The sequence below is a fragment of the Xenopus laevis genome, chromosome 4S (assembly GCF_017654675.1).
Source record: "Xenopus laevis strain J_2021 chromosome 4S, Xenopus_laevis_v10.1, whole genome shotgun sequence".
Classification (NCBI taxonomy): domain Eukaryota; kingdom Metazoa; phylum Chordata; class Amphibia; order Anura; family Pipidae; genus Xenopus; species Xenopus laevis.
In genome coordinates this window covers 96,713,550-96,774,497 of record NC_054378.1, presented here as the reverse complement: position 1 = coordinate 96,774,497, position 60,948 = coordinate 96,713,550, and the positions used below count along the sequence as shown (strand labels likewise).

Genomic DNA, 60,948 nt, shown 5'->3' with positions numbered 1-60,948 from the left:
GCAGGGAGGACAGCCCGCAGGGATCAGTAGGGCAACAACATGTATCGGCACCTGTGTTCAGCCGGCCAACGCACCCGCCATTGCCGCCAATACCGCCAACTCCGCCAACTTCTACTGTTACCGCCAGATCGCACACTTCCAAAAAGTCAGCAGTGTGGGATTTTTTTAATGTGTGTGCCTCTGACAAAAGCATTGTAATTTGCAATGAGTGCAGTCAGAAACTGAGCCTTGGTAAGCCCAACAGCCACATAGGTACAACTTCTATGCGAAGGCACATGAGCGGCAAGCACAAAGCACTTTGGGAGCAACACCTCAAAGGCAACAGGCAAACTAAAAGCCACACTCCTTCTGGTCCAGCATCTTACTGCTCTACCTCTGCTCTCCTTGACCCGTCTGAACCACCCTCCACTCCGCCTTCCACCTTGACCACCTGTTCCCATTCCCAGTCATCTGCCACCAGCCAAGTTTCTGTGAAGGCCATGTTTGAGCGTAAGAAGCCAATGTCTGACTGTCACCCCCTTGCCCGGCGTCTGACAGCTGGCTTGTCTGCACTCTTAGCCCGCCAGCTTTTACCATACCAGCTGGTGGACTCTGAGGCCTTCCGCAAATTTGTAGCAATTGGGACACCGCAGTGGAAGGTACCCAGCCGCAATTTTTTTTCTAAAAAGGGAATACCACACCTGTACCAACATGTGCAGAGCCAAGTTACCGCATCTCTGTCACTTAGTGTTGGGCCAAAGGTCCATATGACTACTGACGCATGGTCCTCCAAGCATGGTCAGGGCAGGTATGTCACCTACACTGCCCATTGGGTGAACTTGGTAATGGCTGGGAAGCAGGGAATGGGTAGCTCAACAACAACAGTGGAGTTGGTGTCACCGCCACGGATTGCACGCGGTTCTGCCACCACCTCTACTCCTCCATCGCTCTCTACCTCGTCTTCTTCTTCTTCTTACTCTGCTGCTGGGTCCTCCTTCTCCTCCTCCACACCTGTGCACCCCCAGCTCCCCCTAGGCTATTCGACGTGCCAGGTACGCCGTTGTCACGCTGTCTTGGGGATGACGTGCCTGGAAAGCAAAAACCATACCGGATCTGTACTCCTGTCATCTCTGCAGTCACAGGCCGATCGGTGGCTGACCCCACACCAACTGCAGATCGGAAAAGTGGTGTGTGACAATGGAAGCAATCTGTTGGCAGCGTTGAGACTAGGCAATTTAACACATGTGCCCTGCATGGCACATGTGTTAAATTTAATAGTCCAACGTTTTGTCTCCAAGTACCCAGGATTCCAGGACGTTCTCACCCAGTCCAGAAAGGTGTCGGCCCATTTCAGACGTTCCTACACAGCCATGGCACGCCTTGCTGACATTCAGCAGCGCTACAACATGCCAGTCAGGCGTTTGATTTCTGACAGCCAGACTCGCTGGAATTCAACGCTCCTTATGTTGGAACGTCTGCTGCAACAACAAAGGGCCGTCAACGAGTACCTTTTTGAACTGGGTGGTAGGACTGGATCTGCACAGCTGGGGATTTTTTCCCCCGTTACTGGGTGCTTATGCGCGATGCCTGCAGGCTCATGCGACCTTTTGAAGAGGTGACAAATATGGTCAGTCGCACCGAAGGCACCATCAGCGACCTAATACCCTTCGCTTTATTCCTGGAGCGTGCCGTGCGACGAGTGACAGATGAGGCTGTAGACCAGCGTGACGAGGAGCTGGAAGCGCACGATTTCTGGTCGGAATCACCAGAACGAACCCAGGCACATGCTGCAACGCAGGGAGAGGTGCCAGAAGTGGAGTCAGAGGAGGAAGGTGGCTTTGTGGAGGAGGAGGAGGAGGACCAACAGGAGCAGGCTTCCCAGGGGGCTAGTGGTGACCTTTTGGGGACCCCTGGTCTTGTACGTGGCTGGGGGGAGGAGACCGTGGATGATGCAGTCCTTGATAATGAGGAAGCGGAGATGGATAGCTCTGCATCCAACCTTGTGAGAATGGGGTCTTTCATGCTGTCATGCCTGTTGAAGGACCCCCGTATCAAGAGGCTTAAGGAGAAGGACCTGTACTGGGTCGCAACGCTACTAGACCCTCGGTACAAGCATAAAGTGTCAGAAATGTTACCAACATACCACAAGTCCGAAAAGATGCGGCATTTACAAACCAGCCTGCAAAACATGTTGTACAATGCTTTTAAGGGTGATGTCACTTCAGGAATTCATCAACATTCCAGGGGCAGAGGTGCCAGTAATCCTGCCACGAGCACACCTGCAAGGACAAAGCCCTTTGGCCAGTCTGTAACGTCAGACATGCAAATGTTTTTCTGTCCAAGGCAGCGCCACAACCCTTCTGGATCCACCCTCAAAGAACGCCTCGACCGGCAGGTAGCGGACTACCTGGCATTAACTGCAGATATCGACACTCTGAGGAGCGATGAACCCCTGGACTACTGGGTGCGCAGGCTTGATCTGTGGCCAGAGCTGTCACAATTTGCCATGAACCTCTTGTCTTGCCCAGCCTCAAGTGTGCTCTCAGAAAGGACCTTCAGTGCAGCAGGAGGGATTGTAACTGAGAAGAGAACTCGCCTAGGTCACAAAAGTGTCGATTACCTGACCTTTATTAAAATGAATGAGGGGTGGATCTCGGAGGGTTACTGCACGCCGGAAGACTTGTTCTGACTTCTATGCAGCTGTCCTTCTCTTCAAGCCTCATGACTCCACACACAGCTGTCCTTTAGCGTCCTCCTCCTCCCTCCGCCACCGTTACAAACTAGGGTGCAAACCCTACTGGTTTAATTTTTTCTGGCCTCTGTGCTTCAGTGGCTGCGACCAAAAAAATGCCTATTTTCTGCATTTATATGACATAATTTTTCTGGCCTCTGTGCTTCAGTGGCTGCAACCAAAAAAATTTATATTTTCAGCATTTATATGGCATAATTTTTCTGTCAACTGTGCTTCAGTGGCTGCGACCAAAAAAATGCATATTTTCTGCATTTATATGGCATAATTTTTCTGGCCTCTGTGCTTCAGTGGCTGCAACCAAAAAAATTACTATTTTCAGCATTTATATGGCATAATTTTTCTGGCAACTGTGCTTCAGTGGCTGCGACCAAAAAAATGCATATTTTCTGCATTTATATGGCATAATTTTTCTGGCCTCTGTGCTTCAGTGGCTGCAACCAAAAAAATTTATATTTCAGCATTTATATGGCATAATTTTTCTGTCAACTGTGCTTCAGTGGCTGCGACCAAAAAAATGCATATTTTCTGCATTTATATGGCATAATTTTTCTGGCCTCTGTGCTTCAGTGGCTGCAACCAAAAAAATTTATATTTTCAGCATTTATATGGCATAATTTTTCTGGCAACTGTGCTTCAGTGGCTGCGACCAAAAAAATGACTATTTTCAGCATTTATATGGCATATTTTTTCTGGCCTCTGTGCTTCAGTGGCTGTGGCCAAAAAAACTGGGCAAACAATGCCTACAAGGTCAACGACGTTGACCTTGTAGGCATTGTTTGCCCAGTTTTTTTGGCCACAGCCACTGAAGCACAGAGGCCAGAAAAAATATGCCATATAAATGCTGAAAATAGTCATTTTTTGCCATACGTTGACTCAACGTATATGGCAAAAAATGACTATTTTCAGCATTTATGTGGCATATTTTTTCTGGCAACTGTGCTTCAGTGGCTGCAACCAAAAAAACTGGGCAAACAATGTCTACAAGGTCAACGTATGGCGAAAAATTACTATTTTCAGCATTTATATGGCATATTTTTTCTGGCAACTGTGCTTCAGTGGCTGCGTCCAAAAAAACTGGGCAAACAATGTCTACAAGGTCAACGTATGGCGAAAAATGACTATTTTCAGCATTTATATGGCATATTTTTTCTGGCAACTGTGCTTCAGTGGCTGCGTCCAAAAAAACTGGGCAAACAATGCCTACAAGGTCAACGTATGGCAGTTGTTTAAAGAGAACAGTAGATTACTAGCCAGCAAAGCTACCTAAGCTAAAATGTCCCTCAAATCCCTGCAGACTTCTGTCCCTCCAATACAGAGCAGTATCAAGCAGATTACTAGCCAGCAAACTTACTATCATCTGTCCCTGAAATCACTAACAGCTCTCCCCCTACACTATCTCTTCCAAGCACACACAGGCAGATTTTTCAGATACATTTTTGCCCTTGATCCCCCTCTGGCATGCCACTGTCCAGGTCGTTGCACCCTTTAAACAACTTTAAAATCATTTTTCTGGCCAGAAATGTCTTTTCTAGATGTTAAAGTTCGCCTTCCCATTGAAGTCTATGGGGTTCGCGAACCGCTCGCATTTTTGCGCAAGTTCGCGAATATGTTCGCGAACTTTTTTTCCGACGTTCGCTACATCCCTACTTTTAACATGACTATGTAACGCAACAACGTGTTCTGTTGTTTTATTGTTCTTATTTATGCAAAGAAAATGTTTGGGCAAAGAGTTTCTACTGAGGTAACTGGAGTAAATAAATCACAGCAGTAACACACAGGGGAACATCATGTAGCAGATGTAGTGAATCCATTCTCTGTGCAACTTTCATAATCAGTTAAATGATAATGTTCTAGATTGTATTCTTCCAATTGGAATTAATTCATTGGAAAATGAAACCTATGATTTTTCCTGTATTTTGTTTTTTTTAATCATTAGTTAATTATTTATCTGTTTGTTTAGCAGCTCTGGCATAAAGGCAGGGCAACAAATATATATGATTGACAGCTCAAATATTGAAACACCTTTATAAAAGGTATGGATGTTTTAATGAAGAAAATAGTTTAGGTTTAGGTTTAATTTGCAAAGGACTTTTCATTATACAGCTTTTTATGTGTAGGTGGCAGGTCTGCTTTAAATCAAAAACAACAAAAAAAGATGAAATCCCATTGAAAAGAATTGGATATTCTGCATCATATGAAAAGATAATTTAAAGGTGAACTATCCCTTTTAGTAAATAGAATAGTTAGAATGGACCTTTATTAAAGAAGATAAAGTTTAGGACTACCAGCGAATTGGATGCTATACGTAATTAGTCCCATAGCAAACTTTACACCTTTTTATTACATGACTCCATTTGATATTTTCACGTCATAGAACAGAAGGCACAGAATCCCAAGCAAGGTTTAACCGATCTGTATTGAAAGGGATACTGTCATGGGAAAACATGTTTTTTTTCAAAACGCATCAGTTAATAGTGCTGCTCCAGCAGACTTCTACACTGAAATCCATTTTTCAAAAGAGCAAACAGATTTTTTATATTCAATTTTGAAATCTGACATGGGGCTAGACATATTGTCAATTTTCCAGCTGCCCCCAGTCATGTGAATTGTGCTCTGATAAACTTCAGTCACTCTTTACTTCTGTACTTCAAGTTTGAGTTATATCACCCCCTCGCTTCCCCCCCAACAGCAGCCTAACAAAAGAACAATGGGAAGGTAACCAGATAGCAGCTCCCTAATTAAGCCCCTTCATGTCACAGGCCCACCCCTTTGCGTCACAGGCCCGACCCTTCAAGTCTCTGGCCTGCCTCTTCTTGTCACAGGCCCGCCCCTTCTTGTCACAGGCCCACCCCTTTGCGTCCCAGGCCCACCTCTTCATGTCACTGGCCTGCCCCTTTGCGTCATCAGCCCCACCCATCAGCCCGAATTTCAAATGTAGAAAAGGTGGCAACCCTAGAGACAAGCTGACCGATAACGGTAGAAGACTTGAATATCGGTCGGCTCGTTGATCAGGCTGGCCGGAGAATTTTGATTTTTGGCAGTAAGTGCTGAATCGTCAGATACAGGAAGAATTCTATTGTTTCTACCTTTATATCTGACAATTCAGCTGTACACGTGTGTATTGAAATGAACGATCTTTCTTGGAAAAATTGTTACATATATGGACACCTAGTAGGTGTTCACTAACTTTCAGATCAGCACATGTAAAACACAATTCACTTTGCAATTAAAAGGCTGTTCACCTTTGAGTTAACCTTTAGAGAGTGATAGTCTGAGACAATTTGCATTTGGTTTTATTTTTTTTTATTATTCATGGTTTAAGTAATTTTGCTTTTTAATCAGCAGCTCTCCAGTTTGCAATTCCAGCAATCTGGTTGCTAGGGTCTAAATTACCCTAGCAACCATGCATTGATTTGAATAAGAGAATGGAATATGAATAGGAGAGGGCGTAAATAGAATGATGAGTAACAAAAAGTAGCAATAACAATAAATGTGTAGCTTTACAGAGCATATGTTTTTAGAAGAGGTCAGTGGCCCCTTTTGAAAATTGGAAAGAGTCAGAAGAGGAAGGCAAATAATTCAAAAACTATAAAAATAAACAATGAAGACCAATACAAAAGCTGCTTAGTATTGGACATTGTATAAAAATAATCAGATGTGGCACACCAGTGACATGACTGGCATACAACTATATGTGAGAGATATGAAGTAGTACAAGCCTGTTCTCCTCCTGGTCCATTATCAGCCGGCTAACATTGTTTCAGGAGTCAGAACCAGTAGTGCCAATAATATACAGGCAGACAGATACTATTTTCAATAACAATTATATTTACAAATAACTTTAAAACCATTGAAAACGATTAAATTAACAGACTGAAACATTGCATCAGAATTACATTTTATTTCATTACACAAACATTTTGGGTGATGATTTCTTTAAAACAGTATATAAAAACAAAAAATAAGTCTGGCTGGGTGGAAGGGCACTGCAGAAAATGCAGCTTCTGTATAGAAAAGTGGGCTGTACACTTGTGCCTGGACTGATACCTTTTAATTTGCCCCATGTCTCCGCTGCATCAGCAGAGCAGATTAACAATTAGCAATGGACAGTGTGTCAAACCTGCCTCTCGCTGGGCCCATACATGTAGAGATAGGCAGTAAGATCAAAGCCAATCAAACTGGAAAATCATATATGGCCACCTTATAATTATTTTTATGCACGCACTGCACAATCGGTAGCAGACATATTCAGTTACCCCTCTATTCAACATTCAATAAATAGGGTTTGTGCTGAACATAATTTTGCCTAAAAACCACAAACAGCAAAGTGGCTTGTATTCATCTACTCACCATGCACATTGCTGCAGCCACGACACTTACATTAAAGGGGACCCATCACCAAAAAAAATTATTCAAAATCCTATTTTATCACATTAGTCAAGCAATATGAACTTTAATTACACTATATAAATTATTTGAATCTTGTTTCCTTCAGTCTGGGATTTCAAAATTATAGCAAGCAGGCAGGAGCCATTTTGTGGGCATTGTTATTAAGACAAGCCTTGCATAATCTCAGAATCTTGTTTATGCACCAGAATGGGGGACCTTATGTCCATCCCCATGCCCTGGCTACAGATTTAAATGGTAAAGAGAACGGGGGAATATGTGGAGAGCAGTGACATCTAGGAAGTGCTGAATGGAAAGTGAAAGTAATTGTTTGCCCCGCCTCTATGCCCGTGGCATAGAGGAGTGGCAGACAATATTTGATTGACAGCTGAGATTTTTAAATGAGCTTATAACAGCTATGAATGCTTTAATAAAAAATAGAAATTGGATTTCATGTTTAATTTGAAAAGGACTTTTATTATACAGATTTTTGTGGCTGGGTGACAGGTCCACTTTAAGGATGCTGCCCAAAACTCACTGGGGCAAATTCACTAAAGGACGAAGCGCCTAACGCTAGCGTTAATTCGCTAGCGTTAATTCGCTAGCGTTAATTTGCTAGCGTAGCGCATTTTCGTTAATTCGCTGATACACTAACGGACACTGGCGTAAATTCGCTAGTGTTACTTCGCACCCTTACGCCTGGTGAATTTGCGCAACGGACGTAACTAAGCAAAGTCACTGACGCGCGCATTTTTCTGAACGCTAACTTTTATGCCAGACTTGCTTCGCCACCTCAGACCAGGCGAAGTGCAATAGAGTAGATAGGGATTGCTTCAAAAAAAGTTAAACATTTTTCTAAGTCCCAAAAACTTTTCTTTTTTTATGGGTGAGAAAGATTTAAAATTTTTTTGGGGCTACCCTCCTTCCCCCCTACATTTCCTAACTCATGGCACCTTAACTATACAGTGGACACATGTGTAGGGCAAAATAAACATTTTATTTGCTGTTTTGAAGGTTTCCCAGGCTTGTGTAGTGCTGCTACATATACCTCCATTGTAACTTCAGTTTGGCGCCGTATGCAAATTAAGCATCGCTAGCGTAACTTCGCTTTGCTTGGCGAATTAACGCTAGTGCAACTTTGCAACCTTACACTTCCCCTGAGCGCAACTTCAGATTTTAGTGAATTTGCGGAGCGCTGGCGAAAATACGCCTGGCGAAGCGGACACTGGCGCAACTACGAATCTTAGTGAATTTGCCCCATAGACGCACTGACATCAATAGCAAGTAGAAAACGCTTTCCTGTTGGTTCCACCAACTACAAAAACATTTCAAAATTAATTCAGCAATGTATATCTATGACAGTAAAGTCACAACTTTCTTGAATCTGCAGATTTCTGTATAGACTGCATGAGGTTCATTCTGACATTATTAAGCCTATGAAAGGAATTTTCTAAAAATGTTAAAATAATTTTAAGTTGCAAAATAACAATTTTGGCAATTTTGTCTATGCATTTTGAGAATGTTTCCTTACTCAGTACGTGCATGTTTGTGTCCCAACCGGGCTGCCACCATGAGGAGTGGGCTCCTGGTGTAGATGGCACAGCATTTATGGGTGTTTGTAAAAATACTACTGTTTTCCCAATTCTAGTGTAGGCTCTGTTAAGCTGCACCTCCAGTAGAGGAAATAAAATTTAAGTGATAGGTGCCCTTTACAAACCTCCCATGCCTTCTACCATCAGAGTAACATTTTTCATACTATGGGAGCGACATGAATTGGGAAAAAGCTATTGTCTTTAAACATCTGAAGCCTTTGAACCATGCCATTTTGCAAAGATGCCAGCACATTCTTCTCTGCTTTTTTCAAAACTGCATGCTCCACCTAGTGGCAGAGTGCAGACACAAGCAGTACTCAAAAGTTATTTAAAGGGATACTGTCATGGGAAAACATGTTTTTTTTCAAAACGCATAGTTAATAGTACTGCTCCAGCAGACTTCTGTGCTGAAATACGTTTTCCAAAAGAACAAACAGATTTCTGTATATTTCATTTTGAAATCTGAAATGGGGCTAGACAGTTTCCCAGGTGCCCTCAGTCATGTGACTTGTGCTATGATAAACTTCAAGTCATTCTTTACTGCTGCACTGCAAGTTGGAGTGATATCACCCCCTCCCTCCCCCCCAGCAGCCTAACAATAGAACAATGGGAAGGTAACCAGATAGCAGCTACCTAAAGTTGGCCATAGATGCAAAGATCTGATTTTCGGACCGTATGTGGACAATCCCAACATTTTTCGTCCATCTGAGATCGGACAGGTTAAAAGATTTCTGTCGGCTGCCGAAAATATCTCTGCATGTATTGCTGATCGTAAGATTTTCAGAGAGAGACAGTCACTAGCTTTGGTCGGACATAACTTTCGTACGATTGCTGTCAGGGGCAGAATCTGTTCTTTTGTACTTTATTTGATCGGAATGGTTAATGGCAGGTCGAGAGATGGGAAAGTCCGATCGTACGATGATTCAGTATGTGCATCTTCGGCAATCAAACCGAAGATGCACTAGCGTTGCCTAATTTACATATGCCGGGAAATGATAAAGTAACAATTCCTGCAGAACTTTACTACTTTTTGCTTACAAATGTAATAAATATGTAATAAGACAATGGGTGCCCAAACTTTTGGATTGAACTGTGTTTATGCAGGCTTATGATTTGCCTTTGAGAACAACATATTAGATTCTGTCTAACATAATGCTGTGAAAATATAAACTTATAAAAAGTTAGGTGACCAAAGTCTCGGAGTCTTCCCCTTGGTTGTCCGACCCAACGATCCTCGTTTCTCCTCGAGTACAAAACAACAGTCCAAAATTTTCTTTAAAAGGTCAGCGCTAATTAAAAGCTCAAGGGAAAAAATATGATGAAAAAGAGAAAAAAATGAAATTTTTTATAGTGTAGTATTTACTGAGAGTTGTAGTTCCACAACCAAAAAAACTATTTGGTGCAGTTACCCTTTACGATTCACCACAGGTGGCTATTGAATGGGTACTTACAAATGTTTAGATTTAGCATGTGCACATCACGATTGGTAGAGAATAAAATTGTAGGATAATCCTTCTGAGCTGGAAGAGGTTAAAAATGAGCAAATATAGTGTAAAACCCTTTTTATTAAATATCCTAAAAAACCAACTGGTTGCACTCACATTTTAGTAGTTAAAACAGGCATATAGTCACTTATCAGTGCAAGTCCGTACTGCTGCAAGTCTTTACTAGCGGTTGCTGTTGGGGTTCCGTCCAGTTTTTCCTCCACAATCCGCTTGTTTGCTTCCTGGACGATTGGATGTGACGTCAGCCGTCTATGCCTTATGCGTTTCGTCGCTTAACGACTTCATCAGAGGCTTCCGTAAGTGTAGTCTCAGCTATGCCTCTTAAAAGGATTTGGTTGTCATAGATACGCGTCTGCTCCATTATAATAGCTGTACTTCCTTCTTGTAGACGCTTCTCCATGGCAACCCTGCGCTAACCTCTGCTGTATTCTTCCGATTCCTCCTAAATTGTCTCTCGCATATATTTCTAGCTGCTTATTTATATGTCTGAACATCACAAACCAAATACTTACAACTTTTAATCAAATAAATGTTCCATGAAATCGTTGCTAAGCCATTGCTCCCGTTACTTTGTGAATACAAACATTAAATATAATAATTAAATTTAATGAATTTTAATAAATTAATTTATTTCTAAATCAATTTAAATTGTTTTTATAGAGTTTCCTTAAAATGTTTTTAAATGAATTCATAAATTTCTCAGTTTTAAAATCTCAGTTTTTAAAATCTTTAGCTTTGTTCCTTCCAAATGTCTATAAAATAATCGATTGTATTGTGACTTCGCACAACTATATAGCTCATTTAGTCAATATATGGGAACTTTGGCAAAGCTCACTCGTCTTTACATAATCTTAATAATTCTCATTTAGTGTCTCAAATTCCACATGTTCAAAAATCTGTATATTAACTTTTTCTAGTTATAGGAAGGCTCTTAGGTTGAAATCTATATTTAGGCCATTTGGCTCTAAAGACTGTAATAGTGGATATATACATTACAGTTTTCATGGCTTTTGTGTATTATACTCTAATATTGATCTAGTCCTCTACACACAGGTTACACATGGCTAAGGTGTTACAAGCATTAGTACTATATTGCTTGTCCATCTGATACTTTGTTCCTCGCCTCGTTATAAAACAGAGATTCCCCTCATCAGCATGTACCTTGCTGCCAGCAGAAGAATGGACAAGGAAAAATAATTTCAATTAGGGCAGACAGGCCCAAATAGCCCCCTACCAGCCCACTATATGGTAACTTTCTATGGAACCATACAGCAGCCCCTCTGGCATTTGCCAGAACCCATAGATTGCCAGTCCGGGTCTGGATACAACACACTTCAGTCACAGCCCTGAAAGTTGCCTGCTTGGTCTTTATATCAGAGCACTGGGAGCAGACTGCAAGGGCAAAAAGTGTAGGCTCCTGATTAGCTGCTCTTCCTTCTTGGCTGAATGTTTTGATCTCTTGGACCCCTTCACAACCTTTGCCATCTTCTATAAGTCTTAGAAGAGCTTCTGCATTCTCCTGGCCCAGTTTCTTTTCCTCAATGTAATAGGTCCCACCCTCAGAGCCAAAGCAGAAATCATTCAATTCAAAGTCGAAGGTCGAAGTAGCCAAAAAAATACTTTGAAATTCCAAGTTTTTTTCCTTCTAATCCTTCACTCAAGCTAAGTAAATGTGTAACTAAAGGCTGGATCCATTGAACAAGTGGAAATGTTGTAAAGTGTGCCCAGAAACGTAAGAATCCAGTAGCCCACTACCCTGGATAGGCGCAATATACTGAACACATTTGACACAGAGACCACACGCCCCCAACTCAAGACGCGTCATTAATAGAAGGCCCAGGTCCCTGTCAGCTCGCAGCCACTCCCCCGGTTACTCTACCTGCTTTATCATTTCTTCTGTACAACAGGACTGAACGTCAGTCTGAGCTAGCACCAAACTTGGAAACCACCCCCGCATTTCGGGTGCTAAAAGGCTCAGCATTAGTAGCGTCATAGTTAATCATCTTAGCGTGGAGACATGGGAAGCAAATAGACGCCATCTTGGTAGCGGAGTTTCCAAATACAAATAGTCTGCAATCTTGGTAGCTGCTTTCAGTATTGTAAAGTCTAGGGCCTCTAGGCTCTACGCCGAATCAGGGGCAACAATAGCAACTGTTTATTCAAAAGCCAAATGTTTATTTTAGAAAAGAATATGTGGCTACTTCCTTGACAGGGTGATACGTAATATTTTTTAAACGTATTCCTAACGTAACCTTTTTATATGCACTAATAATTTCATCAAAAGTTTTCCTAACTTCATTAAAGGACCAGTAACATAAAAAAAAAAGGCCGCTTTGTGAGATATTACAACGTGCAGCCCCCTTATTGCTGCAGGAGCCAATGGGAGCGTCGCATCGGGTTACGCTCTGAATCTGATTTGCCTACAGAGACTTTGGCATAGACCAATACACGTAGTTTACGGTCTGCGAACTACAATGTCCAGAATTCATTTCCATTAACACAGGGGACGTTGTAGTCTGGGTGTTGTAGTTCCCTGGATAGATGGCAGTGACAGGTTGACGTTTCCTCCCTGTGACGTCAATTTCCGGCGCCCGATTGGTATTCGAGTGGAGTCGCGTTTAATGCGAAGCCGCGGTGCTTGGGAGAGATGGCGGGCAGTGCTGGAGAATGGTGCCTGATGGAAAGCGACCCCGGGGTGTTCACCGAGCTAATTAAAGGCTTTGGTGTGTTGCCTTTCCAGCCTAGTGTACTTTTACTATTAGTAACACGTGTGTTACGTGCAATTGCTACACATGCACCTATAGACTTGCATCAAGATCGCGCCGACTGATCACACGCGGTGCTCACATTGACACATTAATGCTTTTAGTATGACTAGACTTTCTGAGTGTTTTGGCTTATTTAGCCTTTTTTCCCCTAGCGGATCTCTAGTTTGGCATTTCAACAGAGATCTGGTTGCTATGGTAGGCTATGCCCTAGTAACAAAGCAGTACGACAGTGAACAATATGCTGGAAGATATAAAGGAGAAGGCTTGAATAGAATACTGAGTTATTCAACCTAAAGATATTGTTTGAACTGTAGCCTCCCCAGAGCAATAGTTGTCTGGTTGCTAGGGTCACTGACCCCACCCCCCCGCCAAAAAAAAACATGTTTTAAATTGCAAACTGCGAAAGGTAGACAAATAATTAAAAAAACACTAATACCAGTGAAAATTGTATAGGTGCAGTGATGCTGATATAAACACTTTTAAAGCTTTTTATAAATGTATCCAGTCATTATAAGGCAGGGCTGCCTAGATTGTTACATGAGTTGATACACTTCTAAGCATTTTAACAGTTGGTACTTGCAAGTTGCATCACTAGTTTATTTTAAATGGTGTAATGAACCATTCTATTATTTCTATGGGTTTTTTAAACATTAGTAGGGATGCACCGAATCCACTATTTTGGATTTGGCCAAGCCCCTGAATCCTTCACGAAAAGATTTGGCCGAATACCGTACCAAATCTGAATTTGCGTAAGCAAATTAAGGATGGGAAGGGAAAATATTTATACTGCCTTGTTTTGTGACAAAGCCATACCATTTCCCTCCCGGCCCTAAATTGCATATGCAAATTAGGATTCAGTTTGGCCGGGCAGAAGGATTAATCCGAATCCTGCTGAAAAAGGCCCAATCCCGAACCAAAATCTTGGATACTGTGCATCCCTAAACATTAGTAACCATTAGTGAGATTTTATTCTGTAATGGTTTGAAATGACATATCCATGGCAATATAAGGCTACTGACCCACTACTTGTTTGTGTTAAATCTGCCTGTAACTACTCACATAGGGTGCAAGTTGGCCAGAAAATTCTTGTAGGTTTTATGTCTCTTATATCTGCTGTGTGTGTGTGCAGTGGAAAGCTAATTTCACTCCATTCTTTTAAATGAAATTAAATTTAGGATTTCATGAAAAAAATACACAACAAATTTGTTCAGCACATTCATTGAATGCATGTTGAACAAGGATGTATACTGCCCATTTAAAGGACACTACTAGTCACTTATTACATAAAACAATTTGTGGTTAAGTTTTTATTTTATCATTATTTGATATTTTTATTATTTTAATTCATTTTTTTCTTGGTTGATTTAAAATGTTGTTGATGTTGTGCAGGATGCAGAGGAATTCAAGTAGAAGAAATATGGAGTCTGGAACAAGAGCACTTTGAAGACTTGCAGTAAGTGTTTTGCATTTTTACTATCTGTTATGCAGGGATATATATTTCTTTTTCTGTATGACCAGCATTAAATTGATTCACGGTGACTAAAGTAGTAGCTGCTCAATGAATCAGGCTTGTGTTGAATATACTTTTTTTTATTAGTTTAATTAAGACTTATGTATGGTTTTTATTATGCTAAATCTTTCATTGAAAGGAAAGTCACAGGGGGTCATTTATCAGCACTGGGCAAATTTGCCCATGGGCAATAACCCATGGCAACCAATCAAATTGCTGCATTCATTGTTCTACTTACAGCTGGCTATAAAAAGCTAATCCATGATTGGTTTCTATAGGTAACTGCCCAAGGGCAAATTTGCCCGGTATTGATAAATGAGTCCCACATTCTACATCCCGTGCATAGTTGCACAATAAAAACAAATCATCAGCCCACTGAGAAGCCCTCCATATAAACAACCAGTCCCGGACTGGTAACCTGTCTGTTCGGACAAATGCCCGAAGGTCCGCTCTACCCTGCGTTTAAGTGGGTCGCCCACTGTCTGATTAGATGTGGTGCTCACACAGCAACCTGTACCCCAACAGCCTCCCGGACTTCTAACTTCCCCTCAATACTGAGCACCCGGAAATCCCAATTGAACCTATCGGCCGCATGTGGCACGTGACAGCCCGGATATAATGTGGTGCTGAAGTATACAGTCTCCCTGCTTGTTTTGGCCGACTCGCTAGCTGTCATGCTGCAGCTCAATGACTCCGATACCAGCCCGGCAGCCACTCTTATCGCCTGAAGGCACTGGGGTAGATGAAGTCCAACTGAGCCCTGAAAGGGGTGCATTCGGGGCCGCGTGAATTATCCTGTGCAGTCTCTGCGCTCACTCACTGTGCACAACCCCACACATCAGGCCAGAATCAAAGAGTACTTCATATTCTGGGTGAGAGGGGCACAATAGTACTGGTTATAGTCTTCCTAGCATCCCTTCATAATGGGTAGTATTTACTGGCACAAAAGCTTAATCTACTACTCTTCCTTGAGTGATTCCTATAAATGGTACCAGCTACTCTGCTGTGTGTGTGTCTGTGTCAGTGTATTTATGTGTATTTGTGTGTCTGTATTTGGGTGTGTGTCTGTGTATTTGGGTGGGTGGGTGTGTGTGTGTTTACATATGGGCTGCTTTGCTTTTTTTTTTTTTTTGTTGCAGGGGCTGCTTTTTGCTCCCAGTCTGGCTCTGTAAACAACCCATCCCTACCCCCAGCTACAGTCTGTTAGGCTTTCATAGAAGGAGCAGCTCACTAACCTTATACAGAGAGCTGTTTAGTGGACTGTTGATTTGTTTTGATTATGCTTGTATGAGAAGTAGAATGTGGCTTTTAATTTTAGATTTAGTGCAAGAGATATTCCTTTTAAACAGTATGTGAGGAAACGTGTCACAGTCAGTGTCACAGTCAGTGTCACAGTCAGTGTCACAGTCAGTGTCACAGTCAGTGTCACAGTCAGTGTCACAGTCAGTGTCACAGTCAGTGTCACAGTCAGTGTCACAGTCAGTGTCACAGTCAGTGTCACTCCATATGGAATATATATATATATATATATATATATATATATATATATATATATATATATATAAGAGTCCTCTGCACTCAACCCATTATCAATATATTTAAGACATAGACATTTTGTGCATACTGCTACTGAAAAATGCCTTACCCTTTAAACAAAACAGGGATTGTTTGTCCATATATTGCAATATATTTAAGCTGGCCAACTACGTCAAAGTCATCCCATATCTGGCCAGTCCTATGCTCAATTTTATCTGATTCATTAAGAATTCTATTGCTTCATTATACATTTTACAAAGGGACTTGGTTTTACCTGAAACTTAACTTGCTGCTTTCAAAGTAAACCTCCATACTTGGCTGCCCTTTTATTAGACACCAGTGGGATCACCTGACTATAGTTGGGTGGGAGCTACAACATGGAGCTGGTCACTGCTCCTGTATAACTATAACAAACAAGGGAAAGTTGGGAGTTTTACTTTGAAAGCAGCTAGTAAGTTGCAGGTAAAACTTAGTCTCTTTGTAAAATGTATAATGAAGCAATAGAATTCTTAATGAATCAGATGAAAATTGAGCATAGGACTGGCCAGATATGGGATGACTTTGACGTAGTTGGCCAGCTTAAATATATTGCAATATATGGACAAACAATCCCTGTTTTGTTTAAAGAGTAAGGCATTTTTCAGTAGCAGTATGCACAAAATGTCTGTCTTAAATATATTGATAATGGGTTGAGTGCAGAGGACTCTTGTATTTGACTATATGTATTTTGTGGTCACAGCCTCATTGCAACCCCGTGAGCAGCAGCAAAGTTGTATTCCTCTCCACTACTTCTCATGGCACAAAGTCAGTCAGTGTCTGGTGCAGCAACTGGCCACAGATTCAAAAAGGGTTTTTGCAAAAACAGTTTGGTATATGATAATGCCTTTTCACTGACTTGTTTTCCAAAGGGACCATATTACAAGCAGGAGGTTAGAGCTGTGGGGTGAGCTCTAGGTTCCTCTGGCAATGGGTGCAGTGTAACTCTGTTGAGAATAGTAGGCTGGAAGGATTGAGTGGTTCCAAGTGCAACTATATGGAAGTGCCAGAAGCATATTTTGATACAAGTACCTTTAAAGGACAAGGAAAGGCAAAAAAATAAAATCCCATTTTTACTTTCTTTAATGAAAAAGAAACCTATCTCCAATATACTTTAATTAAAAAATGTGTACCGTTTTTATAAGAAACCTGACTGTATGCAGTGAAATTCTCCCTTCATTTGCTGCTGTGGATAGGAATTGTCAGATGGTCCCTAACTGCTGAGCAGTTATACTTATGAACAGCAGGGGGAGCCCCCACCTTAACTTACCAGCCATGCAGAACTCAAGCAGCTTTGTTTATGACGATCCCTAAGCAGCCCAGACCACACTGAGCATGTGCACAGTCTTGATCTTACAAAGATGTGTCACAAAGTTACAAGATGACAGCCCCCTGTGGCCAACTTTGAAAGCATAAATCATTTGTTTGATTAGGCTTTGTGGTGCAGTAAGTTCATGCTTATATTTAGTATACAAAATACAGCAATTTCTAGCCTTATTCTATTTTAGACTTTCCTTGTCCTTTAACGAAAGCGCCTCTAACTGCAGGGAATGTGCGGGAACTGCAATTGCACTTGCAGACATTTATGCGCTCTGTTTTTTGTGTGACACAAGCCTCAACTGCTGCAGGAATATATTTGTTTTGTTGTTATTTACAGACCTGTGCAAGGACTAATCTTCCTCTTTAAGTGGCAGCCAGGAGAAGAACCAGCTGGCTCTGTTGTTCAAGACTCCAGGTTGGACACAATGTTTTTTGCTAAACAGGTATCATTCATTTAAATATCCTCCATGCAATCAGTTTCTTACACATTACCCCTGCCTTGTGTTGTAATCATTTTAAAGAATTAAACAAGTCTGTTCTTTGCAATGAAAGAAATAGAGGTGATGAAGAAAAAAATTAATCTTGATAGGACATATTACTATATTGACATACTGATGCCAATCTGCATAATGATTTCATGTGTGTGCCCAAACTGTACTAATAACCAGTTCATTGGTTTATCACCTACTTAATAGACTGTTGTCTGGTATATGGATGTTGTCTGGTTTCTGGACTGTTGTCTGGTTTCTAGATGTTATCTCGTTTCTGGTCCTAGTAAGCAAAAGGGCAGTCTTAGATTAGGTAGTCATTAGTGGTTTAATTTGAGGGTGCTGTTTTTTTTTATTACCTGTAGTGCCCTGCTTTAGGCTCTTATGGGTAGGAGCACTATATTCTCAGCCAGACCTATCCAGCTGATGCTTATTGAGATGTACATGGGTTGGCAAATGCACAAGATTCTGCCCCTGAAGATCATTTTCTTCCTGGAAATTCTGGATACAGCCATTCTAAATGCCTAGTTAATATCAATAACACATAGTTGTAAAATAACTGCCTGTAAGGATTAATGATCACTATTCTTTCAAGCAACAAAATCAGACTGTTTTTATTTATTTTTGTGACCTAGATCTTCCAAAATTAAATCCGTTCTTTAATTTCCAGTGTTTGATCAGTGTGAAAGAAATGTAACACTGGTTATTGCTGCAGGACATTTGAACGATTGATTAGTTAGTCTGTAAAGCTGACCATACATTTGCCATGGGGAAGGTTATTTGCAGTTACACCTGCTTGATCTCCCTGGGGCTAGTGAAAAGCCTTGCGCATTTGTGGTCATTGGCTGGGATCAGATATACGTGAGGAAGACGATAGTTTTTGGTCCATTGAGTGAAAATTGACTACACCTGCAGTTTATTTTCTTTTAAATTGCTACTTACTGGAAATATGGCTATGCTGTACCAATTTCTGAATGTTTAAATAAATGTGTTAATTAGATATATCACTCTGGATAAGCACCTGCAAGCATGGCAGTACCAGGAGCTGGATTGCTATTTATTTTCCCAGCTTATTTTATTTGTGGGGGCAGTAAATAAGGCTCAAAATGGCAAAAAAAAAAAATTAAATATGTAAGGTCTTGTTTCAAGTAAGTTGTTTCTTATTATTAAAAATGTGCAATAGATCTAAGGAATTAGAAATACAGATTTGCAGGCTCATACTGATCCCTTATGCTTGCAAAGGGAAATTTATGATCAGTATATTATACAGGTATATGATCTGTTATCCAGGAATCCGTTATCAAGAAAGCTCCAAATTTCAAAAAGGCCATCTCCCACAGACTCCATTTTATCCAAATAATCCAGATTTTCAAATGATTTCCTTTTTCTCTGTAATAATAAAACAGTACCTTGTATTTAATCCATACAAAGATCTAATTATTACTTATTGGAAGCAAAACCAGCCTACTGGGTTTATTAAATGTTTACATGATTTTCTCGTAGACTGTGGTCTGTAAAGTATTGGTGTTTTCTTTTACATACAAATTCTGAATTGTTTTTTCATTCTTTTGTTTCTGTTTAAACAGGTAATAAATAACGCATGTGCTACACAAGCAATCATCAGTATTTTGCTGAACACCACACATGCTGATGTACATTTAGGAGAAACTCTGTCTGAATTCAAAGAATTCACCCAAAGCTTTGATGCCGCTGTAAGTAATTCTGAAACAGTTTACTTTTATCCACATCCTTTTCATTTTTTTTTAAATTTTAATATATATATATCTCTGTATACACACACAGCCACATCCACCAGGGAAGATAAGTATTGAACACATCGGTGTCTTTCTCAGTAAATATATTTCTGATGGGGCTATTGACATGAATTTCACACCAGATGTCCGTAACAACCCAAATAATCTGCACATACAAAGAACTCAAAACCGATAAATCCATAAATTATGTGTAATAAAGTGGAATGGCACAGGGAATAAGTATTGAACACGCTTACTGAAATTTATTTAGTACTTAACAGGAAAACCTCTGTTTGGTGAGAAGAGCTTCAAAACTCCTCCTGTCCGGAGAAACTATTCACATGCATTGCTCAGGTGTGATTTTGGCCCGTTCTTCCACACAAACTTCAAATTTTGTAGCTTCTGGGGGCCTCTCCTATGAACTCTGATCTTCGGTTCTTTCCATAGATTTTCAATTGGATTGAAGTTGGGTGATTATTTTCTTTCTCTTAAACCAATTCAGAGTTTATTTGGCTGTGTGTTTGGGATCTGTCCCTAATTTTATTTTCAGCATCCTGGTAGATGGCAGCAGATTCTTATCAAGAATGTCCTGTTACATTTCTCCAATTATCCTTCCTTCAATTACATGAAGTCTGCCAGTACCATATGCTAGGCAGTCCAAGGGCCGTTCCTGCCACGAGGCAAGGTGAGTACCTTGCCTCAGGCGGCAGGGAATTGCCAGTTACAAGGGGCAGCAAAAAGCCGACTCCTGTAACTTTAAGATAACTTTCTGCTAGTGCAGAATGCGGTCATTACACTAGGGATCCACACCTTTTGACCCGCTCCGCCGCTAAACTTTTAAGCGCCGAGAGGGGGGCGGCATCGGGGTTGCTGCCTCAGACGGCAGCAGCCCACAGATCGCCCCTGGACAGCCCCACACCATGATGTTCCCATATGCAAACTTCGTTCTTGGTATGGTGTTTTTGGGGTGATGTGCAGTTATTTCTCCTCCAAACATGGTGTGTGCAATGACATCCACAGTGTTCAATTTTGGTCTCATCTGATCAAACTACATTCTCCGGAATTTCAATGGCTTGTCCAAATGTTGTTGAGCAAACTTTAAACGAGCTTTAACGTGCTTTCCTTCAGCAGTGGAGTCTTGCATGGTGAGCGTGCATAGAGGCCATGTTGGTTTGAGTGCATTACTTATTCTTTTCTTTGAAACCACTGTATCTGCTAATTCAAAGTCTTTCTAAAGCTCTCTGTAAATGATCGTTGGCTCTTGGACAACTCTTCTGATTATTTTTTTGACTCCTCTGTTAGAAATCTTGCGAAGAGTACCTGATTGTGGCCAGTTTAGGGTGAAACAATGTTCATTCCACTTTCGGATTATGGCTCCAACAGTGCTCACTGGGACATTCAAAAGCTTAGAAATACATCTGAAACCAATGCCATCAGTATGTTTTTCAACCATAAGGTTGCAATGGTCTTAAAGGAATTGTTCAGTGTAAAAATAAAAACTGGATAAATAGTCTATGCAAAATAAAAAAAAATGTTTTCATTATAGTTAGTTAGCCAAAAATGTAATGTATAAAGACTGTAGCAAACAGATGTCTAACATAATAGCCAGAACACAACTTCCTGCTTTTGCAGCTCTTGTGTGATACCTTAGTGATGAGAAACCTTTTTATTGGCCATCAATTAGGAATAAAGCAGTTGATTTTAATTTGCACTGATGGGGACAGGATAGCTTTCTAAATACTGTCAGATTTCAGCAGGTTTCTTGGCTTCTCCATGCCTTTTTGCACCTCATTTTCTTTGTGTTCAATCCATATTCCCTGTCATTCCACTTTATTACACTTACTGTATCTTAATTTATGGACTTGTTTGTTTTTGAGTTCTTTGTATGTGTGAATGACTTGGGTTGTAACCAACTGGTTGGTATACATTTCATATCAATAGCCCATAAGGAATAACTGAGAAAAAACTTGACTTGTTCAATGCTCCTTTTCTGTACTGTGTATACACCTATATTTACACATGTATGTAAGAATATTTATATGGGAAACAAGATGATACACTTAACTTTGCATTGTCCTCCTTGTTGTAGCTGCTTCTGTCCTCCTTTTGTAAGACTAACAGCTCTGCTTTCAAATGCTTGTTTTACTAAAATTGAAGTTGAAACATTAACAAATGCATTTCTAAGTACTATCTATGGAGCAATAGCAATAGTGATGTGCATCTGACCCAGCAAGGCGCCTCTACTTATAGTAACATAGTAAGTTAGTTTGAAAAAACATAAATGTCCATCAAGTTCAACCTTTTAAGTCTATATATAACCTGCCTTAGGACTCCTACTCACGAGCGGTTGTAGCTGTGCTCCCCTGCGTTCCGTTTTTCTGCGTTCAGCCGCAGGGGAGCGCAGGAATAGATGCATTACATTTTTTCCAATGGACTGTACTCACACAGGCGCGTGTAGGTGCCGAACGCAGGTTTAGACGCAACATGCATTTTTCCTGCGTTCGGCTGCTAGTTGTGCGCCTGCCACACCCCATCTCTGACATCACAATCAGCTGGCATGCTCGTATAAATAGAGGCTAAGCCATGCAGAAGAAGCTGGAGGGCAGTCCAAACCTGCCCATAAATTGTGTGTGACTTGGCCCAAACCTGCCTGACCCACAGGTAAACCCACAGCTCCTGCGGGTTTCAGGTTGGCCCGCACATCACTAAATAACTACTGTATAACAGCTGCCTTCAATAAAATTTAGGGATTATGCTCAGCAGGTCCAAATATAAGAAATGTATCAACGGTCTTCATTTCTGAAACCATTCAAATGTGAAAAAAATGTTTGAAGGTGGACAACCCCTTTCCTTCAAAGGATTTTAAATGTTTATACTCCTAATAATATCTCTCACCCTTCCCCTGTCTCTCTGCAATGTGGTGGAGTAAGGAGAGCTACCAACGAGCTATCGTGGAGATTAGTAGGCGCAAGTGAAAAGCTTTTTGCTGGATAACACAATCTTCATGCGTGTGCTCTGTTTTAGATGAAAGGATTGGCTCTAAGCAATTCAGACGTGATCCGTCTAGTACACAACAGTTTTGCCAGGTACGTTTGTGCAGGTTTATGTCCCTTCTGCAGAGACAAAAGCTGCGATTTATTTTTGTTTTGAGGGAAGAGGTCATGAATAAATTTTGAAATTTCAGTTCTGCACAGTGGGAAATAATTTCTAGTGATGCAACATGTCCTTTAAGTGTAACAGTGGGAAATACTGCAAGTTGGTCTCAATCTGCAGTGTCAGTGGTCATGAGCTCACTGTGGCATTGTCCGAAATTGGAAATTACTAAGCAGACAATTAGGTTTTATTATAGTTATCATGACATGTAAACACAAAATTGTGATGTCATTTGTTTCCCTTCAGCCTGTGTCACACAGGAAGTATAGTAATTGATGTACTGTATGCTTTTTGTCCTGATAGAAATTGGAATTAAGAATATGCTGTAAAACGAATAAATGTTGTTTTATGTCATGTAGTGGTATAAGCAAAGAGTACTTCCCTTTATGGCAAAACATTTCTATTAGTAGGTGGCAGTATTTTTACAGTTCACAAAAGATTGTAGTATAAATGTTCCTCTTTCCCAGTACATGACTTGGCCAGAGGCTTGTACTTTCCAGACCAGTGTACAAACACATTAAGTGCTTACTGGAAATAGGAAAGAAAATAGTGTGCATGTCTTGTATCTACACTGCTAGAGTGCTGGCACACTGTGACCTTTTGATATTCACGTAGCTATTATGTTGGCAGCGATGGAGAAAGCCTTTGAGTAATATAGGTAAAATCGGTTATGTAGAAGGGAAAAGGCACTGCTTTATCACTGGACATCTCATTCTCTTACTAGAAAAAAAGAACTGTTATACTATAAACTTAATTACTAAAAAATCGTGAGTTATGAGTTCTTTTGTTTTCCTTTGCGGTTTGAAATGTGTTTTTATACGTTGATTGGGTTACCTTCCATTACTGTTGATCACCCAAAACCAGATACTAAACCTGCAATGGGCACCAGTAATGTCTTTAGTTGGTAGGCTGAACCTTTGAATATTTTGTTGTCATGGTGGATGATTGGTCTAACACGAACACCAGCCTGGGGTATCGGATAAGTGATTGCAAACATAACATTCATCATCCCTTTGTTTTTTTTCTAAAGGAACAGGAACACCAAAGAATAGGTGTTGAAAAATAAGTAATGAAAATATAATTTACTTTTGTGCTGGACTGGTAAAATTGGTGTGTGTGCTTCAGAAACACTACTATAGTTTATACAAACAAACTGCTGTGTAGCTATTGGGGGGCAGCCAATAACAGATCACGGACTGTAGTGTTCAATGGGATTCTTCTACTGTGAATCCTGTGCTTGAATGGCTGCCCCATGGCAGCTTGCTTATATAAACCAGGGGTCCCCAACCTTTTTTACCCGTGAGCCACATTCAAATGTAAAAAGAGTTGGGGAGCAACACAACCATGAAAAAGTCCATTGAGGGACTAAATAAGGGCTGTAATTGGTTATTTGGTAGCCCCTATGTGTACTGGCAGCTTACAGGAGGCTCTACTTGGCACCATACTAAGTTTTTATGCAATTAAAACTCGCTTCCAAGCCTGGAATTCAAAAATAAGCTCCTGCTTTGAGGACACTGAGAGCAACATGTTGCTCATGTGCTACTGGTTGGGGATCAGTGATAAACTATAGTAGAGTTCCTGAGACAAACAGAATAGTCTTACCAGTGCAGGGCAACAGGACGTATATCTTTATAAAAAAACATTTATTCTTTGGTGTTACTGTTCCTTTAACTATGTTGATGCTTTCAGTAAACAAGGCCGTTATGTTGCATAGTACTGCTGTTCCCTATATAATATCAGACACTACCTATATTGCTTTATTTTGCTTTGGTACATAACTCTGTTTAAAATGTATTTTAGAATTACCATACATATATTCTTCTAAAGCTTTAATCCCAGATATAAACCAATACAGTCATTGCAGATGAGTTTAGTGTCCTCATATATCTAAGCACTGCAAGCAAGTATGGAACCCCCTCCCCGACACACATACACACAAACAAAAACTTGCCATTGCAGCCTACAGTACATTTCTCTGCCAGCCAATTTCCAAGCATCTAGTTTGGGCAGCAGCCTGGAACAGTAAGCCTTGTCCAAGTCATGCACAGAAATTGGATTATTAACAAGCTTCCAAATCGCTTCTCTGCCTTAGAGAAGAGAGATGCGGGAGATTGAGCTGCAAGACTTCTCTAACCTCTAAATTACGGCAAAGTTAGCGAAACAAAAAACAACATTTGTGATATAAATAATCTGGCTAAGGGTAAGGCCACACTAAGCGATAGCGCGGCGATTTGACTCGCCGCGACTATTCGCCGCGACTTTTAATCCTCAATCGCTGGCGAAACTTTGGCGCTGGCGTCTATGGGGAATCGCTGCGTAAAAACACACGCGGCGATCTTTTTTCTATTGTCGCTCGAAATCGCCTCGCTAGGAAAAAAGATCGCCGCGTGTGTTTTTACGCTGGCGATTTTGCGCGATTTCCCATAGACGCCAGCGCCAAAGTTTCGCCAGCGATTGAGGATTAAAAGTCGCGGCGAATAGTCGCGGCGAGTCAAATCGCCGCGCTATCGCTTAGTGTGGCCTTACCCTAAAAGAGCAGTGAAGCCTTTAACAATAACATGGTGAATGATGGCCATCAGCGACTTAAAACATAACCAGGATATTCAAGTTTGATGTCAATTATCCAGAAGTAGTTAATCTATGATTGTGATTTAGCAGAAACACTCAACTTGACCTAAAGTTGTAAGTCAATGTCTCAGGGCAATAAGGAACAGTTATAGTACAGATATGGGATTAATTATGTCTTAGTTGGGATTAAGTACAAGCTACTGTTTTATTATTACAGAGAAAAAGGAAATAACTTTTAAAAATTTGGATAAAATGGAGTCTATGGGAGATGGCCTTTCCATAATCTGGAGCCTTCTGGATAATTTGTTTCCAGATAACAGATCCCATACCTGTATTTATCTTGATCAATGAAGTTATGGTGGAGGTGTGATGTTTATTCAAATGCATTTATGTACTTTTTCTTCTCTCTCCTTTGGTTTTAAACCCACAGGCAACAAATGTTTGAGTTTGATGCGAAATCCTCGACGAAGGAAGACGATGCATTTCACTTTGTCAGCTACGTTCCAGTGAACGGAAGGCTTTACGAACTGGACGGCTTAAAGGATGGACCAATTGATTTAGGTGGGCGTTGACTTGCAAATTCTGTCATCCCTTTTACACAGTGTCACAAATGTAAAGTTACAGTAACCCAGGAGTTATAAGGGTATTCACACACACAGAGTTGCGGCGCTTCTTAGGAGAGGGGCAAAACACTACCCAATTCAGAGCAAACCGGAATTGCCACAACAATTTCTAGGAACAGACACATATCTCTAGAATAAGTCAGGTTGTCATTACGCTTATCTTTGCAAATGGATCATAGTGTAAAGCCTTTCTTCAGCGTTTGAAGATGTGGTGAAATGATTTGGCCTTTATTTGCATCTATATACAATAGAAAACTGTAGAATAACTGCATTTTATATGTTATTATGCAAGTATAGCAGATGTTTGTATGCAAACCAAAAAGGAAACCTACAACTTACATGTTTTTAAGGCTGACCCTACAAAACTATGTTAAAGGAGAAGGAAAGCTACGGAGGTATTTTATTGCCAATAGATTAGCTGCAATAGTGCAAGCTAGAATGCTATATTTATTCTGTAGAATGTTTTACCATACCTGAGTAAAAAGCTCTAGAAACTCTCTGTTTGTTTGGGATAGGAGCTGCAGTATTAACATGGTGTGACATCACTTCCTGCCTGAGTCTCTCCCTGCTCTGGGCTCAGATTACAGTAGAGAAGGGAGGGGGGCGGGGGAAGAGGAGCAAACCGAGCATGCTCTTGCCCAGGGCAATGAGGTTTAAGCTGAAGGCATGAAGTCTGATACAGAAGCCCATGTGTACACAATAGAAGGAAAGAAATGCAGTGTTTCTTTTGCCAGTGGACTCAGAGCAGCGCTACTTTTGGGGTTTACTGGTATATTTAGATGGACCTTTCTTATAAGGCTTACTTAGTTTTAACCTTTCCTTCTCCTTTAAAAGGCAAAAACCTTGGCTTCCTAATTTGTATTACAGCTGAGTAGAGAGGGTGGTTTCCCAAAGCATTTTAGATCGTGGCTTTAGAAAAGATATGTCACTCTGACTGGGGGATATGACTGATTTGTTTTCTGTAATGATGAATCACTTGGAGATGAAGTTCCTGGACTGGTGGGAGGATCTGCATGACAGAGAACATAAGGATTTCACTGTGCCCACTTCTCGGAATGGAGCTGCAGTATAAACAGACAAATGGGTATTCCTTAAGTGCTGTAACTAGAAAACTGCCAACAATTTAACTTTAAAATGAAAAGTTATCATAGCATACATTTTTTTAATCAAAAGTTTTGTTCGTTTCCATTAGTGATGGCCTTCGATTTGTAAAATGAACTGTAATGCGTAAAAATGAAGGTGTATTACACCCACAGAGCTTACAATCTAGGTTTGCTTTTTAAAGTATTAATGGATTAATGCATTATCAAGCTTTCCCCAGGACTCAATTGAATAAATGATCCCCAGGAATTAAACGAGGGCATATTGGTTAAGGCCAGCTTCTAAATGTTCATAACGGCTGGATCAGAGGATATCTTGGTGGATGCTGTAGCACTGTGGTTCTGAGTTTGATTAGGCCATAGATTGTAAGCTCTGCTGGTGTTATTGTCACAGTTTAAACCTTGTATTTTATTGTAAATAATTTGAAAAAAAACCAAACTTGATTATTCTTTTGCCTGTGTCACCACATACCTGTAATTTTTGTTTTTATCGTTTTGCTTTGTTCCTTCCTCTAGGACCATGTAAGGATGATGATTGGATCAGTGCAGCTAGACCTGTTATAGAGAAACGAATGCAGAAGTAAGCACATAAAAACTAAAAAATATTAGTAATACTATTGCCGATTTCACTTTTGCTGATTTCACTTGTGCAGTATTCAGATACCAGAACAGTAAGGGGCATATTTATCAAGGGTGGAATTTAAAGTTTACGGGAGTCTATAATATTATTATTTTTTCAAAAGTCCACCAAACGACTCCAAATGACTCCAAATTGATTGTAGGATGTCCCCCAAAGGCTAATACACTAATTCGGCAGGTTTTAGATGGCGAATAGTCTAATTCGAATTCTTAAATGGACAGTACATGATACATTTTGAATTTAAATTTTTTTCGAATTACACTAAAATAAACTCGAAATTCTAATTTAAAAAAATCGAATTTTCAATTCGACCCTTGATAAATCTGCCCCTAAGTGTGTGTGTGTATATAAGTCTTCCCTCTGATATGTAACTTCCTCCTGATTTTATGGTTCACAGCATACTAAGTCTCTTACTATCTGCTTAATTCTTTACTTCGAGGAGGGCTTAAACTTGTGTACAAAGCTAATGTATTCAATGACTTGTAAACAATGGAGGTCAGTGCCCCAGTTCTCCCTGTATTAAAGAATGCATTTAAATTTCACTGCATGGTTTATTCTGCATTAGGTACTGTGAAGGTGAGATACGGTTCAATTTGATGGCTATTGTGTCGGACAGAAAGAAGATCTATGAGCAGAAGATTGCAGATTTACAGAGGCGGATTGCAGAGGTCAGATATGATTGCGCTTTTATTAATGTATTCAGTCTTCTAATTGGGTATGCACCAAATTCTGAGTTTTCAGCAAGTCAGTCTTTTTTTTTTTTTTCAGTAGGACTTTGCTAAGGCCGACTTCAAGCCTGGCTGAACCGCATACAAACCCTTAAACTCGCATAACTTTAAACCTCATGTCTATCTAACATGGTGTTTTTCTTTTTCCTGGGATTTCACTAATTTGCATATGTAAACTTAGTTTTGGTTTGGGATATGGACAAAATCCTTTGTGTTTAGTTATTACTATGCTACATCTCTCTGGTCTGAGCTAGTTCGGATCACAAGAAGGAAACTAGAGACACAAGCTGATTTAAAGGATAATGGAGCTATTGCAATGGCAATGGTATAGGCAAAGACTAGTTCAAAAACACTTGCAGCTCTAGAGTCAAGCTAGCATTCCTTCTATAGACACATTTATAGCAATAGATAGTGGTGTCCTTTTAAATGCCATTTAAACCACAGCTTTGAAGATATACTGAGTAATGAAGATGTTTTATGCACAGCACATATACTCACAATGTAAGCAGTCCTTTTGGTTTTCAGAGGATAAGCACCCACGTGACAATTACTTTCACAAGTGTTCAAGTTTGACTTGTAGGATACAGATTCCTGGTTTTACTAGTGGATGTTTATTTCAGCTGTCTGTGGCAAATGCCTAGTCAAGCTAATCTTAGATCACGTCTCTTACCTGTGATATTTCTGCCCTTTACCTGGTGATATAGGAGGAGCCTATGGACACAGACCAGGGCAGCACTTTGCTGAGCTCCATGCAGTCTGAAATCGCAAAATACCAGATGCTTATAGAAGAGGAGAACCAAAAGATAAAGCGATACAAGGTGAGAGTTCACTCTTTCCCTGTCTAGATTTTCTTTGATAGTTTTCTTGAATAATGTTGCAGCCACTGAAGAACAAAAGTACAAAAATACAATACACATAAATATAAAGTACAGTTACAATACAGATTAAGTGCTTGGTATCTGCCTTACCATTTTTATAAATGGCGCCTCAGAAAACTTACTGCTATGGTGTTAGTTCAAATATGGACTTCATTATGTCAACTTTTTTTTTTACCAGATTTGAACCATATTCCCCTCCCCCCGAAATCTTTATTTTTTAAAATCACATAATTGTATGTATGCAGGATCGTTTATCTGAAATGCTTGCGACCAGGTATTTTGTGTAATTTGGATCACCGTATCTACTAGCTGCTATAGAACATTTTAAAACAGGTATTCATGCCAGTTTAGTTATCAGGGCAAGAGTTTCCGTTCAGGAGTTTTCTGTATAACAGCTTTCTCAAAAATATATCTAATTTTTAAAACATTTTTTTAATATGGAAAAACAGAAAGGGTTGTTAATGTAGAAGAGCTGGCTCCAAGAGCTTTTTTTTTTTGTGATTGGGTTTCTGTAAGTCAGTTTCTGTTAGTCACTCTAATTTAGATAATAAATAGATAATCAATAATTTTCTGTTCTGATCACCTGAAGAACTGCTATACATTCAGAAGTGTATGATGGTTATACTGTAACTCAATTGTTCTCTCCTTTTAGATTGAAAATATCAGAAGAAAACATAACTACCTTCCATTCATCATGGAGTTGTTGAAGACTCTAGCAGAGCATCAGCAGTTAATACCATTAGTAGAAAAGGTAAGCGATTCAGTTTGGGCTCTGACTGCTAAGCCTGAGTCAGGAAAATGAGAACACCTTCCTGTTGTATGATAGTCTAAAAGCACAAACAAAGAAGGAAAGAGTTCTTTAACGTTGCTTTATATGGGAATAGAATTTAAAATCTGGAGAAGTTTAATTTAGAAAATATATTTTTGTGTGTCACCTTCGGACTTAATCCCATAAGGAAAGATTGCCCTGTTGCAAACAAATAGTAATTACATATATACAGTACATTTCTGCCCTCTGGTGAGTTGATCAAAGACCCCAGTGAAGGTCAAATCATTTATATGGAATATGTTTTCCATGTATGTTAAGTATGTCCCCAAAGTACAGTCTTTTTTTTCTGTGTTCATGTACGTGTAAATACTTATCTCTGTGTTGAAACGGTCGTTGCTACAAACTCTGTGTACAAACGTTTTTTTCTTATTTATGAGAACATCTGTCACATGTCATGGTAAGTCTAATGTTTGAGCACTAGATGGTGCTAAATATCTGCTAAGCTCTATGGATAACACATTGTCACAATCATCATGGCAGTTTCTACAGATGAATAAAGACATATAGGAATTTCTAACCTATGCATAACCAGAGCCTTGGGGTTATTTATCAAAGGTTGAATTTCAGAGTAATGTGCACTTTTTTTTTAAAACGCTAATAAATTAGATTTTATTCACAATTTGAATAGTCCCGACCCAAAAACTCAAATCAAATTCAAAGTGTTTTGCTCTGAAAAAAAAGTGACTTTGGCACTTCAAAATTTTTTTTTGATGCACGACTTTTTTTGTTGTTGCTCCCATTGCATCATTTTCAAAGCAAAAATTTGGCTCATCACAACTACAGTATTAACATCTTCACATAGTTCAAGGGTCATTTGTCATTGACTTCTACATGAACTCTGCAGGTTTTAGTTGTAGAATAGTCTAATATGGACTGTTTCCAAGGACAAGGTAAAAATGATAAAGCTCACATTCAAATTCGAGTTGGTAGTTTTAAATTCAAATTTGTGAGTCATGACAAAAAAGAGAATTCAAATTTACTGTTCGAACCTTAGTAAATTTGCTCCTTAATGCCTGGAATTTATGCCAAAGAGGAAACTCATTGAGGGACCTGGAGGAAGGAAGAAAGGGTTAGAAACGTAATGACCAAGAAGTGGGTAACACATATAGGATATAGGTTTCTAACTTCTTAGCGACTATTCTGAAATTCCTGTGCCTTGTGTTATTACTGTATGTGATCATTTCATGAATCTACAATTAGTAACACTGGATAACAATATGATTATTTTTGGAAGCTGTTGCTTTCTCTGTTTTTTATCAATCTGTATCCTCGCTATTGTTTTATCATATCTAAGTCATATCTCTACGGCTGTTATTTTACTCCTTTCTGATTCTTGTTAAGAGCCATATGTTTAACAAAAAAACTTATGAAATTATTACAAGGTCCCACCAAATTAGATACTAGATTTTTAGGATGGAATAAGTGTTTGCCATAAATTAACTGTGTGTAAAATAGCTGCATTTGAAATTTTATTTTTCTCCCTTGGAAATGTTTTCTTAAATGTATTGTGCAGTTTCAATCTTCTGCCTCTGTATGGCGCCAAAACATAATACGCACACACTCTCCATAGTAAGAGGTACAGTTTCACTACCATTGTTTATGCTTGCTTTGTTTACATTGGTTTTATTCAATTTTTGTTTTTTTATTTATGGCTTTTTAGAAACCTCTTGTCTAAATGTATGGCTGCCATTTATATAAACAGATTTCGCTTTATTATGCTTATGTTTGTTCAACATGATAACAATAAACAAGGCTTGTGCCATTCATACTTTTTCCCAATTGTTTTATTCACATTAAATCTTTGTATTTTGATAAGACAAATGAGGAAATTAGGGCTAGACCATGTTTGATCCTTGTGAGGTTAGTAATTACTAGTGCATAGATAATTTCACTAAATAATTAACTCCTGCTTATCTGTAAGGGTAAGGCCACTCGAGGAGATTCGGGGAGATTTTGTCGTCTGGCGACTTTTCATTGTAGCCTATGGGAAAACACGCTGAGGTAGTTCGGGGAGATAGTCGCTCAGAAGACGAGGCGATTAGTCGTCAGGCGACAAAATCTACCTGAATCTCCTCGTGTGAACTAACCGTAAAACGTAGAGATCCGCTCGTTTGGCGATGTCGTCAAACAAGCAGAATTCTGCCCGATATGCCCACATTGAAGTGGCGATATTGGGCTGATCTGATCATAGGCCCTAGGGCCCAACGATCTCATCATAATGCAGGAGATCGGGCGGTCGGATCACGGGACTGCGTACATGCAGAGATGCGGCGGGATTTTTATAACCCGCCCGATCGAGATTGGCCAGATATCAAACGGGAAAGCCCGTCTGATGCCCCCCCACACACACGGGCCAATAAACTGCCTACTCGGTCTGTCGGCAGCTTTTATCTGCCAGTATATGGGGGGCCTTTAGACAAAAACATGGTTGAAGGAGGGGTTGTGCACCGGGAATCTATCTTGCAAGGACCAAACACTGAGTAGGTTCAGTTTCCTTACTTGTCCTGTTTAGCTTACTAAATAAAATACAACAAATTGTTGGGAGTGCATGTTTAGGGGGTATACTGCCCCTTTACAATATCTCTTGGGCCCTAGCAGCTTTAGATGGTCACATTGTAGCAGTTCACATACCTTTATTCTTTCTGTACCTTTTCACGTAAAACCAGAATGTTGATTTAGGCATGGCAGGTTCACAGCAAGGACAGCTTAGTCAGTGGGTGAGCTCACCTGTACTCATAGGCGGATGATTTATATCTTGGCCTCTTAAGGCTTGGAGACGTGCTTTTTCCATGGTGAGTTGCATATAACAGGCCTTCAGGGGCCTTAACACTTTTCATTTGTTTTAACCTTATTTAAGTAGATGTGAGTCAGTCCGTTTTACATTGGTATGTCATGCCCACTGAGAGAGGGTCTTGTTGTCCTGAAATGAAAGCTCATTTCTGTTTGCTTAGTTGTTGCCTCTTTAAAACTGCCGTATGTGCTTTACAATAAACTCTTACAGACTCACAGAATTTCTCTGGGGAATGAAGCAAAAATATGGTAATTTTCTTGGTGCTTTTTTGTCACTAATTTGTTTTGTATTCCTTTAAAATCTTTTTCCTAAGTCGTGCAGCAAGTGACCTTGGAGTTAGTTGTCAATTCATTAGGCTACCTGCTAGCCGTGCTGTTTAACTCACTCCGTTTTCATGCTTCCCTGTTGGTGGACATAAAATAGGTGAAAGAATGAAGGGGCTGATTTCTTAGCCTAGTGCTAAATTGTAGTGTTGAGGTGATAAAGAAAAAACAGATTTCATTTTCTATGAATTTCATCTGTTAATATTATTTGTTAGCGGGGAAGAAATGGAGACACATGAAGAGTACCCCCTAGGTGTAAGGCAGATATGAAAATGATGTGTAAAATAGCCTTCTTTATAAAAAACATTCATAATTGTAACATTTTCTTCTTTTATGAACACTTTACTGCTTATTAGATATGTCTGTTGCTTTAGCATCCGGGTTATGAGATTTCAGTACTGTCTGTGTACAGAATAGGGCACAGGCATTGTGATATAATGTATTTCTGTGCTTACTGGAAGTTACACCACTTATCTGATGTTTATTAGCACAATTGGAGTGCATTCCCCTGGCTGTGATTGGTTGCTGTTATTCACTTGGCTGAATCTGTAGCATGTGCAGTGCTTTTTAGTTCTCATGGAGTATATCACTACATGGAACAAATCCCTACAATACCAGTGAGTATTGGGGTGTTTATGACCAGCCGGATTAATATGCAAATATTGTAGAATTTTAATTTATTCTCCAGGATAAGGATTCTAGGGGGCAGATTTACTGAAGGGCAAAGTGATTCGCCAATGTTACCGTTTTCAGGGACTTTTCACCGATTCGCCGGATGCAGGAGTTACTTCGCTACCAAAGGAGACAGACGCAAGTGGTGATTCGCACTATCGCCAGATTAATTTTCACTCTGGCTAATGGATTACTCTGAACGTTACCTCTTTCGCCAGCCTTTGCCAGCGTTCATGGGCCTTTAAGGATATTTGTATTTCAGTAAATTGGCGTTGTCTGAGCAAATTTTAGCTTGGAGAAGTGTTGCGATGGCTGTGAAGCCATCGCTGGCGATTTTTCACCGCTTAGCAAATTGATCCCTTGGTGTTTTGATTCATGTTGATAGCACTGATTCCTAATACATATGTGTGGTTCTCATGATAGGGACATGCTGTTGGCAGTACAGAAACAATTTGAATCCATTGTGTGCTGTTCTGGACATTTTGGTTTGTACCCAGGTACCTAGTGTCCATTTTTGTGATGCGGGTGCTGTGATCTGGACAGTTAACCCTGTTTAATGCATTATTCAGTTCACTACTATCCCTGTGTGCTTAATTGTGCATGTGTGTTTTTATCATAAGGTTGATCATTTTTGTTGAACTAATAAAAGATTTTTGTACAGGTATGAGATCCCTTATCCGGAAACCTGTTAACCAGAAAGCTCTGAATTACGGAAAGGCCGTCTCCTATATACTACATTTTATCCAAATAATCCAAATTTTTTTAAAATGATTTCCCTTTTCTCTGTAATAATAAAACAGTACATTGTACTTGATCCAAACTAAGATAAAATTAATCCTTATTGGAGGCAAAATAATCCTATAAGGTCTATTTAATGTTTACATGATTTTCTAGTAGACTTAAGGAATGAAGATCCAAATTACAGATAGATCGAAATTACAGAAAACCCTGGTCCCAAGCATTCTGGATAACCGGTCCCATACCTGTACATTTATAAGCCTTGGTTTGATGTAGCTCCATGTTGGGAGTTCTGCTATTTCTCCCTTTGATCATTGAGTTTCCCTCAATATGCTGTTTGTCAACATAGTCATAATCCAATATCTTCTTGAGTGATCTTCTTGCATTAAAGGAGTCACACCAGTAAAGATGTTTCATAATCTGAGAGCAAGTTAAAATAATGATGTGCTTATTTCTTCAGTTTCTACTGAACAGGCTCTATGAATTAACCACAATCTCTCCTTTCTTTCTTCAGGCCAAAGAGAAGCACAACACAAGAAGGGCGCAGGAAGCCAAATGACACCCCTTGCTACTTTGGAAATAGAACAGAAAACAAAGCTTCTTCCTTTTTCATGCCACAGAACGAGCGGAAACAAGCTCCTAAATATTGTACAGAGCACAGTTGTTTTGTATGGAGAGTTCAGCACGGTTTTCACCTGCATCCCAGTGCATGTTTACAGTACATTAGACCTCGAAAATCCTACATCTTTAAAAACGTGCCACATAATATTATGCGCCCCTTTAGTAATAGGATTGGAAAGAAATATATCACACTCTCAGATGTTAATGAACACGGCTTATGATTGAACACACGCGACCTGCGGTGCAGTGTGATTCTTGGCCACTAAAGGAAAGAATTGGGGACAAAAAGAGGCTCTAAAATGTGAGCATGTGTGTATAAAAAACAAAATTGTAACTGTGTTCTGTTGTTCCATGTTTTTTCCCTTTTTCTATGTAAGTCCCTTTTGCAGACATCATGCTTGTACATTGTATATTTTTGTCCTCGTCGCAGTTGTCCTTGAATACCTGGAGCATTTCTCATAAAACTCTTGCGAAAACGTTTTCTTAATCACCGTGTTTTTGCTCAGTCTGGTAAGGAAGTTCTGAATTCAGGCTTACAACCTTATCTGCAGTCTTATGCTTACCAGTAGGATTTAACCTGTCATACACTGACATAAGGGGGCAGATTTATCAAAGGTCGAGATGAATTTTCGAATTCAAAAAATTTGCATTTCGAGCTGTTTTGTGTGTACTTTGACTAGGGAATAGTCCAAATTAGATTCGAATTTGAAGATGAAATTCATCATGTACTGTCTCTTTAAAAATTAGACTTTGACCATTCGCCATCTAAAACCTGCCGAATTGCTGTTTTAGCCTATGAGGGAACTCCTAGAACCTATGTGGAGTCAATTGATGGACTTTGAAAAAGCAAAGGTTTTTTTTGGGGATTCGTACGATTCGAATTCGGTCAAATACGGACCTATTCGACTGAAAATGGACCTATTCCGCTATTTCTATATGGCACATTTCTCCTTGTTTCTGTAATATTTGCCCAGATTTTAATAACTTCAGTACTTAAACAAGCAGGTCTGTGTATTCTACTATTTTCAGAGTCTATTTGGAACACCAGGTACAGGTATGGACCTGTTATCCAGAATGCTTGGGACCTGGGGTTTTCGGATAATGGATCTTTCCGTGATTTAGATTTCATACCTTAAAGGGGTTGTTCACTTTTGAGTAAAGTTTTAGTATGATGTAGGGAATGATATTCTGAGACAATTTGCAATTGGTTTTCATTTTTTATTATTTGTGGTTTTTAAGTTATTTAGCTTTTTATTCCGCAGCTCTTTTTATTCCTCAGCAATGTCAGCAATCTGGTTGGTAGGGTCCAAATTACAACCATGCACTGATTTAAATAAGACACATGAATATGAAGCAGAGGCCCTGAACAGAAAGATAAGTAATAAAAAGTAGAAATAACAATACATTTGTAGCTTTACAGAGCATTTGATTTTAGATGGGGTCAATGACCCCCTTTTAAAAGCTAGAAAGAGTCAGGAGCACAAGGCAAATAATTCATAAACTATAAAAAATAAATAATGAAGACCAATTGAAATGTTGCTTATATAATTGGCCAGACTATAACATACTAAAAGTTAACCTGAAGGTGAACCACCCCTTTAAGTCTACTGGAAAAATCATGTAAACAATAAATAAACACAATAGGCTGATTCTGCTTCCAACAACGATTAATTATATTTTAGTTTGAAACAAGTACAAGGCACTGTTACTACAGAGAAAAAGAGAATCCTTTTTAAAAAAATTGGATAAAACGGAGTCTAGGGGAGAATGTGTTTCCAGATAACGGGTCCCATACCTGTATTGTGACACTACAACTGAAATCCCTAAGAATAATTTCATGTAGTTGACGGTCAACATGATCATCTAAGGACAAACCACAGCAGTAAAATATCACCTGCTTAATGAGAGATTGCTAGTGCAAAACTGCACTGCAGTGGTAACCCCTAGCGACCAATCAGCTGCAGGAAGAATAATGAAAGCAAAAAGCTGATTATGTGCTTGTTGTTTGTAATTGAGCTCCATTGCCTTTCCCCTATGCAATTATTGCTCCGTAATGCGAAGCCATAGTTTTATGACCAATATATTTGCTTGATACTGCAGCGTGCAGTAAACCAATTAGTAAGAATACATTATACGCCAGTTATAGAATAAGAAATTACTCTATTCCCTGTAAATGAATCAGATATTCTAGTAAGTCTAGAGAGAGAGAGAGATCTAAGATAACAAGAGAATAAACTTTGCTAACTTGCCTGAATGTTTTTGCCTGTGTCAAGCTGAGGCTGGAGAGAATATATTTGTTTTCAATGCTTTATCTGTAAGTGTGTGTCATTTATAATTATAGAACTATATTAAATAAAGGAGCTGTTTACATTCCCTTTTGGGCATTACTCTATATTCACAAACTGTAATGAGAAATTTCATTCCAAATGCAATAAATATGGGTTGAATATCCTCTTGTTGCCCTTTCTATTACAGTGTGCACTATGTCTAAACCTACGTGCTTATCATAAAATAACCAGTAACCTCGACAAGCCGTTCCCTTAGAAGTAATTGTAGAGTGTAACTGTATTTCCTTATAGTAGAGGTAATTCCTCCAGCACATTTGCATAAACCATAGAGATGGCATAATGAAACAATAAGCATAAAGTTTATTCAGCACAAGCCCCATTGATGAAAAATTGGGTATAGTGTACCTTTAAAGGAGAACTAAAGTTTAACTGTAGACGTAGGCTAGAAATGTTGTACATTATGTTTCGTACCAGCCCAAGGCAACCACAACCCTTTAGCAGTAAAGATCTGTGTCTCCAAAGATGCCTCTGTAGCTCCCCGCCTTCTTTTCTGCTGATTCACTGCACATGCTCTGTGCTGCTGTCACGTACTGAGCTTAGGGACTAACTTACAATATACAGTACACATAGAAATGTCACAATATATAGCTGATTAGTAATTAATACAGATAATTACTACATGACAGCACAGAAACCAGTGCAATTAGCATCAGAGTTTAATTATCAGCCTTTTAGCATCAGCTTATATGACAGACCAACCTCATTTTCTGCTTGATAATTTGCGAAGACCCCTAAGCTTAGCTTCTCAACAGCTGCTCAGAGCCCACTGAGCATGTGAGTGTCACAGACACTTTCCAAGATGGTGACCCCCTGTGACAAGTTTGAAGTCCTGGATCATTGCTGCTATTGACAAGCTGACACGTTGGGCTGGTGCATTAAAGTCATTATAGAAAACATGGCATTTTTAGCCATAATAATTTTTAGGGTTTAGTTCTCCTTTAAACCTAACGGCAAGGCCATAGTAGTCTTCTCTGTTCCATGGCATTTGATGGCTTAAATGTTATATGTTAGCTGTGTTAATGGCACTGCAATAAACACAGGAGCAGATGGTTATTTTTTTTCTAGCAATTGATGTGTATGGGCTTGAGAGAAGCCTCTTCTACTACGGTACTTGCCATGGACTGACTTTGGCTGGTATGTTCCTTTTCATTATTAGATTGTTCTTTTGGGTAGATCTCTATTTTCCTTATTCTCTCCCAGCAAAGCTCACGTTTATAGAACATATCTTTTCACTCTCATTATTCTCTCTTATAAGAAATATGCTTAACCCTTTCCTGTGTTTTCTGTTCTCTACGTACTTCATGCACCCTAATTAACTATAGAAGAAGAACCTTCTGTTACTAAAATTCTGCAGTTTAAGAAAATAGATGAAAACATATTAAAAACAAAGCTATGGGTTGATATTTGTTGTTCAGAGATGCTCTGTGGTGAGATTCGCTTTCATCAACAGTTTGAAACGTGGTGCTAAATGGAAGAAGAAATGTTGATGTCCATAAGAGATACCGACATCTAACATTAAAACGTTTTTTTTTTAAATATATTACAACATTGTCTTTTCATGAACTTTATAATTTTGTCATTAAAGTACTTCCTGTTGCTTTTACATTACCTATCTGCTCCCTCGTGTTCCTTTATGAGGGGGATGCCTTATTTGTGCAGCAGTATTCCGTTAAAGGAGACATTTTGTGTAAAAAATACCAAACGTACCAGTGCGTTATGCTCATTTAGATATAGAAGAATTGTGCTTAAAAAAGTAGTGTTTCAGGCTGATTTATTGAATATTTCTGCAAAAACCCTAGTAATCCCTCCCTTCTCTTCCACTTCCTGCTCCTTGAATTCCCAGGCTGTGCAAGGGAGCCGGCGCTCTCAACTCACTGCACTGTAGGACAGGATCCAATCAGCAGCTAGCAGGACCTGATAGGGAACTGAATCCTGTCTATGCTTGTGTGACTGCAGGGCTGTGATTGGCTGTCCCCCTCCTACTGTACTTCTGGCAGGGACCGTTAGGACACGCCCTCCTTTCATTTGAAACAGGGACCAGTGAACATCTATAGGGAGCTCATCTAAAGGGGCTATTTTTAAAGATATTAATTTTTAGCACCATGTAAAAGCAACATCATATATTACCATAATTGCCTACAAAAATAGGGGTTTTTTTTCATTTCATTTATCCTATATGTCTCCTTTAATGTTAGAAATTCTGACAGTTTCAGAAGGGGCAGTCAGGTCAACAAGACAATTTAGTAACTTTAAGTAACTATTACAACAGATTTGTGAAAAATGATCAGCGTGACCTATAGGTAACTTTTTATGTATAGGAATATTTTGAGAAATATTTTTTTCTTGCCAGTGACACTCTAAAATCAACTATTATACAAGAACTTGAGCTGTTGTGCCATGGAATGTGCTACAAATGACACCATCCCTCTGTTGATGTGGTTAGCTTAACTGGGTGAATGCTGTTATTTTGAGCAAGAATTTAGTGTAGCATTTTAGTGTCACCACAAGTGTATATGTAAAAAAAGCCACTCTCTTCATGTGACTGCACGTACAGTGCACTGTGCAAACCAATATAAAAATCCTCCAACAGTTATACGGTGAGTCTACCTACTCTCTAGACCAGTGATCCCCAACCAGTAACTCGTGCGCAACATGTTGTTCTCCAACTCCTTGGATGTTGCTCCCAGTGGCCTCAAAGCAGGAGCTTATTTTTAAATACCAGGTTTGGAGGCAAGTTTTGGTTGTATAAAAACCAGGTGCACTGCCAAACAGAGCCTCAATGTAGGTTGACAATCCACATAGGCACCACCAAATGGCCAATCGCAGCACTTATTTGGCACCCCAAGAATACCAGGTTTGGAGGCAAGTTTTGGTTGTATAAAAACCAGGTATACTGCCTAACAGAGCCTCAATGTATTTGACAATCCACATAGGCACCACCAAATGGCACTTTTTTCATGCTTGAGTTGGTCCCACCTCCTTTTACTTCTGAATGTTGCTCACAGGTTCAAAAGGTTGGGGATCCCTGCTCTAGAAAAGTTTTTTTACCCGTGAACCACATTCGAATGTGAAAAGAGTTGGGGAGCAACACAGTCATGAAGAAGTCCCTTGGGGTGGCAAATAAGGTCTGTGATTGGCTATTTGGTAACCCCTATGTGGACTGGCAGCTTACAGGAGGCTCTACTTGACACTATACTTAGTTTTCATGTAATTAAAACTCTTCCAAGCCTGGAATTCAAAAATAAGCACCAGCTTTGAGGCCACTGGGAGCAACATCCAAGGGGTTGGAGAGCAACATGTTGCTCACAAGCTACTGGTTGGGGATCACTGCTCTAGACCAAGTGGAAGTGAAGTGCCAAGCTGATATAAAAGATGAAATTCCCATGATTCCACAATGGGCGAGGAGCAGGGTGAGGAGCAGCTAGCTTCCCAATAGGCAAAGTCCTTACCCTTATCTTGGCAGTATTGGTAGTGGCTCTATTCATTTGACTTTAAGATCATCAAAAATGTAACTTAACATAGGATTTTTTTTTAAATAAAGACTTCTAGTCAATATCCATAATGCACAGCATTAGTGTTCCTGCCCCCACATCTCATTAAGTACAAGAGTGGCAAGAGCCTAGCGCAGGAGTAATGCAAGGTGATTGCATTTCTAATGGTCCAAATCAAATTTTAAGACACAGTATGGTTATTATTGTGTTCATTACTAAGCATCAAAGAAAAACCTCACTGGAACCATGCTGGTTACTTGGAAATGGTGCCGGTATTTCACTTCTACTTAGTCCTTGAGAATTATCCTTTGTGGAAAATGAAGCTGAAGCACATGTGCGAGAGAAGAGCGGCTCCGACTGAAACTCCTGCTGTAAATTCTATAATGTGCTCCTTGTCCATTGCTCTTGTTCGCAGCTTGTATTTTACAGCACAACATATTAGAAGCACATGGCAAGGAGCTTTAGCCTTGACCAGAAGTCTTTTTTTAAAGGGGTTGTAAACCTAGAAATCTATGCCAAATGAAAGAATATAATTCAAAGCAAATTTCCAATAAACATTAATTACTCCTGTTCAATGGCTTTATAGTTATTGATAAAAAAAAATGCTCTTGAAAGCAACATCTGTCTGTCAATTGCTATTCTCTGCTGGGTGCTTTTGAACAGCAGTTTTTTTCTTCATATAAATTTTATAACATGCAGTTGGTGGGTTTTGTTTGTATTTTGGCAGTGTCAGGGTAATGCCACTCATTTTGGACATGTATTGTGGCATTACTTGTTGTCTAATTGAGGGAGAAGTAGTTTCTATAAAAGCATCAGGCACATAAGGTAGGAGAACAGCAAAGCTCCTGATTTATTACAGGCTTATGAAGATAGTTCATAGTACAAGTTGATCCAGGGACTAGTCCCGATTGCCATTTTGGAGTCAGGAAGGAATTTTTTCCCTCCAAATTGGATAGGCTTTAAATGGGTTCTTTGCCTTCCTCTGGATCAACTAGCAATTAGGCAGGTTAAAATAGAGTTCAAAGGTTGAACTTGATGGACGGATGTTACTATTATTGCTGCCCCAGTAAGCTCATTACATGGTGTGTCCCTTGTATGCAAATAATTTTCAAGTATATGTATCAGAACACCACTCTAGAATAGTGATGGTGTTGTCCAGCAGGGGTTTTCAGGGTGACAGAATGGACTGAATTTTTTCCTGCTCAGACCATATATTTTCCATTGCTCAGGGGTGCAGATTATACACTGGGTAATGTGTCTGTGCATATAAGAAGATTCCCGGAGGCAGCATTGCCATATATTCCAGCTTTGTAATGCTTAGGATGCTCAGTTGTTTGAGATTGCTATACAGAACAGAGGTGCTGATCCAATTCTGTGTTCTCTTTTGTTATGCCAGATTTGTATGGTGTCAAGCAACCATCCTGTCCATTTTCTGTCTACCCCCATAAGTGAACTTGCAACCACATGGAAACCAACATTTTGGCCTTTTTGGAACCCTGTGTTGCCTCTTGTTGCTTTGAAATTAAAGTGCTGATGAGCAGATCTTTCCCCAAAATGCCATTAACGAGCATGGCTATATCGGGGGTAATCTGAACGTTCGGCCGTACGGCTGAACGATCCGATTACGATGCGCAATGGGCTCCGGTGGGATCGGTCAGGTCAAAATCAAACCTGTCCGATCGACCATACGACCGATCTCCGCCGGACGAAAGATGCTGGCACTCACCACACACGATCCGAAAATCGCACGAATCCTTGATTCATACGATAGGATCTGTGCGTCTATGGCCTTTGTAACTGAGATGTAGTTATTTCAAACCTAACAACCTAATCATGTAGTGATTGTCATTGTGTATTGGTGTTAGACTCTCTCTATCCTTTTTGAATTGTTGCCGATTTCCAATTGTTCTAAGGGCAATACCACATGGGGTACTTTATCACCCAAGGAAATTGCCCTGCAGGTGACAAAATGCTGAAAATACCTCTTTGTGGTGCACAGGAGTCAAACCACTTCCACACACAATTCATGTGGTTTGGGCTCAGTGATGTCCATTCATGGCAAGGAACGTCACCTGTATCGAGTGATTTCCTGTGGGCTACAAATCGATGGACGTGCCACTGCCCCAAATAATCATTTTTTCGCAAAATATTTCTTTTTTAATTCAGCAAAATCATAAAATAATTTTCCTCATTAATAACAGATGATCGTTTATCAATAAAACAAATAAGAATGAATAAAAAATATAAGTGATAGGACTTTCATAACACAGTTGGAATGAGCCTCCTGTACCAAAGAGCTTACATTTGGCAGAAACATCCTTCCTTCTGTTTATGCTTGACTTAAAGGGATACTGTCATCGGAAAACATGTTTTATTCAAAACGCATCAGTTAATAGTGCTACTCTAGCAGAATTCTGCACTGAAATCCATTTCTCAAAAGAGCAAACAGATTTTTTTATATTCAATTTTGAAATCTGACATGGGGCTAGACATTTTGTCAATTTCCCAGCTGCCCCTGGTCATGTGACTTGTGCCTGCACTTTAGGAGAGAAATGCTTTCTGGCAGGCTGCTGTTTTTCCTTCTCAATGAAACTGAATGTGTCTCAGTGGGACATGGTTTTTTACTATCGAGTTTTGTTCTTAGATCTACCAGGCAGCTGTTATCTGGTTACCTTCCCATTGTTCTTTTGTTTGGCTGCTGGGGGGGGGAAGGGAGTGGGTGATATCACTCCAACTTGCAGTACAGCAGTAAAGAGTGATTGAAGTTTATCAGAGCACAAGTCACATGACTTGGGGCAGCTGGGAAATTGACAATATGTCTAGCCCCATGTCAGATTTAAAAACTGAATATAAAAATATCTGATTGCTCTTTTGAGAAATGGATTTCAGTGCAAAATTCTGCTGGAGCAGCACTATTAAACGATTCATTTTGAAAAAAATGTTTTTTCCCATGACAGTATCCCTTTAATAACCACATGATGCACTGCACCTAAAGTGTACATGGTCAGTGGTGAGCAACTGTCTATTCCAAATGTTTAGAGTCACTACAGCAACTGAGCTTCAGACCAGACTGAATAAGAACAAAGTACAGTATGACTCAGGGAGCCCTGCAAATAGCAGCAAACTAAAAATCCAACATGCTCAACAAAGCCGGATATTCGAAAGCATTATGATGCGCACTACTAAAGGAGATTGGATGTCTTAAAACTGCTGCTCAGTTGACTCAGTGCCCAAATGCCAAGGTTAGCTCGGATTTTAGTTATTTTTTTCTGTAACTCTTCCGTATTTTATGCATTTGGAATTGTGTCATGAAACACACCGTGACTTTATTGGTTCCTTGACATTTGTGTCATTCACTAAGAATGGATGATTAGGAAAATGGCAGTTATCTCCAGGCTGGGAGGGGGTGGGGAATTTGGCCGTCATCTTGTAGCAGGCAAACTGCTTCTCAATAGACAATAATCTTATGGAGACAATCATCCAAAAATAATGGGCATGTTTGTGTTTCTGGGTTTATAATATCCTCAGGCCCGGACTGGCAATCTGTGAGGGGCTGCTGTATGGTTCCATAGAAAGTTATCATATAGTGGGCTGGTAGGGGGCTGTTTGGGCCTCTGTGGTCTTGGAATGGCAGGGCCTATTTTGACTCCCAGTCCAGGCCTGAATATCCTATTATGAAAGCATGCTTTATTGCCTTTAGGGTGGTGGCACACGCTTCTACTTTCCCAGCGACAAATCGTCTCTTCGGGCAACTAATCTCCCCGAAATGCCTTCCTGCTGGCTAGAATGTGAATCGCCGGTGGGATGGCGCTCGGAACGCTTCAGCCTTCCGAAGGCATCTGAGGTTTCCTTGTGAGGCAACTTCAGGCGACTTCGGAAAACGAATTGTTCAGAGTGCCATCCCGCTATTTATATTCTAGCCGGCTTGAAGGTACTTCAGGGAGATTAGTCGCTCGAAGAAGAGGCGAATTGTCGATAGGCGACTAATCTCGCAGCAAGTAGCATCGTATGCCACCACCCTTAGGGCTAAAGTGTTTCCTAATCAGTAGTCAGGCCCATATGGGGTAGGGTTATCTTAGGGTTTGCAAAAAAAATTGCAAGGGCATTTCAGTAGGCTTGAATTTGTGGCAAAATCAGATAATTTTTTCAGAGAAACCGCAAAATAAACATGCTATAAAACGCCCCCCTCCCTCCCAAAAAAAAGAAAACTCTCTAATGCACATGCAACTAGTTCTTGGTCTTAGTGAGATGAATCCTGAGTTTAAACTGGAAATGGATTAAAACAATTTATATATATCCTTCTTAATGACTGGAGCCAAAAACGGCACTGCATACAGATTGAGGCCTTATCAGAGACCTATAAAGAGGCATAATTATGTTTTCATCCCTTGAGTTTATTCCCTTTTTCATGCAAGACAGAATTTTAGTGCCATTTAGTGTATAACTTGCATTTATATTATTTTTGCCAAAGTGCATCACCTTGCATTTATCAACATTGAACCTCGTTTTCCAGTTTTCCAGCTTAGACAAATCACTCTGCAAAGTGGCAGCATCCTGCATGGAACCTATAGTTCTGCACAATTTAGTATCATCTGCAAAAATAGAAACAGTACTTTCAATGCCCACCTCCAGGTCATTAAGTTGTTAGTTGAAAAGCAAGGGACCTAGTACAGAGCCCTGTGGTACTCCACTAACAACACTGGTCCAATTAGAAAATGATCCATTTACCACCACTCTTTGTAGTCTATCTATCATGTGTAGGATTTTTAGGGATGCTGAATCCAGGATTTGGTTCAGGATGTGGCCTTTTTCAGTGCCTGGCCAAACTGAAATACTTAAAATCACGCAATTTTTTGTAACAAAGAACAAGAAAATTAAATTTTTTCCCCTAAGAGTACTTCCTTACCGTCATTTGCATATGTAAATTAAGGTCTGGATTCAGTCATATCCTTTATACAAGATTTGGGATTTGGCCAGATCCCTAAAATATTGGATTTGGTGCATCCCAAAGAATTTTGGAATTCATTTATAATTTTCATATTGTGTTGTAAGCAATTTAGAATCTGTGAAATAAATGTGACTACTGGATCATTCCAGAGAAGAAGATGGCGCCCATGAGTTCCGTTGTATTCACTCTGCATTTGCAGTCACTATTTCTAGAGGGGAAAGAATTCAGGAGTAAGACTGTACAGGAGGGAGGCAGGGAGGGGGGCCAGCGGAGGGGGCCAATGGGGACTTATCAAAATGAGGGGTTTAGTTCTCCTTTAAGTAAACACTGTGTCATGTGCTTGCTGTGTGCCAGGCACGAGCAATTCAGCTCGGGAAATAAGCAGGGACAATAAGCGCTGTATAAGCAAGTTTTAATGATTTGGCTTTGCTCATGGCTCACCCTAGGACATTACAACCATAACAATACCAAGGCAATTGCATTTGCTGTCAGTGCTAAATCCATTCCTGTTCCTACAGAAAGTAGGCGTCAGTGTGAGCTGCATGGGCAACATTAGGCATTCTTCTCCTTTAAAAGCCAGAAAAACAAATCAATGCTGCTTTAAAGGGCATGTAAAGTCTAAAATAGAATAAGGCTAGAAATGCTGTATTTTGTATACTAAATAAAAACTAAATATAAACATGAACTTACTGCACCACAAGCCTAATCAAACAAATAATTTATGCTTTCAAAGTTGGCTACAGAGGGTCACCATCTTGTAACTTTGTTAAACATCTTTGCAAGACTAAGACTGTGCACATGCTCAGTGTGGTCTGGGCTGCTTAGGGATCATCATAAACAAAGCTGCTTGAGTTCTGCATGGCTGGAAAGTAAGGCGGGGGCTCCCCCTGCTGTTCATAAGTATGATTGTTTCCCTGCTCAGCAGTTAGGGACCGTCTGACAATTCCTATCCACAGCAGTAAATGAAGGGAGAATTTCACTGCATACCGTCAGGTTTCTTATAAAAACAGTACACATTTTTTAATTAAAGTATATTGGAGATAGGTTTCTTTTTCATTAAAGAAAGTAAAAATGGGATTTTATTTTTTTGCCTTTACATGCCCTTTAATAACCCTTGCTTGACTTATAGATTGAATCCTCATTCTCTTTTTTTTAATCCCCTTTATAATATGTTTTCCACATCAGACTTCTTTGTGCTGCTAGATAATACTTTAGAGTGCGGCATTGTGTATCTCGAGCAAGTAGGAGGCATTTAATGGATGTGCCCGTGGGATGGCCGAGTTTTTTTTCTACTGTAAAGAACATCATTTTGAGAGTAAGTGAAAAATAAGGTCATGTTATGTTATATTTATTAGCATGATATGAACACAAAAGTAAAAGGAAATCAATGGACTGGCCTAGTTTGTGTGGGACATTTCTCTAAAAGTTCTCTGACCTTGTTTAAATCTTTTGGGGGGTGACTATGGGTTTGGCACAGCGCTGAAGTCAAAGCGGTAATGTAATCCGTCCACTAAATATTGAGGGGTCAAGATGAAAGTGTACCCCTGTTTTTGACATGAGCTCATTCAGTTGGGCTAATTCAGAAAAGGTGCATAAACAAAAATAAATATAATTGATTCCTCATATTGAAAGGAAACCATAGAACCCTACTCATAAAATCCATACCCTTCTTAGGCTCCCAGAGTTTTGCAACCCCTACCTTTCCTTGTTCCATTGTGAAGCGATGGATTCTGAGACTTGAAGCCCCTCTGTTTTCCAGACAATCTGTGCACCACCTACTATGCAAAACAGAGGGAATGCAATTCTCTGAATCTCAGTTGGGAAATTGTTCCTGTGTGTATCACGGCTTCCTATCATTCTGTGGAATTAGATATGTGTGTTTAAAAGAAAAATAAATAGATTTTTAGAAGTTTAGATAGTGTTTATGCACAGTTTCGATATAAGCCCAACTCATGTAAAAAAGGATGGCCCTGCATAAGGTTTTGTAATGCACCTGGTCAAGGTAAATAAGGACTTTATCAATGGGAGCATTCTTGCAATTTAGCAATATTTGGTATTTCTAATATAAATTGTATTATGCTTGTAACATTTTTGTTGGTTACCATACTTCTTAAAGGAGAACTAAACCCTAACAATGAAATTGGTAAGACGTGCTATATTTTATATACTGAACTTATTGAACCAGCCTAAAGGTTCAGCATCTCTATAGTAGTAATGATCCAGGCATTGAAAGTTGTCACAGGAGTTACCCATGTTGGATTTTATTAGGAGTGTCTGTGACATGCACATGCTCAGTGGGCTCTGAGCAGCTGTTGAGAAGCTAAGCTTAGGGGTCATTGCAAATCATCAAGTAGAAGCTGATGCTACACGGCTGATGCTGATTGCCTACAGAAAATGTATAATTAGCATATTAACCCTAGCTGTGCCAATATAATCACTGTAGAAATGGCCAAAATGAGCACTCCATTGATCCAAACAAGCAAGTAAGATCACTAAAACATGGCCTGAGAACAGAAAGTCTCCGCAACTTTGTCTGTGCTTGCGGCAGATTGTCAGTAAGGCAGAGCCAAGAGAGAATCAATTCTGGGAAAAAACTCGGATTTAGTAGGGAAACTGTGGAAGTGGAGGTCCATGTTGATTAAAAGGGGTTGTTCACCTTTAAAATAACTTTTAGTATGATGTTGAAACCGAGACAATTTGCAATTGGTTTTAATTTTTTACTATTTGTGGTTTTTCATTATTTCGCTTTTTATTAAGCAGCTCTCCAGTTTGAAATTTTAACAGCAATCTGGTTGCTAGGGTCCAAATTACCCTACTTACCAGGAAGTGGTTTCAATGAGAAACAGGAGTATGAGTAGGAGAAACCTAAGTAGAAGATTAGTAATAACAAAATTTAGTCTCTTAACAATACAGCCCATAGCACAATAGTTTATGGGCTGCCGGGGGTCTACTATGTGACCCCAATTTGAAAGCCAGTTCAGAAGGAAAAAGGCAAATACATTAAAAACTATAAAAACTGAAGGATGAACACAGTAGCAGTTCCATGTATAAACACCCCCAGAAAACATAGCAGGATGGCACAGGGGCAATATCAAGTATAAATACCCCCAGAATTCATAGTAGGATGGAAAAAGGGGCAATTCCATGTTTAAATACCCCCAGAAGCCATAGCAGGAGAAGTGACAAATATAGCACATTAGCACAGTGGCAATTTCATATATAATACCCCACGAACCCATAGCAGGATGGCACAGTGCAATTCCATGTATAAATACCCCTAGAACTCACAGCAGGATGGTACACCCCAGGACCTTTCCCAGGAAAAAAAATAAATAAAATATTTTGCCCGCTTATTAAAGCAGCCCTAGTACTGAGGACTACACAGGGTCAATAACAAAGTCACACTGGCAAGCAGGCCCGGATTTGTGGAGAATCTGGTATAGTCCTGCTTTCACAAAGTTAAAGTTGCATCTTTGTACCAAATACAATTGAGCAAAATAGTTCAGGTTGAGGTAGATGTAGATCTTGGCGTTTAAAAAATGAGTTTGAAGGTTCATTAAAAAAAGCCTCTCTCCCCTAAAGAAGTGTCCCTGTTACTCATCAATCATATTATAGGGGAGCCAAGTTACCTAGAAACTTCTCTAGGGCAAAGTGACCTGGGTGCATAACTCCAGTGTAATTCTACGCTGCTGTGGGAAATAAAGCTTTCAGTGTAATAACACCACGTGAATGAGTAACACAATTATGAATCTCAGTGGAAAACCTATGAATAATAGAATGAATCAGAAGCACAAATGTCAGAGCAATACAATACTGCAAGAATCAAATTTGATGATGTAGCACCTCTGTTAATAGGTATTTGTACTTCAGCCAATGTAACCTAACTGCAGACTCTCAGAGTTTTTATAATTATAACACCAAGTTACCACAGTGAGGGTTAAGAAAAGCTTGTTTTTTGGTGGTTGTGGTGAGGAGTCAATGGCAGAAAACCAGAGTTGGCTGAATGTAAATCAATCATCCATGTTGCACTAGTGAGTGCAGAGATCAATTATTTCTACTTGGTTGACTTTTTCGATCTGTAAAGTCAACATACTGTATGTACACATCACATGTTGTATTTTGTATAAAGATCCTGAGCATGACACTTTAGGGTAAGTCCACACAGGGCGGAGGATTTGGGGAGATTTTGCGGCGACCAATCTCCCCAAACGCCTTCCCTGTTCCTGAGCCGGCTAAAATGAAAAAATGCCGGCGCTAATCACATGTGGCAGTTCGTTTCCAAAGTCGCCCGAAGTTGCCTCACGAGGAAACTTCGGAAAACAAATCGCCGTGTAGGATTAGCGCCGGCGTTTTTCCATTTTAGCCAGCGCATATTCAGGGAAGATGTTTGGGAGATTGGTCGTCTCAAAAACTAGGCAATTAGTTGCCAGGCGACCAAATCTCCCCACAAAGCCCTGTGTGGCCTGAACCTTAGAAGTAGCTTTTTTAGGGCAGACAAATACATCTTTAACACTCAACAAACTAATGCTGGGTATACAGGGCAAGGTCCGCTCATTTGGCTAGGTTGTCAAATAAGTAAATGGGCAACTGATTTGGCCACTCACATACTGGGCCAAACTTGGCTGACACTGTAGTTTGGCCCCCAGGACAATGATTAGAAGATACTGTGGAACTATGAATTAAAACCAATGAGGTCCTTGTCCTGTGGGATTTCCTCACCTACCTCATAGATATCTGGCCAATTTTCAGCTAGATATCATCAAGCAAGCCTCCATGAAGATTAATAAACTGCCTACTTGTCAGGAGGAGCTGAGTTGGTAGATCTTTTGGCCCATGTATGGACAGTTTCTCTCATTCTCTAGCACTGATCAGATGCTAGAAGCAGCAAAAGTCAGCACTTGGCCTGTTCTTTTTTACAGGGCCAAACTAGATTTGGGAAGACATTGAATGACACTTTAGCCGCTGCATCAATCAACCTGTAGAAAGTATCCACCCTTGCCCATTTTACATTAAAGAAAATAAAACTGTATCAGCCATGCAATAGTAAAAAACTTTCTGGAAGCTCCCATATTGTTTGATTCCAGAAAACCTGAAGACAGAAATCTGTGGACTTGCATGTGGATTTTACAGATGCCAGACAGAGAGTGATGGCCGAATTTATTTGGCAGGCGCGAATTCGCAGTGATTTTCTAATAAATTTGTGAAACTGCTGATAAAATTTGCCAGCGAAAAATTCCCTGCGTCCAAAAAACATTATGACGGCAGTGACAATGTTGACTCTGGCGACAATTTAACGCGCATGTACACCTCTACATGCACAAATGTCCACTGAGTCACTTATGTTAAACAATATTTCTCTTTTCTCATCAGAGACATGGGTAGGAAATAAAATCTACAGAAGAGGTAGATGGCAAAGGCCTAGTTTATAATACTAGTTCAGTAATAATACTAAGTTCAGCATTTATTAGAATCACCTAAAGACTAACTGGAGCATCATATATACATAAATATAATATATAAGGTTGAAACATATGGGCTTCAGCAATATACATTTGATACTCTGCACTCAGATGCACCTCTTGTCATAATAAAATGGCAGATTTCAGCAACTAGAGGAAAGCCTGAAAGGAACTCATTGACAGGGCTATAAAAAGAACACTGTGCATCAAATGTTCTGAGCAGAATACATTCTAGGCTATTCTAGGCAATTGATATAAATGAAAATAAGAAACTAAATTGAGACATTTACTTTAAAACCTAATTGTGTCACTAAAGCCTTAAATTACCCTTTGTGTTCTTCCGCTTGGACAGCTGGGCTCCGAGAACGCTAAACATTCTTCATTACGAATCACTAAGCTATGTAGTGTGCAATTCAGCACTGATCACTTTATTGAAGAGCCTTGGTCTGTTTTAGCTCAATCTAGTTTCCTTACCTGCTGTCTGGGAGCAGCCTTTGGTTTCTTCATTTTATATATATGTACAGTAAGTATATATATATATATATATATATATATATATATATATATATATATATATATATATATATATATATATATATATATATATATATATATATATATATATATAACAAACAAGGGAAAGTTGTGCTCACCACTATTTTTTAAAGGGCAGCCAAGTTTGGGAGTTTTACTTTGAAAGCAGCTAGTAAGTTGCAGGTAAAACTTAGTCCCTTTGTAAAATGTATAATTAAGCAATTGAATTCTTAATGAATCAGATGAAAATTAAGCGTAGGACTGGCCAGATATGGGATGACTTTGACGTAGTGGGCCAGCTTAAATATATTGCAATATATGGACAAACAATCCCTGTGTTGTTTAAAGGGTAAGGCATTTTTTAGTAGCAGTATGCACAAAATGTCTCTGTCTTAAATATATTGATAATGGGTTGAGTGCAGAGGACCTCTTGTAGTTGACTATATATATATATATATATATATATATATATATATATATATATATATATATATATATATATATCCATTTGAAACATTAGTCCTATGCTGTGTTATTTTCAATAAAACCTTTTTCATATTTTTAAGCCCTGAGAGTGCTGATCTTCTTTGGATGGATGGAGATATTATATTGATCGTGCACCCAGGCAAACGAACACTTTATTCGAGAGTGCTGGCTCTTCGCTGGTTATATATATATATATCATATTTCATTATAATAAGCAAATATTTTGTGAGATATGGACTGTTTACGGTGTCATTTTAATAGATGCAGATGGCTTTATTGCCAGGCTCCATTGAATGATATTTTTAGCTGCTATTAATTCTCTCCTATAATTTCATCTCATCACAAACAGATTGGCTTGTAACTTGATATTTAAATGGGTCTTTAGTATTTCTGCTTCCTTAACAGAAATGGATATTAGGATTGTGATAAATAAACTTCCGTGTGTAACAGAAGCAGTTCATACAGATAGGATAGAGATTAGTGACCATGCTAACCATCTATAAAAAGGAATATGATGCCTTCTGGGTTACTTTTAGCTGATTTAAAGGAAGGTGACAAAACCCATCTGTAGGTGTCTCCAGCTCGTCCCAGAATGAAAAAAACTCTTATTGCACCAAAAGTGCAATAAGAGAGGTCCCAAGTACTACAGGGAGAACATTCCACAACTTAACGTGATGGTTAAAATACATTTCATGAGATGCTTTTTGTCTACTGGAAATATCTACTGATAAGTAAGGCATCAGATTTATTCTATGGGCCCCTTATTTTGATACATTGTGATCATATGCCCCTTTAAGCACATTTTTCCAATTTTAAGAATTCTTAACTTGACAAGTCTTTCTTCATAACTGAGACCCAACATACATTTCATCTCTCTTCTCTGTATTAACTCTGTACTTGCCTGCTTGCATTAAGCACCTCTTTCCTATTGCAAGTATTCTCAACTTGACAAGTCTTTCTTCATAACTGAGAACCAACATACATTTTATATCTCTTCTCTGTACTATCTCTGTCTTATATCTGTAGAAATAAGTCAAAGCAACTGGCTGTGTTTTTTTTTTGTTTTTTTTTACAGATTTTGCAGAATTTTGTTTTTTTTTTGAGAATCTTTACAAACGACTCTGTTTTATGGCATGGAGAATGGTGACAACAGCATGTAAAAGATGATTCATCTTCATTTGCTCTGCTTATAAAAATGTATAAAATATCAAGGCCAGGGCTCTGTTTTAAAGGAATAGTTCAGTATAAAAATAAAAACTGGGTAAATAGACAGGCTGTGCAAAATAAAACATGTCTTCAATATAGTTAGCCAAAAATGTAATGTATAAAGGCTGAAGTGATTGGATGTGTAACATAACAGAACAGAACACTGCTTTTCAGCTCTCTTGGTTTCTCTTGGTTTCCACGTATCGGTTACCAGGCAGTAACCAATCAGTGACTTAAGGGGGGGGGCCATATGGGTCATAACTTCCTTTTGAATCTGAGCTGAATGCTGAGGATCAATTGAAAACTCACTGAACAGTTATGTCCCATGTGGCCCCCCTTCAAGTCGCTGACTAACTCAGAGTTAGAGAGCTGAAAATCAGGAAGTTGCGTTCTGTTCTGTTTTGCTAGACATCCAGTCACTCCAGCCTTTATACATTACATTTTTGGCTAACTAACTATACAGTATTAGAAACATTTTTTATTTTGCACAGCCTATCTATTTACCTTGGTTTTTATTTTTACACTCAACTATTCCTTTAATAGTGTCTCTTTTGTGTACTGGAGATCAAGAGCCCATCTAAACTCCTATTCAGAAGATAAAAAAAGTACCCTCTCATTATCCACACATACTCCTAGGCCATTTACCATGTATGTTTTATGTATAACTTTATATTTGAACATTAACTGTAGAAAATAATACATATATTGATACAGAATCCCATTTGCCACTTGCAGTAGTTGCCAGTTAATCAAGATCCCCTTCAAGAATGACACATCCTGGATTGATCCAATTTTCTTCAACTGACCCAATACACATGTAAGTTACACACCTTTACAAAGTGTACTACTAACCATCATCCATGAACAAATAAACATGCCATGTGGCACATGGCCTTGTCAAAAACCACCATCCACTGCAATACCATTGTTATAATAACTACATCCTATACCATAAAAGGCAAAAACATTATATTAAATGTGATCTGTTTGTCATACAGGCATGCTGATAGCTAAATAAAATTCCATTCTCCAGGACATTATCTTGTGAGCTCTTAACAAACCTTCAAATAACTTTACGCACTACAGATGTGAAAATGACTGGCCTGTAATTGCAAGAATGAGTCCATTTTTACATACTGTATCAAAAATGCCAGTTTATGTAATTTATTGGTACTACACCAGATTAGAGAAAATCTAAGAAAATAAGGAGTGATAGGCTGGGCGGTCACACCTGTGACTTACATAGTAACATATTAAGGTAGGTTGAAATAAGACACACGTCCATAAAGTTCAAACTTTTAAATCTATATATAACCTGCCTAAAGCTGGCCATAGACGCAAAGATCTCATCGTAAGAATCGAGAATTCGTCCGATTTTCGGAACGTGTGTGGAGAGTCCCGACGTTTTTCATCCGGCGGAGATCGGTCGTTTGGTCGATCGGACAGGTTACAAAATTTCTGTCGGCTGCCGATAATATCTCTGCGTGTATTGCCGATCGTACGATTTTCAGTGGGAGACTGTCACCAGCTTTGTCTATCGTACGATTGCTGTCAGGGGCAGAACATTGGCTGATCTGTTCTTTAACTACTTTATTTGGTCGGAATGGTAAGACTTTGATTTGAATGGTTAGTGGCAGGTCGGGAGATGGGAAAGTCCGATCGTACATTGATTCGTTCGATCGGATCTTTGCGTCTGTGGCCAGCTTAACTGTTAGTTGATCCAGAGGATGGCAAAAAACCCCATTTGAAGCCTCAGAGGGGGAAAAATACTTCCTGACTCCAAGAGGACAATCGGACTAGTCCCTGGATCAACTTGTACTATGAGCTATCTCCCATAACCCTGTATTCCCTCACTTGCTAAAAAGCCATCCAAACCCTTCTTAAAGCTATTTAATGTATCAGCCTGTACAACTGATTCAGGGAGAGAATTCCACATCTTCACACATTTCGCACTGAAAAAAAACCCTTCCGAATATTTAGGCTGAACCTCTTTTCTTATAAACAGAATGGATGACCTCGTTTCAACTGGTAAATAAAACATCAGAGAGATTATTATATGATCCCCTTATATATTTATACAAAGTTATCATATCACCCCTTGAGCACTTCTTCTCCAGCGTGAACTTAAGTCCTATCTTTTCTATTGATGAAAACCAATATGTTAGCATTTAAATTTGGTCCCTTTAATGAAAATAAAAACCTTCAAAACAGCAAATACAAGACACACAAGAGTGGGGGTGTGAGCTGCTGCAGATGAGGGCAATACTGCGGAGGCTGGCACCTTCTGTGCTTTTATACTAAGGGCTTTGGAAATAACAAGGCAGATGGAAAATGCTGAAGGGCTTCAAACTTCTAACAGTAGTTAATTATGAATTCATTGGCACTCAAAAATGACTTAAGAATTCTGTGCTTTGTGGTGAACAGTGTGGTAATTTGGAAACTAAATACTTGCATACAGAATAAAGGGAAATAGCCACTTTTTATAAGCTGCTTTTATGGTCATTGTAGTTTCCCTACTATATTTGGGAATTGCAAAGAATATTCCATTAATTCCCAGTTTAATTGCAGACATACATTTGAGAAGGTTGCATTGTTTGCTATACCTGAGGCAGTGTCCAGAAGTAACAACACCCTCTACAGATAGGAGCCACTGGGAGTGTTGACTGTTGACTCTATGGAAGCACTGAATAACTGCTTACACTGTATATATTAAAATATGTAGAACCAACAATGTTCTTGCTGCATAAAACACTGGGTAAATTTGTACCTGGGCACTAACCCACATCAACCAATGAGTGATTAGATTTTTTCAGGCATCTGAAGGTAGTACAATGAAAGTAAACTTCCAATTGGTTGACATTGATTACTGCCCTAGTGCAAATTTGCCCATTGTTTATAAATGAACCCCACTGATTGAGCACTTTTAGGGATTTGTGGGGTTAGGTCATGAGACGGAAGTAGCAGAAAGACCTTCTTAAAACATACACCTTTATACTCACTTTCTTTAAGACCCTCTTGTCACCACCTGCAAACTCTTTCAACCATTTAGACCCATTATGAGCTGCCACCTAGTTGGTATTTTCCCAGCCTGGCTGTTAAAAATGACGCTTGATTCCATTGGTCTTAAAGGAGAACTAAACCCTAAAAATTAAAATGGAACCCTAAAAATTAAAATGGCTAGAAATGCCATATTTTATATAATGCATTTTATATAATCTATCTCTATCTATCTATCTATCTATCTATCTATCTATCTATCTATCTATCTATCTATCTATCTATCTATCTGTCTGTCTGTCTGTCTATCTACGTATCTGTATGTCTGTCTATCTGTATCTATATTTATCTTTTCAGCTATCTCTTAACTGTAGAGTTTTGTCAATAGAGGGTACAGAGATATCTGTTCACTACCATTTTAGTAGTTAACGGTCATGTAATTCCACCTGACCTACCAGGCAACAGACCTTCCATTGTGATTAGACATAATATATCTTGTGCCATTTTTTCCTGGACAGGACTAGCTGCAAACTGAGCCATGTCAGACTGCAGGGGTTTCCTTGTTCCATTATTGGCACTGATTTTGTTATGGCCTGTTTGTCATTGTCATGTCACAGCACATGCCTGACATTTAACAGGAGCCCTCTTCCCAGAATGAAGCTATAAAAAAGGTATGAGGGATAGAAATAACCTAGGGAGAGCATGGACATTGAGTTGGAGTGTTTGATGATTTGGCAGAATTTATAAAGGGCACGATTTATTAAGGCTGACAAAAATAGAATTTTATTTATATTTTAACATTAACATCGATTGAACCCTTTGGCTTAATAAAATTGAAACTATGATATAGGGATTAAACACTGTGCAACATATTGCACCCTAGACTTGTTTCCAAAATGTATGGATCCCTTCCAAATCTTGTCTGGTCAGGCATGAATTGGCGAAGAATCTCGTCAGAAAAAAAAATCAGTAGTGTTATTTGTCACAAGCTAAATTGTGTATTTTCTGTTTCCATGATATATTTCCTAAAAACATGTTACTAGCAAAAGTTAATGAATGTATGCATTTTTTGTAAGTTTCACCCAAATTTTTCTAGCCACTACAAGTTTGCTGGCACAAAGAAATTGTATTCTTCTGAAATGTGATATTTTTAATTAGTGTTGCACATACACAGACTACATACTGGATCACTTGATACATGGAAAACCATTCGTAGGCTTTTTAGTACATAAAAATATAACCTTTATTAATGTTGTTTTTGATTTGCTCTCTTTTAATGCAGCCAACGCTATAATAGTGTATTATAATAGAGTCTTGCTATTTGTGCACAGACTTTTTGCACTTTGCACACTGCATTTGGGTTGCAAATAGGCCCTGTCAGAAGTGCAAGCTACGATTTTAAAAGAATTGATCAAGGAAAGCAGAACCAGCACATGGAATAACTGGACCATTGGGTAAACCCCTAGTGCTTTATTATACCGGACAAACTAAGATTCACCGCTGCCCCAGTACTTATCACCAGAGTGAATATCATGGAGAGAGGATGGAAGTGCCTGTGATTACCACATACAGTCAAAAGTGTTGGGCCACAGTGATTAAAAATAATACTATGAATATTGCCCATAAAGGTACAATGCTTTAAATAGAACCTACTAATCTACTGTATATTGCCCTCAGATTTTAATTAAAGAAAAAAGCAATGGCACTCACAGCATATTCAAGCAGGATAAACCTTGCGTATGTTTATTTGCACACGATGCAACGTTTCGGGGTGGTCCCCTTTGTCAAGCTTGACAAAGGGGACCACCCCGAAACGTTGCATCGTGTGCAAATAAACATACGCAAGGTTTATCCTGCTTGAATATGCTGTGAGTGCCATTGCTTTTTTCTTTTGTTGATTGAGGAGGGTGCCGATCCTTCCAAGCAACTGAGCACCTGGCGGAGCTTTTAAGGCCTGGGTGTGCGAGTTTTGCCATTATCTTCTCAGATTTTAATTGACAGTTATGTTCCCCTTTAATATAGTCCTTCAATATGCAAAGATTTGCAATTTGAACAAAAAAATCTGCAAAAACAACACAACACAACTGTGTATTTGGGTCCAGCTTTTGCACTTTGGAAATGGCAAGACTTTCTCAAATGGGACTTAATAATAACTTGCCATTACTGAAATGACTAATATATATATTATATAACATTAACAAAAGTGCTTGAAATGTTTAATCCTGATTGGTGGCCCACACAGATTTGTTATTTGTCCACATTTCCTTGTATAACCCAGAAAAATGCATATGTATAATAGTCATCAGACTGTATCTGTAGAGAACCAGATTTTTTATAAGATCAGCAGTCCCCATGTTTTGTGCTGATGGGTTCTACCAGTTGTAATTAGGCTGATAAGGGGCAAAACTGGATTATAGAACTGCATTTGTTCATAGAACTGTTATTTGCTTCTGTTTTTACTGTTTTATTTTTTCCAGGGGAGTGGATAACTACTCTGAAGCATAAGATCCTAACCAATTTGCCAAAGTAATAATAGTGGCCATACACGGAGAGATCCGCTCGTATGGCGATGTCGCCAAATGAGCGGATCTCTCTCCGATATGCCCACCTCAAGGTGGACAATATCGGGCTGATCCGATCGTGGGCCCCACGATCGGATCCTAATGAATGGGAACGGGCGGTCGGATCGCGCGACCGCATCAACGAACAGATGCGCCCACGATCAAACGGGATTTTTAGTCCCATCCGATCGAGATCTGGCCGACTTTTGGCCAGATCTCGATCGGGGAAGCCCGTCGGGAGGCCCCATTCACGGGCCAATAAGCTGCTGACTCGGTCTGTCGGCAGCTTTTATCAGCCCGTGTATGGCCACCTTAAGAATCCAGCCAGTTTCTGGATGAACGTACCACATCAGTGATTCTAAACGTTTAAGTTTCACTGGACCCAAATGTAGTTGTAGAATTAGCTATGCCACCCAATCAATTATTTGGAACCAGTTACATCATTTTAATTACTATTTATTATTACTGGAAGCAATTTCACATTGTTAAACAGGATTATGATGAACCAATTTCAGGGATAATCTACAAAACCAGTTGTTTTATTCTGGAGTAGTATATGTATGGAGTATACCAACCGTATGATATGACATCGCAACTGGCTCCAGAGATAGATAACTGCCCTTTACTTCACTTCACATAGGATGTTAGGAGTTGTGATTTATTCCCAGCCATGCTTTGTACTTAGTCCAGTAATGAGGAAGGGACATCGTGCAGATGGTTTTATTTTGTCTGCATCTGAGCTATAAAAACATCTAATCTAGACTCACGGTAACGAGTACTTAGAAACAAAAATATGATCTTGTGTTTGTAATAAGAAGCTGGATTTCCCCAGTTTGTATCTCTTGGGATGATGGAGATTGATGGAACGGTTCTTTTTATAGCCTCAGTAAAGTGTTTTGATGTTCTCTATCTTTGGACAAGCTGCTGTAATATTTATCCCTCTAAAGGATTCGATAATCCCTTGGATTTTTATATGATTTAATGGGTCGCTTTTAATTGATGCATTAAGTGTTTGCAGTACTTACATATTCATTTCTCATTTGTTTCAGGTTGCAGAATATTTGTGTGATAAAGTAAATTTTTATCTCAATCCTTAAACGGAAAGCAACACAGGGGCAGATTTATCAAGGGTCGAATTTCAAGGTGAACTCGAAATTTGAATAAAAAAAAGACCAACCGAAATTTAATAAAAAATATTATTATAAAAAAGAAACTTTGATTTTTCAAAGTTCACCAAATGACTCCAAATAGGTTCTAGGAGGTCACCCATAGGCTAAAACAGCAATTTGGCAGATTTTAAATGGTGATTAGTCGAAGTCAAATTTTTAAAGAGACAGTACATTTTTAAAAAAATTCTAATCAAATTTAGACTATTCCCTAGTCGAAGTCACAAATTAGCTCGAAATTCGAATTTAAAAAATGGACCCTTTATAAATCTGCCCCCTAATAAAGTGAATGCACTATTCTATACAAGAAAGACTTTGAAAAGCCTGGAATGCTGGAAGTCACACAGCCAAGAAAATCTCAACCTGCACTGACCCTAAACTACAAAAATAGTAACAGTAACACCAAAAAATTAAAGTGTTTTGAAGTAATGAGAATATAATGTAGTGTTGTGCTTCACTGGT

The 60,948-nt window shown here is 39.4% G+C and overlaps 1 protein-coding gene across 1 annotated transcript; it reads left to right on the top strand.

Moving 5' to 3' along the window:
• Positions 1 to 12,738: 12,738 nt before the first annotated feature.
• Positions 12,739 to 35,884, top strand: uchl5.S (ubiquitin C-terminal hydrolase L5 S homeolog). The gene is made up of 11 exons (XM_018261159.2): positions 12,739 to 12,937; positions 14,372 to 14,435; positions 17,722 to 17,827; positions 19,459 to 19,584; positions 22,651 to 22,712; positions 25,778 to 25,908; positions 27,587 to 27,650; positions 28,276 to 28,378; positions 29,143 to 29,256; positions 29,969 to 30,067; positions 35,184 to 35,884. The coding sequence occupies exons 1-11, from the start codon at positions 12,862 to 12,864 to the stop codon at positions 35,226 to 35,228; spliced, it is 990 nt and encodes a 329-aa protein (XP_018116648.1). The 5' UTR covers positions 12,739 to 12,861; the 3' UTR covers positions 35,229 to 35,884.
• The last annotated feature ends 25,064 nt before the right edge of the window (positions 35,885 to 60,948 follow it).

Excerpts from the sequence above, each read along its gene's own strand:
- uchl5.S (XM_018261159.2), top strand. The coding sequence starts at position 12,862 with ATGGCGGGCAGTGCTGGAGAATGGTGCCTGATGGAAAGCGACCCCGGG. Across the intron at positions 22,713-25,777 it reads GTACACAACAGTTTTGCCAG|GCAACAAATGTTTGAGTTTG; the intron begins GTACGTTTGTGC and ends TTAAACCCACAG. Across the intron at positions 25,909-27,586 it reads GGATGGACCAATTGATTTAG|GACCATGTAAGGATGATGAT; the intron begins GTGGGCGTTGAC and ends TCCTTCCTCTAG.